Source organism: Oncorhynchus clarkii, chromosome 9, assembly GCF_045791955.1.
Source record: "Oncorhynchus clarkii lewisi isolate Uvic-CL-2024 chromosome 9, UVic_Ocla_1.0, whole genome shotgun sequence".
Taxonomy (NCBI): Eukaryota; Metazoa; Chordata; class Actinopteri; order Salmoniformes; family Salmonidae; genus Oncorhynchus; species Oncorhynchus clarkii.
In genome coordinates, this window is record NC_092155.1 from 68,516,922 (window position 1) to 68,589,010 (window position 72,089).

The window sequence follows — 72,089 nt, forward strand, 5'->3', positions numbered from 1 at the left end:
CGGCCATTCTGATTAATCGGTCGACCTCTTGTCATAACACATGTTTTCTCAACAACAGGTTATGGTCAGTAAAATCAAAGGCTGCACTGAAATCTAACAGTACAGCTCCCACAATCTTCTATTTATTTCAACCAATAATTTGTCATTTGTGTCAGTGTCAGTCACATGTTGAGTGCCCTTCTCTTCTCTCTCGCTTGTTGAAAGTGTTGTTCATTTGTTTACAGAGAAATAGCATTGTATTTGGTCAAACACAATATTTTCCAACAGTTTGCTATTACCTGGCAGCAACTGATAGGTCTGCTATTAGAACCAGCATAGGCTGCTTTACCAATTTTGGGTAGCGGGATGACTTTGGCTTCTCTCCAGGCCTGAGGACAAATTGGCAACATCAAATGGTTTTGTGATGAATAAGCCATTTGATTTGATTAAAGATGGAGTTGAATTTGTCTTTCTGCCCATAAGCACACAAAAGTTTTTTCCCATCATTATATCATTGACCATAATACAGTTTTTTCTTCTTTTTGTTGTGTTTAGTCACATAATTTCTCAATTTGCAGTAAATCAGCCAGTCAGATGTGCAGTCAGACTTATTAGCCACTCCTTTTGCACATTCTGTAAGGGGCGTCGTCGGTGGAATAAGGTGAGGACCAATGTGCAGCGTGGTACGTGTTCATCTTTTTAATAAAGTAAACTGAACACTGAATAACAAAACAACAAAGAAACAACCGAAACAGTTCTGTCTGGTGTAGACACACAAAGACTGAAAACAACCACCCACAAAACACAATCAAAAACAGACTACCTAAATATGGTTCTCAATCACAGACAACAATTGACAGCTGCCTCTGATTGAGAACCATACCAGGCCAAACACAGAAATAGAAAATCATAGAAAAACGAACATAGACAACCCACCCAACTCACGCCCTGACCATACTAAAACAAAAGACAAAACAAAGGAACTAAGAATGTGACACCATCTCTTTCAACCACACAGTTTTAGTTCCTCATCAATCCATGGACCCTTCACAGTTCTAACAGTCAGTTTCTTAACAGGTGTATGTTTATCAATAATTGGAAGAAGCAATTAAATAAATTAATCAAGTGCAGCGTCTGGATGCTCCTTATTAATCACCTCAGACCAACAAATATTTTCAACCACATCCACATAAGACTCACAGCTAAATCTTTTGTATGATCTCTTATACACTATTTTAAGCCCAGCTTTTGTAACTTTGGCTTTCCTGGATATAACCACTGTAATGTGATCACTGCATCCAATGGGTACAGATACAGCTTTAGAACAAAGTTCTTGTAACGGTTCTCTTGTGGTGAAGGAGAGTCGGACCAAACTGCAGCATGTAGATTGCGATCCATGTTTATTCAACAAACGAAACACGAATCTAAATACAAACACTACAAAACAATAAACGTAACGAAAACCGAAACAGCCTATACTAGTGTAAACTAACACAGAATAAGGACATCAAGATACTAAGGACAATCACCCACGAAACACTCAAAGAATATGGCTGCCTAAATATGGTTCCCAATCAGAGACAACGATACACACCTGCCTCTGATTGAGAACCACTCCAGACAGCCATAGACTTTGCTAGATAACCCCACTAAGCCACACACCCAACACCCCACAAAACCCCAAGACAAAACACACCACAATAAACCCATGTCACACCCTGGCCTGACCAAATAAATGAAGAAACACAAAATACTTCGACCAGGGCGTGACAGTTCTACAGTATTAGTAAAAATATGATCAATACATGTGGATGATCTTGTCCCTGTAGTGTTTGTGAACATCCTGGTGGATGAATTAATAACCTAAGAAGCTTCCTCTTGATTGACAGCTTGATGAAAACCAGTCAATATTCAGGTCCCCAAGAAAGTAGACCTCTCTCTTTACATCACATACACTATTAAGCATTTCACACAAATTATTTAGATACTGACTATTAGCACTTGGTGGCCTATAGCAACAGGAGGTGTGAGGGAGGATGAGGAGGTATGAGGGGGAGGAGAGGAGGAGGTGTGAGGGGGAGGTGAGGAGGAGGTGAGAGGGGAGGAGAGGAGGAGGTGATAGGGGAAGAGGAAGAGGCGTGAGCGGGAGGAGGAGGTGTGAGGGGGAGGAGGAGGTTGGTGTGTGGAGGAGAGGAGGAGGTTGGCATGGGGAGAAGAGGAGGAGGTGTGAGGGGGAGAAGGTGTGAGAGGAGGAGAGGAGGTGGGAGAAGAGGAGGAGGGGGAGGAGATGAGGAGGTGTGAAGGATAGGAGAGGAGGAGGTGTGAGGGGGAGGAGGAGATGTGAGGGAGAGGAGAGGAGGAGGTTGGCATGGGGAGGAGAGAAGGAGGTGTGAGGGGGAGGCAAGGAGGTTGGCTTTGGGAGGAGAGGAGGAGGTATGAGGGGGAGGAGAGGAGAGGAGGAGGCTGGCATTGGGAGGAGAGGAGGAGGTGTGAGGGGGAAGAAAGGAGGAGGTGTGAGGGAGAGGAGAGGAGAAGGTTGGCATGGGGAGGAGAGGTAAGGTGTAAAGGGGAGGAAAATTTAAATTAAATAGATGGAGAGTGAGATCTGCCAAAGTAATAGCCTAAACTCCATAGAGTCAGAATTAATTAGTATGTCATGAACTGGGCTTGATACCAATAAACTCTACTTACTCACTATACACAAGCTATTACATCACCAAACAACCCCAACAACACTTTTGGTTCCTGAACAAGAGTCAACCACTAGACAATTCTTCCTGTACATAATCAACCATGTTCACCTCTTCAAGTACAGTACAATGACACGGGAGTATTTCAGTACGGCTAGTGAGGGTGGGTGGGGGGGGGGGGGGGGGAATGGGCTAGCGCTAGATGCCAAAAGAAACGTCAAGAAAGAGCTGGTATGGGGGGGTAGAAAAAGAGCAGATTGGTGGACTTAATACGTATGTGAGTGGATATAAAAGGTGATATTGTGATCTGGAATAAGGGGGTGGGGTCCTTCCCCTCCCAGAGCTCTGTGAGAATTACTAGGGTGTCAGAGTTAAAGAGATTCTAATGGGTTCTAGGTGCTGTTCTGTTTACCCTGGCCTGGCCCCCCTCCTCACGCCCACTGCTTTGGGGAAGTTGCCCAGCTTTGACGCTCCCACAATGGGGCGAGTGGAGCGACAGATGGGGGTCTCTTTGGAGCCAGGGCACAAAAAGAAGGCAAGGCAGGAGGGCCCGGAGAGGGGGGGGCTCAAAGGGAGTTTTCTCTCTTTTCAGATATTATGCAAGGAGTCACGTAGCGTAGGCTAAGCCAAGTGTTCTCTTGGTCTGCTTGTGTCGGCTTTGCGAAGGGAGTGCTGTCTTGTCTAGTCCTTTTTCGGAGCAGAGAGGTCATGGGGGTCATTGAACTGTCCTCCAGGGTCAAGGCCACTGTGTCCTTTGAGCTTTCTTGTTACATACGCGGTTGATTTTCTGGCCAATCAATGTTGGTCGCTGATAAGAATTCCAAAAGGCTGGGTGAGCTTGAAGTCCTTTATCTGCTCCACTTTACTCAGACTTAAAAGGAATAGGTCAAGTTAGTTTGAGAGAACATTCAATGGGTGAGTTTAGTTGTACTCTGAACATAGGTGATTCATTTGTAGTGTTTTGTAAGCATAACCAGAGCTGTATGGGAGCAGTGCATCAGGGAACCCATGGTGATTGATGAAGAAGAGGGGAAGGAGGAGGAAAGGAGAGGAGGAGAAGTGCTGGGAGAGGGTAGAGTAGGACTTTGTGAGGGAAGAGTTATCTATCCAATATGGAGATGTATTGGTAAACCACTTCTCCAATGTTTTGGGCCCTATAACAAAGAATAAACAACAAAAACATATACATGAACAAAAACAAAATCTTACAATCAATTATTAAAGACTACCAGAACCCACTGGATTCTCCAATTACATTGAATGAACTACAGGACAAAATACAAACCCTCCAACCCAAAAAAGGTTTGTGGTGTTGATGGAATCCTTAATGAAGTGATAAAATATACAGACCACAAATGCAAATCGGCTATACATTAAACTCTCAGAACTATCATTCTTAGCTATGGCATCTTCCCCAATGTTTGGAACCAAGGACTGATCACCCCAATCCACAAAAGTGGAGACAAATTTTACCCCAGTAACTACAATGGGATATGCGTCAACAGCAACCTTGGGAAAATCCTCTACGTTGTCATTAACAGCAGACTCATACATTTCCTCAGTGAAAACAATGTACTGAGAAAATTTAGAATTGGCATTTTACCAAATTACAGTACAACAGACGACGTATTCACCCTGCAAACCCTAGTTGACAAACAAACCAAAACAAAGGCAAAGTCTTCTCATGCTTTGTTGATTTCAAAAAAGCTTTGGATTCAATTTGGCATGAGGGTCTGCTCTATAAATTGATGGAAAGGGGGGAAAAACATACAACATTATTAAATCCATGTGCACAAACAAAAAGTGTCCAGTTAAAATTGGCATAAAACACTAATATTTCTTCCCGCAGGGCCGTGGGGTGAGACAGGGATGCAGCTTAAGCCCCATCCTCTTCAACATGTATATCAACGAATTGGTGAGGGCACCAGAACAGTCTGCAGCACCCGTCCTCACCCTACTAGAATCTGAAGTCAAATGTCTACTGTTTGCTGATGATCTGGTGCTACTGTCCCCAACCAAGGAGAGCTTTCAGCAGCACCTAGATCTTCTGCACAGATTCTGTCAGACCTGGGCCCTGATGGTAAATCTCAGCAAGACCAAAATAATGGTGTTCTAAAAAAGGTCCGGTTGCCAGGACCACAAAAACAAATTCCATCTAGACACCATTACCCTAGAGCAGTGGTTCCCAAACGTTTATAGTCCCGTACCCCTTCAAACAATCAACCTCCAGCTGTGTACCCCCTCTAGCACCAGGGTCAGCGTACTCTCAAATGTTGTTTTTTGCCATCATTATAAGCCTGCCACACACATACTATACAATACATTTATTAAACATAAGAATGAGTTTTTGTCACAACCCGGCTCGTGGAAAGTGACAAAGAGCTCTCATAGGACCAGGGCACAAATAATAATATAATAATAATCAATAATTTTGCTCTTTATTTAGCCATCTTACATATAAACCTTATTTGTTAATCAAAAAAGGTGAATAACTCACCACAGGTTAATGGGAAGGGTGTGCTTGAAAGGATGCACATACTGTAACTCTGCAATGTTAAGTTGTCTTGGAGAGAGTCTCAGTCTTAAATAATTTTCCACACACAGTCTGTGCCTGTATTCAGTTTTCATGCTTGTGAGGGTCGAGAATCATATAGGTACGTAGTTGCAAAGGGCATCAGTGTCTTAACAGCGCAATTTGCCAAGGCAGGATACTCTGCACACAGCCCTATCCAGAAATCTGTCAGTGGCTTCTGATTAAATTCAATTTTCACAGAACAGCTTGTTGCAATTTTGATGAGGCTCTCTTGTTCATATATCGGTAAGTGGACTGGAGGCAGGGCATGAAAGGGATAATGAATAGGGTTGTTTGTGTCATCCGTTTCGGGAAGTACCTGCGTAATTGTGCACCCAGCTCACTCAGGTGCTTCGCTATATCACATTTGACATTGTCGGTAAGCTTGAGTTCATTTGGACACAAAAAAATCATACAATGATGGAAAGACCTGTGTGTTGTCCTTGTTAATGCAGACAGAGAAGAGCTCCAAGTTCTTAATCATAGCCTCAATTTTGTCCCGAACACTGAATATAGTCCCGGAGAGTCCCGGTAATCCTGGATTCAGATCATTCAGGCGAGAAAAACATCACCCAGATAGGCCAGTCGTGTGAGAAACTCGTCATCATGCAAGCAGTCAGACAAGTGACTATTATGGTCATCAAAGTAAACTCGTCTCTCAATCTCTCAAAGCTCGTCTCTCAATTTTTAAAAAAACGTGTCAATAATTTGCCCCTTGATAACCAGCGCACTTCTGTATGTTGTAAAAGCGTTACATGGTCACTGTCCATATCATTGTCTAATGCAGAAATACACAAGAGTTCAGGGGCCTTGCTTTAACAAAATGTTTTAAAAAAACTCATTGTAGTGTCCAAAACATCTTTCAAGCTATCAGGCATTCCCTTGGCAGTAAGAGCCTCTCGGTGGATGTTGCAGTGTACCCAAATGTTGTCGGGAGCAACTACTTGCACGCCTGTCATGGCTTTTGCGCCATTAGTACAGATACCAACCAACGTCCATTTGATGTCACAAAGCTGTCCAGTACTTTAAAATATCCTCCCCTGTTTTGCTGGTTTCCAGGGGTTTGCAGAAGAGGACGTCTTCCTTATTTGACCCCCCATCAACGTAACGGACATATACCAGGAGCTGTGCCAGGCTGTTGACTCCTCCAGCTGTAACACACATATACCAGGAGCTGTGTCAGGCCTGCCACGTCTGTTGACTCATCCAGCTGTAACAGACATATACATGGAGCTGTGCCAGGCCCGCCACGTCTGTTGACTCATCCAGCTGTAACGCATAGAATTCACTGGCTTGTATGCAAAACAGTCATTGTTTCAAAACATCTCCTGTCATGTTACTGATGTGTCATGAAACAGTGTTGTTTGATGAAGGAATTGTCTGTATAGTTTTTTGGGCCTTTCCCCCCAGCATTGTCCCAGCCATATCCGCGGCAGCAGGAAGAATGAAGTCCTCCACAATAGTATGGGGGTTGCCTGTCCTAGCCACTCAGTAACTCACCATATAAGACGCTCCTAGCCACTTCTTATTAATGGTATCTGTTGCTTTTATACATGTCTTACTACTCGAAAGTTGTCTTAATTCTCACTCAAATAATTTTGGCAGTGAAACAAGACTACTCAGGCTAGAAAAGCGGACTTTGTGAAAATGAATATTTGTGTCATTCTCAAAACCTTTGGCCACGAGCGTACAACGTAAAACACCAATTAATGCACGGCGATACCCGCTAATGAGCAAAATCCAGAAAAGAGCTGTTAAATTCTACTATCACCTAAAATGAAGCGATTCCCAAACCTTCCAAAACAAAGCCATCACCTACAGAGAGATGAACCTAGAGTCCCCTAAGCAAGCTGGTCCTGGGGCTCTGTTCACAAACACAAACAGACCCCACAAAGCCCCAGTACAGCAACACAATTAGACCCAACCAAGTCATGAAAAAACTAAAAGATTGACACATTGGAAAGAATTTACCAAGCAAACTAGAATGCTATTTGGCCCTAAACAGAGAGTACACCTGACCACTGTTACTGACTATGTACAGACTCAGTGAGCATAGCCTTGCTATTGATAAAGGCCGCTGTAAGCAGACATGGCTCTCAAGAGAAGACAGGTTATGTGCACACTGCCCACAAAATGAGGTGGCAATTGAGCTGCACTTCCCAACCTCCTGCCAAATGTATGACCATATTAGACACACATATTTCCCTTTTGAAAACAAACCCAATTTTGATCAATTATTTGGTGAAATACCACAGTGTGCCATCACAACAGCAAGATTAGAAGACCTGTTGCCACAAGAAAAGGGCAACCAGTGAAGAACAATTAGCATTTTAAATACAACCCATATTTATGTTTATTTATTTTCCCTTTTGTACTTTAACTATTTGCAAATAATATGACATTTGAAATGTATTTATTCCTTTTGAACTTTTGTGAGTGTAATGTTTACTGTTAATCTTTTACTGTTTATTTCACTTTTTATTATCTACTTCACCTGCTTTGACAATGTTGATATATGTTTCCCATGCCAGTAAAGCCCTTAAACTGAAATTTAAATTGGTGGGAGTGATTGAGAGAGTGACGGAGGAGGAGAATAGGAAAGGGAGGGGAGGGCAGAGGGAGGGATGGGGCACAGGAGCAACAGATGGGGCCTATTTTGGGAGTTCAGCTCAGGTTGTAAACGTTCTGATGATAACATCTGTCCGTCTGTCCATCTGCTACATTCACAACACTGTTTACATACAGGAGAACACTAGTTAGTTTAGCAGAGCCTCGTCAATTAGAGCGGAAACCCCAATAGTGGTAAATTTAGAACTACAGAAGAAGCCAATAGTGGTACATTTAGAACTACAGAAGAAGCCAATAGTGGTACATTTAGAACTACAGAAGAAGCCAATAGTGGTACATTTAGAACTACAGAAGAAGCCAATAGTGGTACATTTAGAACTACAGAAGAAGCCAATAGTGGCCATTTTTAACACTGTTAAATAGACTAGAGATCATGTTGTGGAAGGTGCTTTGCTGTTCATATTATTTGAAAATGTCATTCACTGCAATGTCACATTTTGTGAGGATTTATACTTCTACGTTTTATTTCTGAATATAGCTAAATGATAAATAGTTTCCTTGAACCTCTCCTCGGGTATCATTGACTCTGTACCGGTACCCCCTGTATATAACCTCTCCCCGGGTATCATTGACTCTGTACCGGTACCCCCTGTATATAACCTCTCCCAGGGTTACATTGACTCTGTACCGGTACCCCCTGTATATAACCTCTCCCCGGGTATCATTGACTCTGTACCGGTACCCCCTGTATATAACCTCTCCCCGGGTATCATTGACTCTGTACCGGTACCCCCTGTATATAACCTCTCCCCGGGTTACATTGACTCTGTACCGGTACCCCCTGTATATAACCTCTCCCCGGGTATCATTGACTCTGTACCGGTACCCCCTGTATATAACCTCTCCCCGGGTATCATTGACTCTGTACCGGTACCCCCTGTATATAACCTCTCCCCGGGTATCATTGACTCTGTACCGGTACCCCCTGTATATAACCTCTCCCCGGGTATCATTGACTCTGTACCGGTACCCCCTGTATATAACCTCTCCCCGGGTATCATTGACTCTGTACCGGTACCCCCTGTATATAACCTCTCCCCGGGTATCATTGACTCTGTACCGGTACCCCCTGTATATAACCTCTCCCCGGGTATCATTGACTCTGTACCGGTACCCCCTGTATATAACCTCTCCCCGGGTATCATTGACTCTGTACCGGTACCCCCTGTATATAACCTCTCCCCGGGTTACATTGACTCTGTACCGGTACCCCCTGTATATAACCTCTCCCCGGGTATCATTGACTCTGTACCGGTACCCCCTGTATATAGCCTCGCTTATTATTTTACGGCTGCTGTTTAATTATTTGTTACTTTTATTTTCTATTTTAAATTTTTACTTATCTATGTTTTACTTAACATTTATTTGTATGTTTTTTTCTTAAAACTTCTTTAAGCATTGTTGGTTAAGGTCTTGTAAGTAAGCATTTCACTGTAACGTCTACCTGTTGTGACAAATACAATTTGATTTCATTTGCTTTACAGTGAAATTGATGTGAGCTCTCAGAGATAAGCTCACTTCTGTGCAACAGATCACAATGTCATCATCACACTTGAATTAATTACTGGATTTGTTTAATTACTGGAAGGTTTAAGCCCCGATTAAGGTTACATTAGCCATAACTGTAAACTAATGATACATGATCTCTATGATCTATGCATTCATCTAAATGCCTAACTATTCTCTCCTATTTAACAGGGTCCATGAGTGCTGCTTGAGCAATACTGACATCTAGTGGTATGTGCAGGTAACTGCATTGTGTGCAATGGGTCAAATGAAGAAGCAGATAAAGAGCCATTACATATCCTCACAATCGACAGGATTGCAGTCAACTTCATCTGCCATAGAAGCTACTTCCACATGCCATATAAAATAATTTTTTTGTAAATTAACTTATATCAGAATCCAATAAATACTTTTGGTCAAAATACATTAAATACGAGTCATATAGAAAGTTAAATGTTCAATTTATATTACATTATTTGGTGACCTGAACACCTTGCTGAACCCAAAATGATTGATTAGTACCATATTCATGTTTGATAAATGATCTGCTTATCCTATGGAATAATACACAGCCAGTTTCAGGATGAATCATCGACACAGGGGTGAACTTGCACTTCCACTGAGCACAGTGTTTTTGAGAGTATCTCAATCGTGCACAAATCTATGGTCGATTTCACACAATGCCCTTTCCATAGAATACTGTACTGTAGCTGGAGAGAGAGCAAGAGAAAGAGCAAGAGAGACACACACAGAAACAGAGAAAGAGAAACACACAGGGAGACAGAGAGAGAAAGACCTCAGTTTCTTCGCATGGCATCGGTGTCAAATTTTAGAATCCCTACAGGAACGACAGGAAGGAAGCACGAGGGGGGAAAACCTGGCTACGAAATAGAACATATATTGTTCAAGATTACAAAATAGAACATTCTGTTATTAGCTTTCTGGCTGTATCAAGTCTTATTTTAATACGCAAATAGACACACACGCACAAAAAATCCCTTAAAAATATCATTAGTGGCAGGTGTATTGGTGATAAAACACCTGCCACTTATGTGTATAATAATAACGTGTATAATAATACTTGAATACTGAGCTCACTTATACAAACAAGCATACTCACTGACTCCCCCACACATGCGCCTGTCTTTCTAACCCATATTAAAGCATGTGCTTGGAGTCATACAGCTCGGCTTTCTCTCTCTAGCTGCACCCACCTCCTCATTCTACTCTCCCTCTCATCTCCACTCCTACGCCTCAGCTTCAGCCTCACTCACATGTTCTTCTCTTCTATACAACCAGGATCTCTCCGTATTCCTCTCTTTCCATCACTCTCTCTCTCTCTCTCTCTCTCACTCTTGCTCTCTCTCTATAGCTCTCTTTCTCTCTCTATCTCTCTCGACTGACTCCCTATCTCTATTGATCTCTCTCTATCTCTCTCTCTCTCTCTCTCTCTCTCTCTCTCTCTCTCTCTCTCTGTGCATCCACTCTTCTCAGCATCCACATTACTTACCACCAGAGTAAAAAATAGAGAGAGGAAGATAGATGAGCACTGTTCCGGACTCCAGCAATGGCCCCTAAAAGAGAACCGTCCATTAAGAAGTCTCCATCGCCTGTGGCCCAGCAGCCCAGACTGGGGCCTCCTTTCCCCTGCCTGCCCTCAGCTAACCCTGCCCAGCCAAGGTCAGCTCCAGAGCAGAGACCCAGGATGCTGCGACCCTCTGACTCTCCATTTGACCCCAGCACCATGGAGGTGAGTGCCACAGCACCCAGATCTCTCTCTCTCTGTGTGTGTGTGTGTGTGTGTGTGTGTGTGTGTGTGTGTGTGTGTGTGTGTGTGTGTGTGTGTGTGTGTGTGTGTGTGTGCGTGCGTGCGTGCGTGCGTGCGTGTGTGTGTGTGTGCACAGCATTGTCAGGGCTAATGTGGGATGCAGGCTTAAAAATACAATGATGACTAATATGGCTATAATAGGGCGTACTAAAAATAGCCCAATGTTCCATCTTATAATAGACTGAAATGTAGGCAGAGTGATAGTCTATACCTTGAGATGCAAACAATCAATCCATTTTGAAAATGTTTAATTCATTACTATTGTTTTGTCATAGGAAATGGTAAAGCTGCAAAGCATTGCAAATTATGTTTCTCAATATCATGATGTGCTTACAAAACAGATGACACAAATCCTCCAATTCCAATTGTTTAATCAGAGACTAATAGGAACCAAACTACCAGTATCATTGTGGGATAAAGATGAGTTGAAAACTAGAGCAGTGCAATAGAAGCTGTCTGTGACTGTCTGACCTCCTCTGGGAGGGAATGCGCTCAGTTCTCTCCAGGAGAGATATAACTTTGACCCGGCCGCATTTTCATATGTACAGTACCAGTCAAGAATTTGGACACACCTACTAATTCAAGGGTTTTTCTTTATTTGTTACTATTTTTCTACATTGTAGAATATTTGCGAAGACATGAAAACTATGATATAGCACATATCATCATGTAGTATGCAAAAAAGTGTTCAACAAATCTAAATGTATTTTAGATTTGAGATTCTTCTAAGTAGCCTCCCTTTGCCTTGATGACAGCTTTGCACACTCTTGGCATTCTCTCAAATAGTAGCACCTGGAATGCTATTCCAACAGTCTTGAAGGAGTTCCCACATATGCTGAGCACTTATTGGCTGCTTTTCCTTCACTCTGCGGTACAACTCATTCAAAACCATCTCAATTGGGTTGAGGTCAGGTGATTGTGGAGGCCAGGTCATCTGATGCAGCACTCCATCACTCACCTTCTTGGTCAGATTGCCCTTACACACCCTGGAGGTGTTTTTTGGGTCATTGTCCTGATGAAAAACAAATGATAGTCCCACTGAGCGCAAACCAGATGGGATGGTGTATTCGTGCAGAATGCTGTCGTAGCCATGCTGGTTAAGTGTGCCTTGAATTCTAAATAAATCACAGTCAGTGTCACCAGCAAAGCACGGCCACACCATCACACCTCCTCCTCCATGCTTCACGGCGGGAACCATACATGCGGAGATCATCCGTTCACCTACTCTGCGTCTCACAAAGACACGGTGGTTGGAACCAAAAATATCAAATTTGGACTCATCAGACCAAAGGACAGATTTCCACCGGTCTAATGTCCATTGCTCGTGTTTCTTGGCCCAAGCAAGTCTCTTCTTCTTATTGGTGTCCTTTAGTAGTGGTTTCTTTGCAGCAAAATTTGACCATGGTCCTGATTCATGAAGTCTCCTCTGAACAGTTGATGTTGAGGTGTGTCTGCTACTTGAACTCTGTGAAGTATTTATTTGGACTGCAATCTGAGGTGCAGTTAACTCTAATTAACTTATCCTCTGCAGCAGAGGTAACACTGGGTCTTCCTTTCCTATGGCGGTCCTCATGAGAGTCAGTTTAATCACAGTGCTTGATGGTTGTTGCAACTGCACTTGAATAAACTTTCAAAGTTCTTTAATTGTTCCGGATTGACTGACCTTCATGTCTTAAAGTAATGATTGACTGTTGTTTTTCTTTTCTTATTTGAGCTGTTCTTGCCGTAATTTGGACTTGGTCTTTTACCAAATAGTGCTGTCTTCTGTATACTATCCCTACCACATCACAACACAACTGATTAGCTCAAATGCATAAAGAAGGATAGAAATTCCACAAATGAACAAGGCACATCTGTTAATTGAAATGCATTCCAGGTGACTACCTCATGAAGCTGGTTGAGAGAATGCCAAGAGTGTGCAAAGCTGTCAACAAGGCAAAGGGTGGCTACTTTGAAGAATCTCACATAAAATATATATATTTTGATTTGTTCAACACTTTTTGGGGTTACTACATGATTCCATATGTGTTGTTTCATAGTTTGATGTCTTCACTATTATTCTACACTGTAGAACATTTTTTAAATAAAGAAAAACTCTGGAATTAGTAGTTGTGTCCAAACTTTTGACTGGTACTGTACATCCTGAGAAGAAGATTATAAGAAGGCTAGGGCAGGGCACTTGGTAGGGCTATATTCAGTCACCCACATTAGCACTGTCACTCTGTTGTGAAACGTGCATAGCTTCGCTCTCATCAATGCTACTTACTTTGCAATAGAATTAGTCAGTGCTTGACTTGGACTGAAACAGGTGCCAGTGCTCATTTTGGGTGCCGGTGCTGTTTATATTAAGGTGCAGGAGCTCCACTACTTTTGAGACAATATTCAATTATAGGAACAGGAGTTCAAGCAGCAGAAAATGTGAGGTTTAGGTACTCAGCTCCGGTGAGATTCTGCCCAAGTCAATCACTGGAATTAGTGCTCTGCAGCATGTGTCTGTGTTGCTAGAGTTTATAAAAGGGTCAACAAACCCCTAGACTGTATACACCCCAAGGCACTACGTCCTCATTGATTGGGGGAATTAGACAGGTTGTGGCCCACATACCTGGCTGACTAGGTATGAGCTAATCGATGGACCTAAGGAATCCAACACCATTTTTGTCACAGACCAAAATGTAACACGATAGTAGTGTACCTAGGCCTATAACAGTTTCTAACAGTGTTACCATGGACAGGCCACTCCAACGCTGCACTGTCCATAGTTATGCGCACAGCGCAGATGCAGCACAGAGCTATGACGCGAAATTAACACTGCTGGGGCTGTGCTAGTGCTATGGTACTTTCATGACTGGGAACTCGGATAAATAAGAGGTCAAATCAATACGTCAGTGCTCTTCAGGACGGAAAGTGGGAGTGCTAGAAAGAGGAATTCCGAGTTGAATTACCGTTTCAAACTATTTTCAAAGTCGAAGATCGTTTGTTTCCGAGTTCCCAGTTGTCTTGAATGCACTGATGTCGGAAGTCAGAGATCTTCGAGTTCCTGAGTTCCCAATGGTTTTGAACCCGGCATTAGTTGATATTTCACTCCCCTCCGACCTGTCACATTCCTCCACCTCCCGACACACTCGAACATCTACAGATATGGTGGGTTCTTCAATAACCCTGATTAAATAGTTAGCTATCTAGCTAGCTACTCGAAATTGTATTATTATTTCGGAATTGTTTGTCGAACTAGATAACAAGTTGTTAACTTTACTTGCTATCTAGCCAGTTTGATTGAGCAGAACCAGCAAGTTAGCGTTATCGTAGCTAGCCAAGGTTAGCTACTTGCCATTACTGTATAGTAGTAACGCTAGCTCGTTGATATACCAGTAACTGTAATTACCCCTGTCTCCAACTGTCCCACAGATGTTAGTCTTTCTCTTGCTGACTAGTAGCTAGTTCCTAACTAGGTAAGGGTGTGATAGAAAGTTGTCTGTCAAGTTAGCTAACTTTAGTTAGCTGGGCTAACTAGCAACCACTGGTCCTTGCCCACAGGGTTGAGCAACATCATAGCTAACTTAATCTTTCTTTGAACAGTCTGACTTCTCAGAAGATCAAATCATGGGTGAGTTACAAACTAGTTCGCTAGATTAGCTAGCTAACTACTGTAGCTAGTTACTTTCCCAAAACTTTAACTAAACCAACTCTTGCATGCTGCAATCCTCAACTCAGACAGATGCCACTTTAATGTTTCTTCCTTGCTCGTCTGACTCATCTGCTTTATGCCATGTCTGTAATTCCTCTATTGTAGCAAAGTTACCACTATTTCCTTTCTGTCCTCTGTGTTTTCTCAAACTCCATATGCAACTGAATGTTCTTTCCAGATTGAGTTTAACCTGGATCAAATACACGGTGAGTCATTGGTGAAGGACCCTAACATTTGGCCCTTAAATCTGGGACCTTAATCTAACAGTGTTGAAAGGCATGTTGTTGGTCTGATACAGTTGCGGTAGGCACACCATAGATGTTAGCCTACAAGTACAGTGTCACTACTATATTTCAAGACACTCAGTGAGCTTAGGCTGTTGTGTCATGTCTATTTCCTGTTTGTTTTTTCCCCCTGTCAATAGTTGGGAATAAAATAGCTATAAACAGACTTTCTATCCATGTTAGTAAACTCAGGTCTAGTATGTGAGGTAGTAATCGGCACCTCGTGTGTAGGTGCATATCTATAGACAGAGAATCCTCCTTTTGCATACCATATACTAGTTAGTAGTGCGTTTGCATCAAACTGCATGCATTCCCAGTTGTACCATTCCCATGTACCACAAACGTTTCCATGCTATCTAAACTAGCTTGTCCCCTGGAGTGTTACCTTTCCTTTTGTGGCGTTAGAAACAGACTAGTAGATTGGTCTTCTCTCTCCTCCCTGGCTTGTTTAATAATTGTTGGCATAATACAGCTCTCCCTCCCACTCTCCTCCACTACCTTTATATGGTGTTGGGAAATGGAACGAAGAGGCTGGCACATTCCTGAGAACAGGAAAAAGTTCCACAACATACCAGTGTTGTCTGCCTCCTAGGGTCCTGAAGGGATATTCCATAGACCTACCCTGAAGGGATATTCCATAGACCTACCCTGAAGGGATATTCCATAGACCTACCCTGAAGGGATATTCCATAGACCTACCCTGAAGGGATATTCCATAGACCTACCCTGAAGGGTTGTGGTCAATTCCATTTAAATTCAGTCCACCCCCCCCAACCCATCTATGTCCCTGAACTCAATTAACCTTAATAATGGACCCAATTATCCTGGGTAGACACATTTACATTAATGTGAAGTGACATACCTGGTGAACAAAGGTGTGTGTGTGTGTGTGTGGTGTGTGTGTGCTAGCTAACAAGTTATTTTAGCTAAAACTATGTGAAGTGATGCACATTATCAGTTGTTGGACTATAGGACAGATTTTATTTTGTACCATTCAATCTCTCCTACTCTATCAGTTTCCAACATGTTTGCTGTTTTTCCCCCTCAGCCATTTTAACATCTTTTATACACTCACTCATTTCTTTTCCCCTCCAATCCTCACCTCTCTCATTAGAGAAGATGATCCAATGACCCTCCATTGGCCTTCCTCCAATGAGCTTTGAGAGGGAGGTGAGGCATTGAGGAAAAGGGATGGTCATACAGACAGACACTCACCTGTCCCTTTCTCTCCCTCCTCCAGAGTTTAAGGAGGCCTTCCTCCTCTTCGACAGAACCGGTGATGGAAAGATCAGCTACAGTCAGTGTGGTGATGTCATGAGGGCGTTGGGACAGAATCCTGTCAACTCTGAGGTCCTCAAGGTCCTGGGTAACCCCAAGGCTGAAGGTGAGATACAATTAGGCTTGGGAGGTGTACTGTTAACAATTTATTTGAAGTCTTTCAGAACATTGAACTATTTGTAGCTACTTTTTAAGTAAATACCTTCAGTTGGGAGATAAAGCAGATTGCGTTCTCCGTTTCCCCCGTCACATTATTTTACATTATGAAGCTTACCGTAGTTCCCCATAACAGTCACGCGTTTTTTAGTAAATAGCACAACGGGAGACGCAGGTAGCAGGTGAGTCCAATTGTGTATTGACAAGGGTCGCTTTTATATTGAAAGTGAAGTGTTTTTTGGCTTCAACAGAGTGATCAGGGACGTGTAACTATAGTTTTCCTTCACAGAAGATACATTACTGCAACACATTTGGCAGAAAATAGCTTCATTGTCATCGGATGACAAAGTGTAGTTCTATTCGGCTAGCAGCCACATGTAAATGGGCTTACAATGAAAAAGCAAGGTTTTTTTTGTTGCAAAAACTATGCATTGCCATCATATTTCTAATGTTTACCTTAAACTACAACTACATTTCTTATTGTTTTTGCTTAAAGTTCATCTTGCATTTTACTGGAGAAAAGTAGACTGGCTACACAGAAGTAGAATGCCCTTTGGTAAATTCTCATCGAGTGAAGAAGTGCAACTGAAGCACAATGTTTGATACCAAACAGAAATTGCAATAAGCATTTTTATATCTGTTTGCAAAACACAGCAAGATATTTCTTATGCGTCGTCTTTTTTCTGCTTGAAAAAGGAAAAATTCTGAGGTAAACCTAAGGGTCGTGTTAACTAACTTGTTATTAATTCAGCCACTTACTTAGATAAGGTGACGGGGCATCATATTGTGTTAGCTTTCTGCCGTGTTTGAGAAGTCAAAGCCCTTTGGATGAGTTACCTATACAGCTGCCACTGCAGCTTGAGTTTCTTGCATTTTTTCTCCTCTGTTCTATCCTGTCTGCTCCTCCCCCTGTCTTCTCAGAGCAGACAAGCCCGTTGGCCTAGCGACTCCAGACTCCACCCATACACAGCATGTACACATGCTGCTCCAGAGCCAGTACTGTTCTTCCTTTAGACAAGCATGTGTCAAAACGTTGTTCATTTACACAATGTCTCTCATTCACATTCGCTTGTCCAGAATCACCAAACATGACATTCGGTAGCTCCTACCTATATATGTATGACTTTATGAGCTGGATTGCCTAGTGGTTGGGCCAGAACCGAAATGTTGCTGGATCGAATCCCCGAGCTGAGCAGGTAAAAATCTGTTCCCCGGTAGGCCGTCATTGTAAATAAGAATTTGTTCTTGACTGACTTGCCTAGTTAAATAAAGGTAAAATAAAAAAAGATATTTAAAAAATGTAACCGTATAGCTTCCGTCCCTCTCCTCGCACCTACCTGGGCTCGAACCAGGCACCCTCTGCACACATCGACAACTGACACCCACAAAACATCATTACCCAAGGGGAAACGACTACTTCAAGGTCTCGGAGCCAAGTGACGTCACCAATTGAAACGCTATTAGCGCGCACCCCGCAAACTAGCTAGCCATTTCACATCTGTTACACTTGCAGTCAGCAGGCCAATTGCACACTCCCTCAAAATTTGAGACAGCTGTAGTCTTTTATTGTCCCCAGAACAAGGTGTAATGATCATGCTGTTTAATCAGCTTCTTAATCCATTCACCTGACAAGTGTGGCATATCATCTTGGCAAAGGAGAAATGCTCACTAACAGGGATGTAAACCAATTTGAGCACAATAAGCTTTTTGTGCATATGGAACATTTCTGGCATTTTTATTTCAGCTCATGAAACAACTTTTTACATGTTGTGTTTTTATATTTTTGTTAAGTATATTTTATTCTGTGTCCTACTGATTGCACCGATGCATCCCTGAGAATCTCAAATCATATAATTAGCTTTTACAAGAATGAGAAACAGGAAGTGTTTTTAGGTTGTGCTTTCTAAGATGTCTACATGAGTTAGTTTGTACAGCCAACCTTTACTGACCCCTATATGTCTCTACCAGAACTTGTTTGGATTTGGGTTCTTCCAATTTTCACAAGCAAGGGCCTTATCAGGTGCACTGACCACCTTTTTGTCCAGTGACGACTCATGGGTTAAAAGGGTTGTGAGGTGTATACCCGTGTTCATTCATATCATCAATTCATCGATTTTCCTCCATTTACATTTTTTCAGAGATGAACCACAAGATGCTCGACTTTGAGCAGTTCCTTCCTATGCTGCAGGCCATCGCTAAGAATAAGGACCAGGGCTCCTTTGAGGATTTTGTTGAGGGACTGCGTGTCTTCGATAAGGAGGGCAACGGAACTGTAATGGGGGCAGAGTTACGGCACGTCCTCACCACACTAGGTTAGTTACATTCTTTTACTATTTCAGGTCTGAGAGAAAGATCTTTTTACAATGTGTATTTATCCGCAAGATTTAAATCACTGATCAAAATAATCTAATTTGGAAGTTGATTCTAAAAATGATTGCCAAAATATACTGCAAGGTTGACTCCTCTGATGAATCGATTCAGTTTATCACAACACAAATATGTAACATGAACCAGACATTTTCTGGTAAAAGGTTATTTTCAAACTGAACACCACTACACATTGTCTTCTGTAGCTCCGTTGTCAGAGCATGGCTCTTACAATGCCAGGATAGTGGGTTTGATTCCCTGCACCACCCATACGTCAAAAATATAAGCACTCATGACTGCAAGTCCCTTTGGATAAAATCGGCTGCTAAATGTCATTCACTATGTACGTGTACGTATGTGGACACCCCTTCAAATTAGTGGATTTGGCTATTTCAGCCATACCTGTTGCTGACAGGTGTATAACACCGAGCACACAGCCATGCAAACGCCATTGGCAGTGGAATGGCTTTACTGTAGAGCTCAGTTGACATTCAATGTGGCACCTTTCCAACTCAAATTTCTGCCCTGCTTGAACTGCCACGGTCAACTGTAAGTGCTGTTATTTTGAAGCGAAAACGTCTAGGAGCAACAACGGCTCGGCCGCGAAGTGGTAGGCCACACAAGCTCTCAGAACCTGACTGCTGATTGCTGAAGCACATGGTGCGTAAAAATCCTCTGTCCTCGTTTGCAAAACTCACTACCCAGTTCCAAACTGCCTCTAGAAGCAACGTCAGCACAATAACTGTTCGTCGGGAGCTTCATGAAATGGGTTTCCATGGCCAAGCAGCCGCATAGAAGCTTAAGATCACTATGCGCAATGCCAAGCGTCGGCTGGAGTGGTGTAAAGCTCGCCGCCATTGGAATCTGGATCAGTGGAAACTGATTCATCACTCCAGAGAACCAATCTTCACCATCTGGCAGTCCGACAGACAAATTCTTGTTTGGTGGATGCCAGGAAAACGCTACCTGCCCCAATGCATGTTGCCAACTGTGAAGTTTGGTGGAGGAGGAATATAATGGTCTGGGACTGTTTTTCATGGTTTGGGCAAGGCCCCTTACCGCTACAGCATACAATGACATTCTAGACAATTATGTGCTTCCAACTTTGTGGGAACAGTTTAGTTGACTGGCCAGCATGGAGCCCAGACCTCAACCCCATCGAACACCTTTGGGATGAATTAGAACGCTGACTGCGAGCCAGGCCTAATTGCCCAACATCAGTGCCCGACCTGGCTGAATGGAAGCAAGTCTTATCAGCAATGTTCCAACATCTAGTGGAAAGCCTTCCCAGAAGAGTGGAGGCTGCAAAGGGGCGACCAACTCAATTAAAGGACGTGATTTTGGAATGAGATGTTTGTCGAGCAGGTGTCCACATACTTTTGGTCGTGTAGTGTATTTTCCCTGCTTTTTATAACTCTGTCTTTCAGGGGAGAAGATGACGGAGGAAGAGGTAGAGACACTTCTTACTGGACACGAGGACGCTAATGGCTGTATCAACTATGAAGGTGAGAAAAAGAGTAAAAACAGAATGATGGACGGAGATAGGAGACAACAGGATGAGCTATAACTGGACTAGGTTCATGTGATGTAATGATCCCACCACCCTAAACCCTTACACCACCACTACTACTACACCTCTTCAGTAAGTAACACCTAAGTGCAACCCAGGGAGCTCATCTGGTTATGGACCGCTGCCCTTGCATGACAGTGCATGTTTCCTTGCTGTGTGTGGATAGGTAATGTAGAGTACTATAGAAGCTGTCAGGGGGAGCTTGCTGGGCTACAGTGTGTACCAGAATGACGATGCAAACACAGCTGTTTTAGAGCCTGCTTAAATGCACAACTATTGAAATGTCTGCATTAACGGTTGAGTAGTCAAATATTGGTATTGTGTACTGATGAAACGGTCAGCTGAAAACTTGGACTGAGGTGGTGCTAGTACTATAATACAACACAACGTCTTGTTGGGTGATCGGACCACAATGTGAATACAAAGAGTTTGTAACATGCTGTTTGACTTTCTCCACAGCCTTTATTCGTCACATGTCGGGCTGAGAGCCGGTATGGGTCAGGCTGCAGAGGGTATAACAGTGCTCTACCTAGGCTGTCCTGCTTAGTCTTCTAAACTACGCGCTAGAACATAGAACGCACTAGCTCTTAGAAGACAGTAACCCAACATCAACTCTGGGTGTAAATTGTTAGTCACAGATCGTCCTTGCATTACTGTACCACACATTGTCTATTAATCAAAGTAAGAATTTGTCTCCTGATCTAGGGTCCCTTTTGGTAGTATCAAGCTGTTCAAGTTTTTTTGCCAAATATAAAAGCTCTTGCAAAGGGAAATCCTGGTGAGAGCGATGTTGTGTGGTCTGAACTGGAGGTTTTGACTCATGGTGGACTGAGACTCTGAACATGCTGAGGCATGCTCATCTCTCTGCATGTGTATGGGCAGCCCCTCTGTCTACAGAACTAGAGGGTCTCAAGTGTGTCCTTGATTCCTCGCATCCTTGGACCTTGTCTTCCAATGTGTTTTGAGGAGAGTGGAATCAAGGAAATACAATTGAGATTCCCTCTTTTAGAGGGATAGTTTGTACAGTTGAAGTCAGAAGTTTACATACACCTCAGCCAAATACATTTCAACTCTGTTTTTCACAATTCCTGACATTTCATTCTAGTAAAAATGTCCCGTCTTAGGTCAGTTCGGATCCACCACTTTATTTTAAGAATGTGAAATGTCAGGATAATAGTAGAGAGTGATGTTTTTATTTCTTTCATCACATTCCCAGTGGGGTAAGAAGTTTACATGCACTCAATTAGTATTTGGTATCATTGTCTTTAAATTGTTTAACTTGGGTCAAACGTTTCGGGTAGCCTTCCACAAGCTTCCCACAATAAGTTGGGTGAATTTTGGCCCATTCCTCTTGACAGAGCTGGTGCAACCGAGTTAGGTTTGTAGGCCTCCTTGCTCGCACACGCTTTTTCAGTTCTGCCCACACATTTTCTATGAAAAATGAGTTTTATGACTCCAACCTAAGTGTATTTAAACTTCCGACTTCAACTGTACATGCTGAGCAAGAGTGTTTGTTTTTCTGGGTGTTCAGAGCTTGCTAGATAATGCTAATGTAATTTGACCACCTTTGCGGGACCAAAATAGGCCTTGGTTTGCCGTGGAGTTTTTTATGTGAAAGCCCCATTTCATACTTTACACGTTATGTAGTTACATAGTTTTATAATTTTGCTCATTTGGACCATGTTTCCCATAGTAGACCAGTCACTCCTGTTAACCACAGAGTTACAATGAAGCTGTAGCTAAGATCTCCCTGTACTTTAGCTCCCCCAATCTGTCTCCCCCTGATCTGTATCTTGCCTGACGACTCATCCAGAATTGAATTCTCCTGCTCTTTCGATCGCTCCACACATTGTCTGAAACGGTCATCCTGGAAGTTGTCTGTGCTGATGTCAAAATGAGGGCTGTCATCTCTCTCCCTCTCTCTTTCCCTCTCTCGGTCTCATCTCTCTCTCTCCGTCACAGAACTCGTCCGGATGGTCATGAGCGGTTGAAGATTAAGAAGAAACATTCCTTCCTTTTCTTTGTTAGTTTATTTCACCCTGTTTTATTTCTGTTATATATTCAACTAGCTTCCATCCCTCTCCTCCTGCCTGCTCCCTTTATTGTATTATGTCTTCATGTCCTTTACAGTCCCACGTTCAGACCATGATGACCCAAGCTATGTTAATGGCCTGGCTCTTTCTATTAAGAATAAGACCAACTTGCATGTAACTAGACGCTTGTGTGCTGCTGGCGTGACCTGCATTAACATTCCCAGATACAAACAATTCAATCTGGTTCCAGATCTGTTTGTCTTGGGACCAGGCTACTTAATACCTACACTTGGACAATGATTATTGTGATACAATACATGGCTTAGCTGAGTCAGTGGGAAGGGACCGCGTTGTGGTGGTGGGTGACCAATTACCTATTATTGTTGGCCTGGGTCCCAGACCTGTATGTGCTGTCTTGCCAACTCTGTCATTGGCATGACATTGACAGCAATGTAGTTGGCAAGACAGCACAAAGTGATCTGAGACCAGGCTAGCGAAGTCTTGTTTGGCTGGGAATGTCTCCCTTCCTATTGCTATGCAGTTTGTTAGCCAATATGTATATGAAGCCATACAATCATGCTGATGTACAAATGCAATGTTCAGTGGATTTTTGTTTTATTCTCCCTTTATTGTTGCAGCATTCAAATAAAATATTTTTTTGAAAACTGAAAGTAGTTTTTTTTTCTAACAAACTTTAAACTTCTAAGAGAACACGATTTGACTGGGTGACCTTAATCAGCTATGGATATTTGTGGTCAAATCATTTTACTTCCACAAATATCTGTTTTAAAAGAAATTGTCACTGAACTAGTGTTTTGTGTTCAGAAATCTGCATTATATTAGGTGGACACAAGAGGGCAGTGATGTCTAGTTTGGCAAAAAGACTTCATACTTGGCAGACCATGGCAACTCGTACTGTGTTTTAATTAATGATGGGCAGTAACCATACCAAAACAACTCCTTTTATTGACCAATTCTAAGTCTGCGACTGCTTGAATAGTGGCTTAATGACTTCATTGTAGATGAAGGCATGCTCTAACTCAGTGGGACTGGTGTTCTCTTCATGGAACACTTTTCTATAGTTACACAGTTGTCTTATGACCAGTGTTAGAATAATTATATAACATTCTTTAAGAGATTTCATCATGTATTTTAGAACCTCTTCAACCTTTCTTGGCACGGATTCTTATATTCAACTTGTACAGTCCGTAATTGGCAGCCTGTGTGTGATCCTGTATGACAGTGTTCTAGACTGGAACATGTAACTGCCCAGTAGAATCCTGTATGTTATGTTGGGCAGTGTGCCGAGACAGATTCCACTCCACGCTTCCTGACCTTTTCCTAATTCCCCTCACAACCAGTTGCTTCTTACTCTCATTAGGTACCACCAGAGCTATCGGAGTAATGTAAGGTATCATACCCATGTGGTGAATAGGTTGTCCTCTAATTACTGAGTGTGTGTTTACGTGCATGTTTGTGTGTTGGTTGGAAGTGAAGTGTATTGATTATTTGAATCCTGCTGTATGTGTGTGTGTGTGTGTGTGTGTTATCCTCTGCATTCGACAGGGGAATCTCTAATGGCCTCAGTGCAACCTGCCTCATACCCTCCTCCACCAATTAACTTTACACTGGAATCTATCTGTCAGGACTACTGAATAGACCAAGGAGGCTGGGCACACAGTCACACACACGTGATCTTGGATAAGCACACATTCAGATTTTTTGACATTGTGAAGCTACAAATTCAAGATTTCAATTAAATTACAACATTTAGACACTAACAATTAAAGTTTGTAAATTCTCCATACATATAATTAATGTAAATGGTCATTCCCCTTCATTATGAGGCTTAGATATTGGTTTAAAGTGACAAAATGATGCATGGGGCTGACTTGATACAATTCCAGTTCAATAAACTGCTTATAATGGTGTACATTTCAACTCTAACTAATCACGTTTTAGACATTCACTTGTTATTCAAACCGAAATAAAGATCACTTGATCACTTCTGAGATAATGTAGTGGCATGCTGTTTGTTTTGATGAACCATGTTTCTCAAGGATCTCCATCCAACAATGTCAACAAGTGACTAGTAACCACCATTAGGTTACACTTTATGGCTATTTAGTAGTCAGGAAAGATATTGCCACATTTTGAAATGTACATATCTTTTATTTTTTAATTTTTTAGAGCTAGGTGTATGATCTACAACTCAAGATCAATATATTCTTACCTTGTAAGGCAGTGTCTTAACTGGACATATTGGAAATCCATGGAAGAACAGTCGGTTTGAAGCAGTGGCCAACCGGTATGGGTTAGGTTTGAACCCTCAGCCTCTAGGTCCACACTCACAGGCCACATCTGAATCCCAAATGACACCCTGTTCTCTATATAGTGCACTACTTTTGACCAGAGCCAAAACTAGTGCACTATATAGGGCCATTTGGGGCACAAATCATATTCTCAATTTGACACAATTAGCGAAGGCTAAGAGCCAAATGGCTAGTCACTCCAAATGAATTGAACAAGGAAGGTTCTCTCGGTGGCGGGTGTGTGCACACATACTGTATAGACACTGAGTTTACAAAACATTAGGAACACCTGCTCTCATATTTTTTTATTTTATTAGGAAGGTGTTTCTAATGTTTTGTACACTCAATGTATGTTATTTATCCTGTTAAAACAGTAGAAGGCAGAGCATTCGATCCTTTAGCTAGAGAATGTCTTCCCAATGATGTACAAAAAATTAAAGTGAAAAAAAACTTGTCTTAGTTCCAAAAACTAATTCCACAGGCTTTAGCTCAGTGGGCTAACATGATATTGCATCACACAATAACAAGTTTGTCACTCTCAGAATGTTGAATGGGTAGGAATGATGATTGTGGTTGTACTGTAGGTACAGTTCACAATGTAAGTAGAAGAGACTTGTGATATGTACCAGAGTTAAAGTGTTACTGCACCTATAATGTACATGTTCTGATATCCTTTCTTGCACACACTCTGACATGCCAACACACAGGAGGGGTTAAGAAATGCACTTGGTCATGATGGGCTCAAAAACACTCAACTCTCCACACACACATCTATAGAAACACACACACTCAGTCCACGTCCTTTCACTTTGTTGCCCTTTCAGCGTATGTACTGTGTGTTTGTGTGGGTGTTGTATTCCCCTCTGCCCCTTCCATCCTCCCTCAGCCTCATGGTGTGATAGTGTCCTTCCTCAGCCTCATGGTGTGATGGTGTCCTCCCTCAGCCTCATGGTGTGATGGTGTCCTTCCTCAGCATCATGGTGTGATAGTGTCCTTCCTCAGCCTCATGGTGTGATTAGTGTCCTTCCTCAGTCTCATGGTGTGATAGTGTCCTTCCTCAGCCTCATGGTGTGATGGTGTCCTCCCTCAGCCTCATGGTGTGATGGTGTCCTCCTTCAGCCTCATGGTGTGATGGTGTCCTCCCTCAGCCTCATGGTGTGATGGTGTCCTCCTTCAGCCTCATGGTGTGATAGTGTCCTTCAGCCTCATGGTGTGATGGTGTCCTCCCTCAGCCTCATGGTGTGATGGTGTCCTCCCTCAGCCTCATGGTGTGATGGTGTCCTCCCTCAGCCTCATGGTGTGATGGTGTCCTCCTTCAGCCTCATGGTGTGATGGTGTCCTCCCTCAGCCTCATGGTGTGATGGTGTCCTCCTTCAGCCTCATGGTGTGATAGTGTCCTTCAGCCTCATGGTGTGATGGTGTCCTCCCTCAGCCTCATGGTGTGATGGTGTCCTCCCTCAGCCTCATGGTGTGATGGTGTCCTCCCTCAGCCTCATGGTGTGATGGTGTCCTCCTTCAGCCTCATGGTGTGATGGTGTCCTCCCTCAGCCTCATGGTGTGATGGTGTCCTCCTTCAGCCTCATGGTGTGATAGTGTCCTTCAGCCTCATGGTGTGATGGTGTCCTCCCTCAGCCTCATGGTGTGATGGTGTCCTCCTTCAGCCTCATGGTGTGATGGTGTCCTCCCTCAGCCTCATGGTGTGATGGTGTCCTCCTTCAGCCTCATGGTGTGATAGTGTCCTTCAGCCTCATGGTGTGATGGTGTCCTCCCTCAGCCTCATGGTGTGATGGTGTCCTCCCTCAGCCTCATGGTGTGATGGTGTCCTCCCTCAGCCTCATGGTGTGATGGTGTCCTCCCTCAGCCTCATGGTGTGATGGTGTCCTCCCTCAGCCTCATGGTGTGATGGTGTCCTCCTTCAGCCTCATGGTGTGATGGTGTCCTCCCTCAGCCTCATGGTGTGATGGTGTCCTCCTTCAGCCTCATGGTGTGATAGTGTCCTTCAGCCTCATGGTGTGATGGTGTCCTCCCTCAGCCTCATGGTGTGATGGTGTCCTCCCTCAGCCTCATGGTGTGATGGTGTCCTCCCTCAGCCTCATGGTGTGATGGTGTCCTCCCTCAGCCTCATGGTGTGATGGTGTCCTCCCTCAGCCTCATGGTGTGATGGTGTCCTCCCTCAGCCTCATGGTGTGATGGTGTCCTCCTTCAGCCTCATGGTGTGATAGTGTCCTCCTTCAGCCTCATGGTGTGATGGTGTCCTCCCTCAGCCTCATGGTGTGATAGTGTCCTTCAGCCTCATGGCGTGATGGTGTCCTCCCTCAGCCTCATGGTGTGATGGTGTCCTCCCTCAGCCTCATGGTGTGATGGTGTCCTCCCTCAGCCTCATGGTGTGATGGTGTCTTCCCTCAGCCTCATGGTGTGATGGTGTCTTCCCTCAGCCTCATGGTGTGATGGTGTCCTCCCTCAGCCTCATGGTTTGATGGTTAAAGAAGGTCAACCATCTGTGACCAGATGTGATTTACTTTGAATTCTCTCTTCATGTTATTTTGTTATCTGTGTTTTCAGTTTTATTTATGTCCTTCCTTGTTTTTTTATAGCTGAAAATCAAGCAACAATTGATCATAAAAAACAAAACTGTCTCCATGTAGTAGAGTAAGACTGTTCTGGCCTAAATTATGAACAACAGGGATTATAAAGGGGTATTTTATTTTGAAAAAGCAGGGGACTTTTATTTTGAAACAGCAGGGGGCTTTTATTTTGAAACAGTTGGATGATGTTATTGGGACATATCACAGTGACTTAACAGTGTGAACTACTGAACTGTCGACTGGGTCAGAGGGGGGCGAAATGTAGCGGAAATTGAACTCTGGAAATTTGTGTTGGCTCCCAGAGCTAATGCCTTTGCTTTAACTCAGTAGGCTAACCCAGTCTTGATTCACACATTCACAACCTTTGGTCACACTCAGAATGCTCAATGGGTAGGACTGATTCTCTTAGTTAAACTGTATGGACAACAATGTAAGTAGACGTGACATTGAATATGCTGTATATTTTAATGCAACCTTTTGCACACCTATTCTGTACATGTTCTGATGTCCATAATTCCACACACATGAGGGGTCAGTAAATGCACTTGGTCATGATTGGCTCAATAACACAACACACAAATGAAACACTTCTTCATTTGAAAAACCACACTCAGTCAGTCCATGTCCTTTCAGTGTGCTGTCATTTCTGTGTGTGTGTGTGTGTGTGTGTGTGTGTGTGTGTGTGTGTGTGTGTGCGTGCGTGCGTGCGTGTGTGTGTGCGTGTGTGTGAGAAAGAGAGAGCAGTTGTACGGGAGAGTGTTAAGTGTGTGTATGCATGTACGGCATGAATGTATGTACATACAGTACCAATCAAATGTTTGGACACACCTACACATTCAAGTTTTCTTTATTTTTACTATTTTCTACATTGTAGAATAATAGTGAAGACATAACTATGAAATAACACATATGGAATCATGTAGTAACCAAAAAAGTGTAAAACAAATCTAAATTTATTTTAGATTTGAGATTCTTCAAAGTAGCCACCCTTTGCCTTGATGACAGTTTTGCACACTCTTGGCATTCTCTCAACCAGCTTCATTAGGTAGTCACCTGGAATGCATTTCAATTAACAGGTGTCCATCATTACAACAGTCCATCATTACTTTAAGAAATGAAGGTCAGTGAATCAGGCCTTCATGGTCGAATTACTGCAAAGAAACCACTACTAAAGGACACCAATAAGAAGAAGAGACTTGCTTGAGCAAGAAACACGAGCAATGGACATTAGACCAGTAGTCCTTTGGTCTAATGAGTCCAAATTTTTGATTTTTGGTTCCAACCGCCGTGTCTTTGTGAGACGCAGAGTAGGTGAACGGATGATCTCTCAAAGTGTGGTTCCCACCGTGAAGCATGGAGGAGGAAGTGTGATGGTGTGGGGGTGCTTTGCTGGTGACACTGTCAGTGATTTATTTAGTTTTCAAGGCACACTTAACCAGCATGGCTATCACAGCATTCTACAGTGATACGCCATCCCATCTGGTTTGCATTTAGTGGGACTATCATTTGTTTTTCAACAGGACAATGACCCAACACACCTCTAGGCTGTGTAAAGGCTATTTGACCAAGAAGGAGAGTGATGGAGTGCTACGTCAGATGACCTGGCCTCCACAATTACCCTACCTCAGCCGACTTGAGATGGTTTGGAATGAATTGGACTGCAGAGTGAAGGAAAAGCAGCCAACAAGTTCTCAGCATATGTGGGAGCTTCTTCAAGACTTCCAAGAATTCCAAGAGTGTGCAAAGCTGTCATCAAGGCAAAGGGTGGCTACTTTGAAGAATTTAAAATATAAACATATGTTCATTTGTTTATTAACACCTTTTTGGTTACTACATGATTCCGTATGAGTTATATCATAATTTTCATGTCTCACTATTATTCTACAATTTAGAAAATAGTCAAAATAAAGAAAAACCCTTGAATGAGTAGGTGTGTCCAAACTTTTGACTGGCACTGTATGTATGCACGTTTTTTATGTATGTTTGTGTGCACTGTTTGTGTGTGTATGTGTGTGTATATGTGTGTATATGTGTGTATGTGTGTGTGTGTTTGTCTGCATCTGTCTGTGTTGCCTTCAGCTCCTGCAGTCCGCCCACAGCCTCTCTTGTCTTTTTAAAGTTGTGAAGGTCAGTCAGTCCAGTCGGTCAAGTTGGTCAATTCAGTCAGTCAGTCAGGGTAGATGAGGAACCCAGAGAATGTGCTGTATTTGTTGGTGTTTCCTCCATGGACCTTCCCCCCGTCCAGCTGTACACACACCTCGTCCCCCACGTCTAGATGCAGGATCACACTGTTAGACGCATAGTCATAGTTCTGGTCCGCATCCTGGGCGATGGCACTGGCCCTCACCTGTGTCACACACACACACACACACACACACACACACACACACACACACACACACACACACACACACACACACAGACACACTCACACACAGACACACACAGACAGACAGACAGACAGACAGACAGACAGACAGACAGAGCAAATGTCATGTGTTGAAACCATCAAGGTTATAGCTTTACAATAGGCAAACCCCTCCTGCTTTGTAATAGTAACTTAATTAATGCATTTGTGTCTCCGTGTCCACACGAGTAAACCCAATTAAATGTGTTAAGAAACAAGTAAAGATCCACTGCCTGCGGGTCAATACAGACTGAGCTCCCCACCAGCATGCAAATGGAAGGAGGCTCAGACTGGGCCGGACACAGTGGATGCATCCCAAATATCTCCCTATTAGTGCACTATAGGCCCTGGTCAAAAGTGGTGCACTATAAAGGAAATAGGGTGCCATTTGGGACACAGCGAGACACTCAATACCATGCGCATTGAGCTCTGCTATTAGCGCTAGGGCATTTACATCATAAGCAGCAGGTCAACAGCTGCTGGGGGAATATACTGTTGCTGTTTCTAGACCTGACTGCCTGACTTCCTGACTTCCATCCCTGTAGACCAGTGGTCACCAACCGGTCGATCGCGATCGACTGGTTGATCTTCAAGGCATTCCAGATCGATCGCCAAACATTTCATTAGTTTGATACTAGCCTACGTGAGATTTAATAACTTTTAAAATCATGACCTGAGAGAGACTGTTTTGAGTGAGTTTTTATTCAGCACTGTCAAAGCTGTTTTTACTCAACACTATTACAAAATATAAAATGCGCTTCTCCCTACTTCCACTCGTGCTGCAGCTACAATGAGTAGCCAGATGTAGGCTATTAATAGCCCTGCGTTTTTATTATTATTAGCATTTTGTCATGTTCAGTTGAAGTTTACATACACCTCAGCCAAATTAATTTGAACTCAGTTTTTCACAATTTCTGACATTTAATCCTAGTAAAAATTCCCTGTCTTAGGTCAGTTAGGATCACCACTTTATTTTAAGAATGTGAAATGTCAGAATAATTGTAGAGAGAATGATTTATTTCAGCTATTATTTCTTTCATCACATTCCCAGTGGATCAGAAGTTTACATGCACTCAATTAGTATTTGGTAGCATTGCCTTTATATTGTTTAACTTTGGTCAAACGTTTCGGGTTGCATTCCACAAGCTTCCCACAATAAGTTGGGTGAATTTTGGCCCATTCCTCCTGACAGAGCTGGTTTGTAGGCCTCCTTCCTCGAACACACTTTTTCAGTTCTGCCCACAGATTTTCTATAGGGTTGAGGTCAGGGCTTTGTGATGGCCACTCCAATACCTTGACTTTATTGTCCTTAAGCCATTTTCCCACAACTTTGGAAGTATGCTTGGGGTCATTGTCCATTTGGAAGACCCATATGCGACCAAGCTTTAACTTCCTGACTGATGTCTTGAGATGCTGCTTCAATATATCCACATAATTTCCCTACCTCATGATAGGTCATCCAACTTGGAATACCAAGTTGAAAAGTTTGGCATCTTTCTAGAGCTCCGACCTTCTGACCTGAAGATCAATGACGTCACGATTTGACCTAGTTTATTTTCTTCAAGTTCCCAGTTGTCTTGAAAGCATCATGACCATCCGATGCAGGTAACATCAAGTCCAGTAAAATAAGAATGCAAATTATTTCAATTTATGCTCAGCTGTGCCTCACAAGTGCTACACCAATTGACCTATTTTGTTATCAATGCTGTAGTTTTTAAATCTAATATGGTCTGAGAAGAACAATATTGTCAGGCCAATTATATAGTTAATATGCTGTGATCATGTATTAGGCCTACTGCCCAAACCTCCTACAGAACCGTTTTTATTAGGTTCATGTCATTTTATGTCATGTTTCAATTCTGAGCGGTAGATCTCAGCTTGCTTTTTGACTGCGAAAGTGATCTTCACTCAGAAAAGGATGGTGACCACTGCTGTAGACTACCCATTGTCCCCTGTGAACACCTCTTCCTCATCTATTCTACACTAGCCAATCAGCCTTCTGCTTCATTACACAGGTCTGAGAGCCACATCCACAGCTACAGCAGCTCTCTGATGACCAATAACAGGGTGTGTGATCAGCTCTGCGTCCTCTGAGGAACAATAACAGGGTGTGTGATCAGCTCTGCGTCCTCTGAGGACCAATAACAGGGTGTGTGATCAGCTCTGTGTCCTCTGATGACCAATAACAGGGTGTGTGATCAGCTCTGCGTACTCTGCTAAACAATAACAGACAATATGGTTGTGATCGAGGAAGAGGTCAGAGGTTAGATCCCAATCTGTCTGTTTATCCAGTGCAGTCTGTACAAGGACCTGTCAGATAGTCGGGCAGCACTAACCAACCAGGTGACGGAAAGCTACACAATTACAGTCTTAAAAAAGAGGAGTGAGTATGTAAGATTTATACCTCAACTCCATAGACATACTGTCTGTCTGGCGTCAGTGGCCTAACTGACCTTGTATCTATCTGTCAGGCTTCATGTCTAGGCAGCCACGGTGTGAGTGCTGAGCATAGACCACTCAATCTCTGTCAGCCCCCCAGACGACCGAAGCATATCTCCAAGACACGACACGACAGGCACAGAGTATGATCTGCAGCTCAACTAACTCAATCACGCTACTTTACTGTGTCATTGGTAACACTTTACATAAATCTGACAAGTATAATAATGCTTTATAAGCATGTATGAGCCCTTATGTCCTTCTCCCCAACAAGGTGCATTCTGATATATATATATGCTAAGTACATTGCTGACTAATCATTAGAAAGTAAGCCTTGTCTAAGCCAGAATGGCCTATTGAGCCTTACCCACAATCCATCTCGTTAATGCTGAGTGCCAAGCAGAGAGGCACCGGGTCCCACTTTGGTATGACTCAACACGGGATTGAACCCCCAACCTTCCAATCTCAAGGCGGGCCCTCTAACAAAAGAACACTGATTCCTGAACACTGGTCCACATTCTGTGTAAGTCACACTCAACAGTGTCATCGTATTAACAGGCTTGTTGAGAGGGGCTGTTGTGTAAGTTTGAAAGGGTTTTTGTCCACCCTTTCTAACACTGTGTTGCTCTGTGGGCAGTCAGGAGGACATAATAAAGGAAAGATAGTCCATCATACAGTGAGCCAGGGGAATGGAGGACCAGAGAACAACGAAACATGACCGAGATGCAAAACCTCACAAAGCATGACGATAAAAGGATGACAAAACAAGACAAGTTGGTCAACAGAGAAACAGAAAGGAAGAGGAACAGAGAGAGAGAGAGAGAGAGAGAGAGAGAGAGAGAGAGAGTGAACAGTGGACGAGAGGAGAGGAAGATGAAACAGAAAGGAAGAGGAACAGAGAGAGAGAGAGAGAGAGAGATCAGTGGACGAGAGGAGAGGAAGATAGATGTGTTAATGGAGGTTGGTAGACAGTGGGCTGAGGGACGAGGCAATAGGGAGGTGAGTGTTGTGAGGGCCAGACTGAGATAACACCACAAGACAGATATATAGACACCCACACACTGAACATGTCACGATGTCCAGACAAGTGCATAAGGCATTAGAGAGAGAACAAGAGAATGGCTCTAAACATTGCCTAGACGTTGCATTTGTGTACTAATTATCGATGTCTGTTTGAATTAGGTGAAATCGGTATACTAATTAATGAATCCAAAGACTGGGATGTGATTCCTCCAGGGGATATTTGTGTCTGTTTTAGTGGTAGGTTTCCTTATTGCTGTTAGGGGACATGACGTGTGGTTGAAGTTAGAGGTTATGGTGGTGACATGGTGCTATCAGGTTATGATATGGTTATGATGGTGACAGCATTGTTTTCTCTGCTATTGCCATTTAAAGAAATAAAGATTTTCTATTTAACATTCTACCACATTTGCAATTGCCTTATCTATGCTAATGTAGCTATGTTTTATAATAGATCATGGAGCTGTAATATGTCATGCTATACTTGTTAAATGCAACATGTCCCCTAACCCCTCGTTTTTCTGGTCCGAAATCCTTCTCTGCTCAGCAAGCACATAACGATCTGAGAACCATGTATCTTAGATCTGGTGATAGCGTGGATCTGGTGAGACACGCTCTGGTGAGAGCGTGGATCTGGTGAGACACGATCTGGTGAGACTGTGGATCTGGTGAGAGCGTGGATCTGGTGAGAGCGTGGATCTGGTGAGACATGATCTGGTGAGAGCGTGGATCTGGTGAGACATGATCTGGTGAGAGCGTGGATCTGGTGAGAGCGTGGATCTGGTGAGAGCGTGGATCTGGTGAGAGCGTGGATCTGGTGAGACATGATCTGGTGAGAGTGTGGATCTGGTGAGACACGATCTGGTGAGAGCGTGGATCTGGTGAGACACGGTCTGGTGAGAGCGTGGATCTGGTGAGACATGATCTGGTGAGACATGATCTGGTGAGAGTGTGGATCTGGTGAGACACGATCTGGTGAGAGCGTGGATCTGGTGAGACACGGTCTGGTGAGAGCGTGGATCTGGTGAGACATGATCTGGTGAGAGCGTGGATCTGGTGAGACATGATCTGTTGAGACATGATCTGGTGAGAGCATGGATCTGGTGAGAGCGTGGATCTGGTGAGACATGATCTGGTGAGAGCGTGGATCTGGTGAGAGCGTGGATCTGGTGAGACATGATCTGGTGAGAGCGTGGATCTGGTGAGAGCGTGGATCTGGTGAGACATGATCTGGTGAGAGCGTGGATCTGGTGAGAGCGTGGATCTGGTGAGAGCGTGGTTCTGGTGACAGCGTGGATCTGGTGAGAGCGTGGATCTGGTGAGAGCGTGGATCTGGTGAGAGCGTGGATCTGGTGAGACATGATCTGGTGAGAGCGTGGATCTGGTGAGAGCGTGTATCTGGTGAGAGCGTGGATCTGGTGAGAGCGTGGATCTGGTGAGAGCGTGGATCTGGTGAGAGCGTGGATCTGGTGAGACATGATCTGGTGAGAGCGTGGATCTGGTGAGAGCGTGGATCTGGTGAGAGCGTGGATCTGGTGAGAGCGTGGATCTGGTGAGAGCGTGGATCTGGTGAGAGCGTGGTTCTGGTGACAGCGTGGATCTGGTGAGAGCGTGGATCTGGTGACAGCGTGGATCTGGTGAGAGCGTGGATCTGGTGAGAGCGTGGATCTGGTGACAGCGTGGATCTGGTGAGAGCGTGGATCTGGTGAGAGCGTGGATCTGGTGAGAGCGTGGATCTGGTGACAGCGTGGATCTGGTGAGAGCGTGGATCTGGTGAGAGCGTGGATCTGGTGAGAGCGTGGTTCTGGTGACAGCGTGGATCTGGTGAGAGCGTGGATCTGGTGACAGCGTGGATCTGGTGAGAGCGTGGATCTGGTGAGAGCGTGGTTCTGGTGACAGCGTGGATCTGGTGAGAGCGTGGATCTGGTGACAGCGTGGATCTGGTGAGAGCGTGGTTCTGGTGACAGCGTGGATCTGGTGAGAGCGTGGATCTGGTGACAGCGTGGATCTGGTGAGAGCGTGGATCTGGTGAGAGCGTGGTTCTGGTGAGAGCGTGGATCTGGTGACAGCGTGGTTGCCCTATGGTTATGTTGCATACAACCGTCCCACAACTTTCTGGAAATGGTGCAGGATATCCAACTAGCGCTTAAGAAACATCTGTGGAGATTTCAGTACTTCAGCATAACGTTTTCTGCAGGTTTCCTCATGCTTCTATTTAAAGTCATGTTCTTGGAACATTAAGAAAACTTTCCATAAAAACCACGAGAAAACCTTAGTAACATTCAAAGAACATCCTACGAATGTTATTTTTAAAAACATACACACTGACTGTACAAAACATTAGGAACACCTACTCTTTCCATGGCATAGACTCATCAGGTGGATCCAGGTGGAAGCTATGATCCCTTTTTTGATGTCACTTGTTAAATCCACTTCAATCAGTGTAGATGAAGGAGAGGAGAGGTTAAAGGATTTTTAAGCCTTGAGACAATTGAGAGATGGATTGTGTTAGTGTGCCATTCAGAGGGTGAATAGGGTGAATTAAGTGCCTTTGAACGGGGTATGGTAGAAGGTGCCAGGCGCACTGGTTTGTGTGAAGAACTGCAACGCTGCTGGATTTTTCACGCTCAACAGTTCCGTCATTGTATCAAGAATGGTCCACCACCCAAAGGAGATCCAGCCAACATGACACAACTGTGGGAAGCATTCTACTCAACATGGACCAGCATCCCTGTGGAATGCTTTCGATACCTTGTAGAAAGGGAAATAAAAGTCCATGCCGTGACAAATTGAGGCAAAGGTGGGTGCAACTCAATATTAGGAAGGTGTTCCTAATGTTTTGTACATTCTGTTCTCAGTGTCAACAAAACTCTCTCTATCCTCTATCTTGTTAAGTGTGTTCACACCTGATCATAATGAGTGCTTGTTTCTTTGAAATGGGTGTTTAAGTAGACTAAAATGCACAGCTTTATACAAGTGAAAAACAAACTTAGCTAACTCCATTCTTGTAGTGTAGTGGACTAATTCCATGGATAGTGAACAGAAGGTCATATGTTCAAATCTCACTGATGCCATGCAAAATTCTAATTGAAATAAATGTGTTTACATGATTAATGCCTAAGCAATTTAGTGCTTATAGTTCAAAACAGTTAACCCAAAATAAGCTAGCAGTATTATTAAAAGTCTTATTAAAACGTGTTCTCAGAATATTATTTAATTACCTCCAAATACCCTATAATTTCTGTTCTCAAAACCTTAATAAAAACCCCAGGAAAGCTGTGAGGCAACCAGAGTAAAACGTTCCCAGAACCTCCCTGCAACCTAAAAATGAACGTTCCCAGAACAGGCGAAATGTTAACTTCCGTTCAGTTTTACCGATCAAGAAAGGTATAGCTTTGTTCCCAGACCCAATGAGAAACCAAAAAGGTACACTCCGACAACTTCCAAGGAACCAAATGTGCCAGCTGGGTGGTTCCTTGAGTTCTGTCATAAACAGGGAATACCAATGACACAACTGGTATGTAAGGGATGCCCGCTGACGCCCTGTACATTATCTGGAAGTAATGGACGACGTGGTATGGACGATGTGCATATTATATAAAATGTTCAAAGTGGACAAATGGAGATTATACTGCCTTCATTGCCTCAGATTTAATCTTTCCCTGGGTCTTTTTAACCAGTAATTTATACTCTTTTAATAGATCACATGAAAGTGGTTTCACACGGCCACTCTGTAATGACCAGAACCTGTATTAACTCCAGAAAGAAGTGACATGGTGTGCTTCCCAAATAGCACCCTATTCCCTACATAGTGTACTAATTTTGACCACAGCCGTATGGGCCCTGGCTTAAAGTAGTGCACTATAAAGGGAATAGGGTGTTATTTGGGGTCCAGACATGGACATGGTAGAGCTGCTGAAATGTATTATAATTAGCCTTTAGGGTATTGTAGCTAAGGAAGCTCTGACTCTGGCTGTACTCTGTGCTTCTCTCCTTATAATGGATTTCAATATGTGAGCTCAAATCGCTGGGTTTTCTGTAGAAATTGATATAACCTGTGATTTAACCTGTATTTCATACTTCGAGACAACCAACAAAAGAGTTAATGATTATGTAATATAAATCTCTCAAAATAGACGTCTTTTGATCTTTCTTGCCATAGTAATTACATACATACCAAACATTAGGAACACCTTCCGAATATTACGTTTCACCTCAAGCTTTTGCCCTCAGAACAGCCTCAATTCGTCTCTACAAGGTATCGAAAGCGTTTCACAGGGATGCTGGCCCATGTTGACTCCAATGCTTCTCACAGTTGTGTCAAGTTGGCTGGATGTCCTTTGGGTGGTTGACCATTCTTGATACACACAGGAAAATGTTGAGTGTGAAAAACTCAAAAGCGTTGCAGTTCTTGACACAAACCTGTGCACAAAGGCACGTTTCACCCTCTGAATGGCACACATACAAAATCAATGTCTCAGTTGTCTCAAAGTTTAAAAATCCTTCCTTAACCTGTTTCAGCGCCTCTTCAACCTCAGGAGGCTGAAGAAATTTTGCGTGTCACCTAAAACCCTCACAAACTTCTATAGATGCACAATCGAGAGCATCCTGTCAGGCTATATCACCGCCTGGTACCGCAACTGCACTGCCCTCAACCACAAGGCTATCCAGAGGGTAGTGCGGGGGCAAAATACCTGCCCTACAGCACCCGATGTCAAAGGAAGGCCAAAAAAAATCATCAAGGACAACAACCACCCTAGCCACTGCCTGTTCATCCCGCTATCATCTCTCTCTCTCTCTCTCTCTCTCTATCTCTTGCTCTCTCTCGCGCTCTCTCTCTCTCTCTCTCTCCCCCCTCCCACCTGTCTTGCCTTGCCATGTGCGGCAGAAAGAGAGAGAGTTTAAGAGCTACTTTTCTATTGTCTTCCCTCTAAGAGGTCAGTATATCACAACCAATGAATCCTGTCAGTTTTATTACCAGTGAACCAAGGCACCATAGATAAAAAGAGGACTTTGTATACCCTCACATCTCCCTGCCGGTCTCACAGAATAGCCGTGCTTGATCAGTTTATTACCCTAGCCCCACCTCCCGAATGGCTACTGACTTGCTCCCGAGTGGCGCAGCAGTCTAATGCACTGCATCTCAGAGCAAGAGGCATCACTGTAGTTCCAGGCTGCATCACATCTGTTCTGATCATGAGTCCCATATGGCGGTGTACAATTGGCTGGGGTAGGCTCTCATTGTAAATAAGAATTTGCTCTTAACTGACTTGCTTAGTTAAATAAAAGTTCATTTAAAAAAATTCCCTCTGCCCCTTCTTTTTTCAGATTCTCATTTCATCTATCCTTGTCTGTCTCTGTCTCCTCCCTCCCTCCCAGGCCCGTTTACCAGAAGCCCTGTAATGAAAGGGCCAGGGCTAGCCAGAGACAAGAGAGACAGCCCCAGGCTCTATGCTGGCCCCCAGGGGCCTTCTTTCTCCTCACAGCCCCAGGATCAGCTCAGTGTGGCGGCCACACATGGAGGAGCTCATTCCCCCTCCCCTGGCCATCTCCATCTCCCTGTTGATCTCTCTTTTTCTTGTCTCTTTCTCTCTCTCTCTCTCTGTCCCCCTCTCTCTCTATCTCTCTCTCTCTGTCCCTCTCTCTCTCTCTCTGTCCCTCTCTCTCTCTCTGTCCCTCTCTCTCTCTCTCTGTCCCTCTCTCTCTCTGTCCCTCTCTCTCTCTGTCCCTCTCTCTCTCTCTCTCTCTCTCTCTCTCAATTCAAAGAGGATTTATTGGCATGGGAAACGTGTTTACATTGCCAAAGCAAGTGAAATAAACAATGAACAAAAGTGAAGAGACACAAAACAAAATCAACAGAAAACTAGTCAAAAACAAGACATTTCAAGTGTTATATTATGAGCTATGTACAGTATTTTAGTAATGTGCAAATAGTTGTAGTACAAATAAACAGAGAAATATTGGTGGTATTAAATGTTGTTATTGGTGGTATTAAATGTTGTTATTGGTGGTATTAAATGTTGTTATTGGTGGTATTAAATGTTGTTATTGGTGGTATTAAATGTTGTTTGTGCTCCACTGGTTGTCCTTTTCTCATGGCAACGGGCCACAAATCTTGCTGCAGTGTTTGCACACTGTGGTATTTCGCCTAACAGATATGGGAGTTTAGCAATGTTTGATTTGTTTTCAAATTCTTTGTGGGTCTCTGCGATCTGTGGGAAATATGTATCTCTAATGTGGTCAAACATTTGGCAGGAGGTTAGGAAGTGCAGCTCAGTTTCACTTCATTTTGTGGGCAGTGTGCACATAGCCTGTCTTCTCTTGAGAGCCAGGTCTACCTACGGCAAGGCAAAGCAATGCTTACTGAGTCTCTACATAGTCAAGAATTTTCTTAATTTTGGGTCAGTCACAGTGGTCAGGTAATCTGCCACTGTGTCCTCTCTGTTTAGAGCCAAATAGCATTCTAGTTTGCTCTGGTTGTTGTTTGATTCTTTCTAGTGTGTCAAATAATTATATTTTTGCTTTCTCATAATTTGGTTGGGTCTAATTGTGTTGCTGTCCTGGGGCTCTGTGGGGTCTGTTTGTGTTCGTGTTTGTCTTTGTGAACAGAGCCCCAGAACCACCTAGCTGAGGGGACTTTTCTCTAGGTTTGTCTCTCTGTAGGTGAGGGCTTTGTGGTGGAATGTGTGGGCATCGCTTCCTTTTAGGTGGTTGTAGAATTTAACAGCTCTTTTCTGGATGTTGATAACTATCTGGTATAGTCCTAATTCTGCTCTGAATGCATTGTTTGGGATTTTGCAAATTCTTGATTGGTGAGTGGACTCCAGACCTCATAACAATAGAGAGCAAAGGGTTTTATAACTTATTGAAGTATTTTTACACCGATCCTATTTGAGAAGTAAGTTTTATGTTCCTTTTGATGTCTTAGAAGGCCCTACTTGCCTTGTCTCTTAGATCTGGAACGAACTACAAAAATCTCTGAAACTGGAAACACTTATCTCCCTCACTAGCTTTAAGCACCAGCTGTCAGAGCAGCTCACAGATTACTGCACCTGTACATAGCCCACCTATAATTTAGCCCAAACAACTACCTCTTTCCCTACTGTATTTATTTTTTTATTTTCTCCTTTGCACCCCATTATTTCTATCTCTACTTTGCACATTCTTCCACTGCAAATCTACCATTCCAGTGTTTTACTTGCTATATTGTATTTACTTTGCCACCATGGCCTTTTTTTTGTTGCCTTTACCTCCCTTATCTCACCTCATTTGCTCACATCGTATATAGACTTGTTTCTACTGTATTATTGACTATGTGTTTGTTTTACTCCATGTGTAACTCTGTGTTGTTGTATGTGCTTTGCTTTATCTTGGCCAGGTCGCAATTGTAAATGAGAACTTGTTCTCAACTTGCCTACCTGGTTAAATAAAGGTGAAATAAAAATTTAAAAAATCGTTCACAGCCTTGTGGAAGTTACCAGTGGTGTTAATGTTGAGGCCGAGGTAGGTATAGTTCTTTGTGTGCGATAGGGCAACGGTGTCTAGATTGAATTTGTATTTGTTGTACTGGATATTGGAACTTTTTTGGAACACCATTATTTTTGTCTTACTGAGATTCACCGTCAGTCCAAGTCTGACAGTAGGCCTGTAGGCCCTCCTTGGTTGGGGACAGAAGCACCAAACAGTGCTGTGGCCACCCTTTCTTGCTGTGCTCTCAGGTCGTTTGTGCCTGTGTGAAATATTACGTGGCTGGGTGAGCCTAGTTGGCCATCAGATAGTAGGTGAGGGCGCACTGACTATTTGGGCAGCAGAGTTAAGCCGCTGTGTGTTTGCGGGAAAGTTCATTTTCTGGTATTTATTTCCCATTCGAGTCTATAAGGAGTACAATCTGTGGCTTTTGTGTGTCCTCAGTGGGTGTCGAGGGCTTTTCATGGGGTTGCTAGGAGGGAGTAATTTGTCTGTTCTGCTGTGGTCAGGATCTGGTGTGGGCTGTTCTGCTGGCTTCTCTGGGGGAGTGGCCAGCCAGCTCTTTCATGGGCTGTTCTGCTGGCTTCTCTGGGGGAGTGGCCAGCTCTTTCATGGGCTGTTCTGCTGTGGTCAGGATCTGGTGTGGGCTGTTCTGCTGGCTTCTCTGGGGGAGTGGCCAGCCAGCTCTTTCATGGGCTGTTCTGCTGGCTTCTCTGGGGGAGTGGCCAGCTCTTTCATGGGCTGTTCTGCTGGCTTCTCTGGGGGAGTAGCCAGCCAGCTCTTTCATGGGTTGTTCTGCTGGCTTCTCTGGAGGAGTGGCCAGCTCTTTCATGGGCTGTTCTGCTGGCTTCTCTGGGGGAGTGGCCAGCTATTTCATGGGTTGTTCTAATCTCTTTCTATTGCTCCATCTCAGTCCCCACCTTCACATTTATCTCCTTCATAATCCTACCATGCCTCCCTCACATATCTCTGTCTCTCTGTTCACCATTACGAGCAAAAATAGCAGACTTACATGAATAAACCTTCAACATATTGAAGCGATTTTGCTACAGTAAAAGTCCCTGCTCCCAACAATTATACTTTATATAATACATAATGTTAAATACCTTATAAAATAATATAGTAGTGTTGGATACTCCTTCTTTGTGTTTTAGGGGAAATCAAAAGTGGCCAAGTGCCAACGTTTCTAACTGCAGCCTTCCTCCGACTATGCCTGAGGGGAAAAGCACCCTGCCCAAAATAATGAGGGGGATGACATATGCTGTCTGTCAATGGGAAGTCACAGCAACACCAGATGCTAATGTGATATTGGCTTGTCACTACAGGATGTCTAGCAGAATGACAAGCTAACCTTTAGAGATGACAATCAATTATTGTTATTGTTGTTGCTTATACACACACACACACACACATATATATATATATATATATATATATATATATACTGCCAGCCAACTTGACACAACTGTGGGAAGCATTAAAGTCAACATGGACCAGCATCCCCTTGGAACACTTTCGGCACATGGTAGAGTCCATGCCCTGATGAATTGATCCTGTTCTGAGGCCAAAAGGGGGGGGGGGGATTCTTAAGGTGTTCTTATTCTTCATTTTTATAACTGTAAGGGCACCATAGCCATAGCTCCATAGAACCCCCTCCACACACACACACACACACACACACACCTGCTTAATCAATCTACCTTAGAGTGGACACTGGACAGCCACACAGGGATTAACTGAACTTCACCCTGGCTGGCTGGCTGGCTGTAGACTCCGTGACCTGAATCTCATTTAGAAACAACTACCATATGGACACTGAGTCACTGACCAGAGCATGTAAAATAACTCAGACATTGATAGATTTACAAATTCATTAGCAACTGTCTGGAAACAGAAGCCCTGTTTATACCTGGCGCCAAAATGCATCCTTGGTCCTGATCTTTTCCACATTCTGATTGTGCCCACATTTTCAGATTTGCATCTAAACACAATATTAAAATGTTTCTCTTATCTGTTCACTGTGCCCACACTGTGACCAGATTTCCAGGTTCCTCCCTGTATGAAAATTATTTGACACACATTCTTTAAAAATAATATTCATTTTTCAAATTTTAAGTCACATAATGATGTCATAGTTAAATGGTGGCACTTGACAAGGATTTTACAAGGCGGGAAAATGATGATTAAAACGGTTTCACTGTCCAGATCCGTCTACACTTGTAAGATATCCAGACATAATGTGTGCCTGACTATCTCCGGAGTTGGTGAGGAAGATTTGATCAGAATCAGATCAGAATCTGTCTTTTGATCATCAACACTTGTCTACAAATATGGGCCAAATCAGAATGTGGACACAATCAGGACAAGGACATATGTTAGCACCAGGAATAAATGATGAGTAATGAATTGTAATTCTAATGCAGCACCAAGGGAGAAGCATGGTGCTGGTGTGGGTGTTCACACGGAGAAGCATGGTTTGGGTGTTCACATGGAGAAGCATGGTTTGGGTGTTCACATGGAGAAGCATGGTGTGGGTGTTCACACGGAGAAGCACGGTGTGGGTGTTCACACGGAGAAGCATGGTTTTGGTGTTCACACGGAGAAGCATGGTTTGGGTGTTCACACGGAGAAGCATGGTGTGGGTGTTCACATGGAGAAGCATGGTTTGGGTGTTCACATGGAGAAGCATGGTTTGGGTGTTCACACGGAGAAGCATGGTTTTGGTGTTCACATGGAGAAGCATGGTGTGGGTGTTCACATGGAGAAGCATGGTTTGGGTGTTCACATGGAGAAGCAGAGGTGTCATGCCCATAGGGGGCACCAGACCACCAGACCACTCAGATTTGTCTTGTTGTTTAAATTTTGTTTATTACATTTTTGGTGTTGTTGTTGTTTCTCTGTAATGCTACTAGCCACCTAGATATTTTATGAAGTTGGCTATAGCTAATCCAGATCTCCCAACCTCATAACTAGCCACTGTACCAAGTAGCCATTTCAGGCTATCAATTTAGTCAGAGTAGTTAGCTTAGCTATCTTAGCTTGTCACGCCCTGATCTGTTTCACCTGTCCTTGGGATTGTCTCCACCCCCTCCAGATGTCACTGATTTCCCCATTATATTTATGTTTCCTGTCTCTCTGTGCCAGTTCATATTGTATGTTTTTCCAAGTCAACCAACGTTTTTCCCATTCTCCTGCTTTTTGCTATTCTCCTTTTTCTAGTCCTCCCGGTTTTGACCCTTGCCTGTTTCTGGACTTTGTACCCGCCTGCCTGAACATTCTGCCTGCCTTGACCACGAGCCTGTCTGCCACTCTGTACCTCCTGGACTCTGATCTGGTTTTGACCTTTTGCCTGTCCACTACCATTCTCTTGCCTACTCCTTTTGGATTAATAAACATTGTAAGACTCCAATCATCTGCCTCCTGTGTCTGCATTTGGGTCTCACCTTGTGTCATGATATAGCTGGCATGCCTGCTGGCATAGTCGGTAGACATTAGAAAAGCAAGCAATAACTAAATGTTCTGAATATGACTCCCATTCCTTTGAATATTTTACCTACATTTTAAAAGAGATAGAAAGAAGCATACGCGACTGTCCGGCTCGAATCTAATCGAGCATCTGATATTAACAGACACCACACTTCTATACAGACACCACTAGTTTCTGATACCTAAGTAAGCGAAATACAAATCTAAAACAACTGTCTTGGCGAATCGACGAGGCTGCAGTCAACTGGAAAAATAATCTCAGGTGGTATTTTGAGTGGAACGTTTGCTGTCGTAACGTTAGTGAATACGTTATAGTATCGGAGCTACTTGAGTGTGTGGTTTGCCTTTTCTTATTAATGTATTTTGACTGGAACATAGACAATGATATGGTGCTGGAGACAGATTTTGAATATGAGGGCAAAAGGGAAGAGTCCCTTTCAGCCAATTTCAGAATATAAGATCTGTCTTTATAGAAACTGTTAAATTAAACGAGACCACCTGATGTGTGTGAGATTGACCTGGGTCTCTCTGTGAGGTTAAATCATTTACTTGAGTGAAACTCTAATTAATGGACAATCAATGGACAAGAAGGAGAGGAGGTAGAGGGGAGTATGAGTGGAGGAGAAGGGGGGTAGAGGGAAGTGGAGCATTTGGGAGTAGAGGGTGGTAGAGGAATGAGAGGGAGGTAGAGGGGGAAGTGGGGATATGGGGGGAGAGTTATTTCAGGGGATCTAATGTAAGAGTTATGAATGATTTAATGGAATGATGAGATGACTGGAATGACAATATAGGATGACACAAAGCAGAAGCCAGGTAGGTATCTTAAATATCATGTGTTAGCTCTTTCTGAGTTTGCTAAACACAAATACAGGATTTGGACACATTTAAAGATTAATAAGATTTAGATCACCTTATTAATCAATTGTACACAAGGTCCAACTGAAGTTTGACATCCACTTTATCCCAGCGCCTTAAAAAGACACACAGAGGACTGAATGGTAACGTGTCAGTGTGGTGACTGATGAAGTCAGATGAAAACATAGTTGTGTTAAAGTCCTCAAATTAAAGTGATTTATCCTAACCCTCTTCTTTTCCTCTTCCCCCCAATCAGCCTCTCTGTCTTTAATTAGTACCAGGGGAAAGAGAGAATGAGGGACCGATGGATGAGTGGCCTGTCAGTTTCTCTTTCATTATTTATCTACAGTATCTATCTGAGGTGACAAGCTGTGTCCCAAATGGCACCCTATTCCCTTTATAGTGCACTACTTTAGGGCTCATAGAGTTCTGGTCAAAAGTAGTGCACTATGTAGGGAATAAGGTGCCATTTGGGATACACCTGGTGTATAATACCTACTAATTAGACTTTCCTTTGGCGACCACCGACGGCAGCATACTGCCACTCGTCATTTGGCTTTGACTGGTGGAAATGCAAATATTAGTAGCTGTGATTTTAAAGTGTGAAGCATCACTTCTCCCTAATGATGTAAAATATTTTCTTCAATCTATATTTTGCTACCGTGTTGCTGCTGCCCACAGATGCAGAGGAATGTGATGTGAATTAAAAGTGACAAATGTTGTATAGCGAAGGTGAATGTGAGAATCAGAGGCAGTGGTGTAGTGGTGCCTTGAGAAGTGGGTATACTCTAAATGTTTTATATCGAAGGTGAATGTGAGAATCAGAGGCAGTGGTGTAGTGGTGCCTGGAGAAGTGGGTATACTCTAAATGTTGTATAGCGAAGGTGAATGTGAGAATCAGAGGCAGTGGTGTAGTGGTGCCTGGAGAAGTGGGTATACTCTAAATGTTGTATAGCGAAGGTGAAAGTGAGAATCAGAGGCAGTGGTGTAGTGGTGTCTGGAGAAGTGGGTATACTCTAAGTGTTGTATAGCGAAGGTGAAAGTGAGAATCAGAGGCAGTGGTGTAGTGGTGTCTGGAGAAGTGGGTATACTCTAAATGTTTTTTACATTTTTCCAAATGGCCTGAAGGAAAGGCTCCCTGTGTGAAACATTTTGTGAGAAACAGTGACATACACTGTTGAACTAGAATGATAAACCCTGTATTGGTCTTTCACAGTCAAGCCAAGCTGAACTGTGCAAGTGGGCTAACAGCAGGCCTACTAATGAAACAGATAAATTATTCACCCTTTTTTTGTAGAAAAACAACAAAACTGAATTTTCGAAGTCCACAACAATATGGTTAAACCTTTATTTAACTAGGCAAGAGTTAAGAACAAAATCTTATTTACAATGACAGCCAACCAAGGCACAGTGGGTTAACTGCCTTGTTCGGGGGCAGAACGGCAGATTTTTACCTTGTCAGCTTGGGGATTCAATCCAGCAACCTTTCGGTTACTGGCCCAACGCTCTAACCACTAAGCTACCTGCCACCCCAAAGAGTAGTTTCCTGACCGGGAATCGAACACGGGCAGCGGCGTTGAGAGTGCCGTGTCCTAACCACTAGCTTTTGAGGTCTGGGAAAAACCTAAGAAATGTTGTGCAGGCACCTAGCACTCTTGTTTGGTTAGCAGTGTTTATGTAGCACATGAGATTAATGGATTAATGCAAATAATCATGATATAATTCTGCCAGTTAAGCATAGACTACTTGGTAGCTAATTAACATGTAATTAAAGTTTTGGGGAATACATTTCCATCTACCAGAATATGGTTAGGTCTATCATTAGCATTGCTATATTTTTCCTGATTCTTAATTGTTTGAAACATGGTTGCTTTACTTCATATTACGAGGCAAGTCTTACCTTGCTTCAAAGTAGCCTATAGCCAAAATCCCACCATTAAAATGTGAAGGCAAGTTTTTTTAAAGACTTACATGCGTTCTCCTGTTCTATTGTTTTTCTTTCACTGTCGAGCAGCCAGAGGTATTATTGTAGCAACGATAGTCATTAGGTCTCCCCTTTATTTTTTTAAATTTTTTATTTCACCTTTATTTAAACAGGTAGGCCAGTTGAGAACAAGTTCTCATTTACAACTGCGACCTGGCCAAGATAAAGCAACGGGTGGGTGCTGCTATGATGACCAGTGAGCTGAGATAAGGCGGGGCTTTACATAGCAAGCAAAGACTTATAGATGACCTGGAGCCAGTGGGTTTGGTGACGAATATGAAGCGAGGGCCAGCCAACGTGAGCATACAGGTCGCAGTGGTGGGTAGTATTTGGTGCTTTGCTGACAAAACAGATGGCACTGTGATAGACTGCATCCAATTTGCTGAGTAGAGTGTTGGAGGCTATTTTGTAAATGACATCGCCTAAGTCAAGGATCGGTAGGGTAGTCAGTTTTACGAAGGTATGTTTGGCAGCATGAGTGAAGGAGGCTTTGTTGCGAAATAGGAAGCCGATTCTAGATTTCATTTTGGATTGGAGATGTTTGATGTGAGTCTGGAAGGAGAGTTTACAGTCTAACCAGACACCTAGGTATTTGTAGTTGTCCACATATTCTAAGTCAGAACTGTCCAGAGTAGTGATGCTAGTCGGGCGGGTGGGTGCGGGCAGCGATCAGTTGAAGAGCATGCATTTAGTTTTACTTGCATTTAAGAGCAGTTGGAGGCCACGGAAGGAGAGTTGTATGGCATTGAAGCTCATCTGGAGGTTAGTTAACACAGTGTCCAAAGAAGGGCCAGTATACAGAATGGTGTTGTCTGCGTAGAGGTGGATCAGAGAATCACCAGCAGAATCACCAACATCTCTAACGGATATTTCCATCTCTGTACATGAAGCCGCTTGTATGTGCAGTAGAACAGTGTTTTCCCGCAAATTGTATTTTGGAACATTTATGTGCATATTGCTGCACAGAAAATGTGAAGAAACAATAGTTGATTAGCATCATTAGTTAATACGGCGTATACCTCCACTACATAACTTTGATATGCATTGTGGGGAGTATATGCAATGCCCATTGAAAAATAAGCCGGTACATGGCGTATACCTGCGTACAGGGTTGGGGAGTAATTGATTACATGTAATCAGTTAAATGTAATCAGATTATTATTTTTTTACGTTAACTGTAATCAGTTACTTTACCAGCAAAATCTTGTAATCAGATTACAAATTATTTTGAAAAACTAGATGATTACTTACTACTTAAAAATTTAGAAAAAATTTATATTATGACACCTCTCTGCTTTCTCAATTAAAAAAAGTTTAAGTTTGTTCCACCTGAGCGAGTCACAAGACAGAGACCACTATGATAACACACCAAATGTATTTGATGGATCCTTTTTGTCTTCTTCTAATGCCTCTTAAGGGGGAAAGTAATCAGATTACATTATTGAGTTTGGGTACCCAAACATTACGTTACATTTTGGACAGGTAACTAGTAACTGTAACGGATTGCATTTAGAAAGTAACTTACCCAACTCTGGCTGTGTGTACCCTCCACTACACCACTGCTCAGAGGTGATGGTCAATGAAAGTGTTGTTTGAACAAACGCATACACACAGACACACACACACGCACAAACACATACACATATACATACACACACTCTCTCTCCTACCTGTCCGTTCTTCTTCAGGTCAGCCCACATGCTGGTCCCATCTCCGCCCCTCATCAGAACATGGTAGGTGAAGAAGTAGATACCCGGTAGAGGACAGGTGAACTTCCCAGTACTTGGCTCATAGTAGTTCCCTAAATTGGTTACCACATCATCAAACTTCAACACCTCGCTGCCCTCGTGCTGTTTCCTTAGCCCTGCATAAAAGGCGATTTTGGGGCTGTAGGAGGGGAAGTAACCGTTAGGTCCAGGGCCGGGAGGCCCCTGTGGCCCTGGCTTGCCTGATTCCCCAGGGGGTCCTCGGGCGCCTGGAGGACCAGGGATCCCAGGGACCCCGCGGTACCCCGTTTTCTTCCGCCCGGGGTATTCCGGTTGAGGGGACATGGCTGTCAGCTCCTGGCCTGGTTGGGCAGTACTATATGTGTCACAGACCATTCTGCAGCTCCCCAGCATCTCATAATGGGTCCCCTCACCGCCACTTCCTTGGCTAGCTCCTCCCCCTTTCATGGTGTGAACCAATAGGGGGATGGCTATCAGGAGGAGTAGAACCATGGCCACGCCCATGGCGGCTCCGATGGCACGCTTCCGACGGCTGAACCGAGAAGCGGCCAGGGTCAGAAAGTCCTCCTCCCCCTTAGACGGAATAGTGCCGGGTGCCAGGGTGGACTATAGATAGACAGAATAGGAAAGACTGGAAAGAAGGTATGGAGAGGTTTGGTTGCTGTATGTCTGTGGTGCTTTCAGACTAGGTCAACAGGTGTCAGCAGCCAAGAGAGAAGGGTCCGTTGAGACAACATGAGTAGAATGTGGGAGAGAAAAGGAAGATGGCAGACGGAGAGAAGGGAAGAGAGGAACAACAGGAGAGAGGGGGATGATGAAGGGAAAGGGATGGGGAGGGAGCAGGATTGCACTCTTTAAAACCTGCAGTCAGTGTTCAGACAACTCTATGTTGAGGTTTAAAACCTGCAGGTAGTGTTCAGACAACTCTATGTTGTAGTTTAAAATCTGCAGGTAGTGTTCAGACAACTCTATGTTGTAGTTTAAAACCTGCAGTCAGTGTTCAGACAACTCTATGTTGAGGTTTAAAACCTGCAGTCAGTGTTCAGACAACTCTATGTTGTAGTTGACATAGTTAATTTCATTTAGCCTCTTTCACCTTTTGTCCTGCTCTTGTCTTCCAGAGTTCTTCTTGTCTTCGCTTTGATCAAATTCCTCCTATTTTCTGCGCATCAAACATCATCCAAACCCAGGCCAAGAGAACGTACAATAGTGAACTTATGTTATCAGAATTTACCAAGAGATCGCTGATTCGACTTCAACTGCCAATTCAGCTAATTATGTACAGTAGACGGTATAATTTTTTTGTCAGTCTCTTCAACAAACCACTTGTGCTTTTCTAAGGGCTCCCCTTATGAATGACAGAAACTCAGATAACAGAGGTGTCTCTCTGCTGAATACAGCATGACTGAGAGAACAAATAACAGAAGGAAGAGAAGGGAAAAGAAATTCGATATGTTCAGAGTTGCCTTCCTGTCAGAATCATTTTAGTCCTGTGTGTTTCTAGGGTGGTAGCAGTATTACAGGGTGTCCAGAGCTAGATGGAGGGTGCTGGGGCGAGAAACCAATCAAATCTTTATTTTGTGGTCTAAGGTGTATTCCTCTCTTCATGGACTCACAAAGTCTGTGGAAAGATGAAGAATTAAACAAATACATTCATATACTGGATCTCTTGATTGCGCTTTTTTTTATTATCCTGTCCCATGAATATAATTAAAAACTAAACTGTTTTAAGTGAGAAGCAGGGATTGGTCTGAAGCCAAAAAAGAAAGGAAATTCACATGAGCACCACAATGCCTAATCATGCTCTACTTAGTTACAGATCAAATGCTCATTGAGGCTTGAAACTGACAACTCTAATTTAAAACAACTGGTAATTTCTACAAGGAGGACACGGTTAATTTTTTATGTCCTCTTTTCAGATTTGTTAAGAAAAATGCAATTATTGAAAATGTTTATCAGGTCTTACAGGGTCAAAATCCAATAATCTGACAAATGTGGTTTTATATTCATCCCTAGGAATCCCTGAATATTTAATTAAGTGCAATTTTCTATTGGAATTTAATTAATTTCCATTTGTCAAGTAATAGTATTTATTAAATACTTATGTATCTAATTATTATTAGCTTATAGGTAGCCTACAGTATTTGTATTCGTTTTATCATCATTGTTAAAACATTTCTCTCTCCAAAATAAATCTGGGAAATCACAAAAACGAAAAGCATGCATTGCACAGTCATTTTACTCACTCTGTCTTCCTATTATAGTGAAACTAAAGTCAAGTAGATTTCTCCATCAGGCGTCTTAGACTCGAGTATATCCAGGTACGAATCCTCCAACAGACACTACGAGGAACTTCGCGTGCCAAATGAATAGCCGAGAGACGCGCGCACTTTTTAAGCAGGAGATGCCCGGGAAGCGAGGAGACAGAATAAGTAATCACTTTTTCTCACCACCACCTGTACGGTAATATCCCCTTTCAACGGTTTCCACTAGCTTCTATAGTCACAAAGTCAGATTCCACAGCCACAAAGTCAGATTCCACAGCCACAAAGTCAAACTTGGTCTTTATTTAAGGTTAGAGTTAGGCATACGTTTAGCAGTGAAGTTTAGGGTTAGGTTTAAAATCATATTTTAAGAAGATCAATTGTAGAAAAGGGCGGGGTTTATGACTTTGTGGCTATAGAAGATAGTGATGACCTGTTTCGACTGAGGTCAGTCCAGCTAAGGAACTATGAAGTCCAACATGGATTTCAAGAAATTAGGGAAATAACCAACCCGAACTTGCTAGAAATGTAGCCTAACATTTAGTTTGTTTTGCCCTTGTTAGCTTGTTGTAGTCTGTTGAGCAGCCTCGGGTTTGTAAAAACCAAATTACATTAAGGAACTGATTTTTTCCGTCTTCAAAAATCTCCCACACCCTCTGCATGTAGGCTACAACACCTGTTAGATCTCTCCCCCCCCCCCCCCCCCCCCCCCCCCCCCCTTCTCCTTAGGTTTTTGATAGCAGTCATTTTGTTACAAAATATAGGTCTGAGTCTAATTGGGTTCAGGGGGAAAGTAAAAATAATAATATCTTTTCAAAAGTACACAAAAGAGATGGTATGAATGGCAATGGTTATATTTTCACCTATTTTCAATAGTTCTGACTCATCTTTAGAGAAACTGCATTGAGCACACATGGAAAAAAAATACTAAATTAAATTCTAATAATTTAACCAACTTCAGTCAATTAGTTGTTAAATAAAAATCGACAAAATACACTAATGGGTCAAAACAGACAGGGTTAACTTAGACTGTTGACAACATGCAAACTATATTGTGTTGCAAAATGTTTATTGAAAACATAAATATCCCACTGGGCACACACTGGTTGAATCCACATCAGTTCCATGAAATGACGTTGAACCAACGTGGAATAGACGTTGAATTGACATCTGTGCCCAGTAGAACATTTGCACAATGAGCACTTGTTGTCTCTCAAATACATTGTTACAGTTGTTGGTTAGCAAGCTTGCGAATTTGACCCATATTAGCATAGACGTGACATTAGTCAAACACCTCAAAACAAGACATGGTATCAATGACAAGATACAAACGAGTTGAAACGAGTCACCTACGATGCCCCACAAGGCAGCTTCTTGTCATTGTTACTATCTATCTGACCGTTCAGAATCATAACAACGCACATCTTCCGGCCACATCGATGTGCACACATTATTTTCGTGACGTTGCCAGGTAACCCATCTAAAGAGTTGGAAGGAGGGAGAAATAAGGCGAGGGTGACTAAGAACAATTGTTGTAGTACGTATGGGTTAGGAATGGAGAGATGACACAAAATGTTCCCTAAACTATTGTCTGCGTGACACACACACACAGACACGCGTAGATTATCGTCTGTCTGTGTGAGTCGCTTTCCCTCGCTATCGGGCCTCATTAGGAAGAGATACCTGAGCCACCCTGAGAACCGTTATTTTTCTCTTACACACACACACACACACAAAGTTCACTGTTTCTGTGCTCCCTCCTTTTTATAGACATGTATTATTATAGTAATATAATAATAGATAGTAAAATAAATAACTTAAAATAATTGAAATTATAGTAATTTACAGTAAATGCATCTTAATTGCCCAATTAATTTACTGTTGTGGTCAAAACGGTAGGAGCATATTATTATATATTTGTTTTACTTGTATGCATTATCTTTGAGGTTTTAGTATATATAATGGCCATCAATGATTCTAATAAGGTGTTTAAAATGCAGGTTTTAGCTCTGTATCCTCTGAGAGTTGAGTCATCTCTCTCCATGACAGGCTTAATCACACATCTGCATGTTTAAAGTTTAATGGCTGAGGTGGGAGCTGGTGGGAGGCTTTAGGGGAATACATATTGATGATGACTTTGTCATCAATCGCCTCTCCTACCTCTCCCTTTCTCTCTCTTTCTCCCTCGCTCCTTAGATATGACCACTGTCAAGGGAGCGGGGGAGATAGTCCATCAGAGAAAGAGAGAAAAAAACTCAGATGATGCCTAACGAGGGTTGAGCTTTTGCGCATTTAGCCTAGTGAATATATCAAAGTCTATGAAGTATGACAACGTGAGACTAGGTTAATGGGGAACGTGAAGAGAAGGAAAAGGTTTCGTTTGGGGCTGAGCTGGAGTAGGCTACTAGAGCCGCATGGGGTTCTCTTTCAGGACTTTACAAGTGCAGTCCTATCCTGTCCATGTGTTGTCTTAAATGGTGTGTCAGTCTCACTTTGTGGCTTGGTCAGTCTGTCAGTATCATTAAAACTATTAGAACACTAGAACATAACAGAACACTCATCAGAGCTCTAGAAGCAGCCTCACCGTCGACCGGACGACAGATCATCAGGGCCCGCAGTCAGAGGAAATATAGTCCGAATTTGATTTTTAGTGGCTGTTAAAATATTACTGAGCTAATTAATATTAAAATATGTGCATGTCTCTGAGCTATCTGTCTCTCTCTCACTCCCTCCTACCACCTATCTCCCTCTCTTTTGATTATTTTTCTCTCTCTTTCTCTCCCTCCCTCCTCCTCTCTCTCTCTCTCACTCTATTCTTTCTTGTCCTTGTTAGCTGATGTTTGTTATTCCTATTGGGCAAAGGGTTATTTTTATTTGTGTTATTGAGCAGCGTCCGTCCATGCTCCCATTGCCTCTTCAGATATCAGAGGTGTGAGCAGAACATTCAATTTACTGTAGCTAGGGCCGGGAGACTTATTTTGAATTGTTTGTTTAAGGTGCCTCATATATCGCGGTGCAACAAGGATAAATCTCTCTCTGTCTCTCTCTCTTTCTCTTGCCGTTAATTCAGACTCAGTCGTTTTTCTCCTCTCTGTGTAAAGAGAAAGAACAGGTACTTATTTATGGTCATGTAACTCATGGAATATTTATTGCATTTGTCTGTGCGTGCTTTGTTGTATACGTTATCGCATTGTGTTCAGCCATTGTCAGAATTCAAGGCTCATTTAAGATTTAATTGAAGGTGATTTCAGAACCTCAAAGAATCAGGACCTGCGTGTTCTTCCATTAGACAAATAAACATAGACTTTGATGATACAGTATGAAGTAGATTTTAGTGAGAACATTGATATATAAAGACGTAAGATAGGATATCACTGTGAGCTCCAGCCAGAGGGATGTACGGATAGTGTTGGAGAGATGCTGAAGGATGGAGGGATAACATTGGTAGGATGGTTGTTGAATCCCCTGGAGGCAGGTTCACAGTCTGATGATGTCTGATGGCCACCATTGCTACTCCCAGTGGTCCCACTCCTCAGCTACCCACAGCTAGACTCACACTACAACAGATCCTACAATCAAATCCCTATCCACTGTCAGGGGGGATATATATCCGTGTATAAATCAATGTAAATCAATGTAGAGGTCCTTAGGATTTCGAAGATACCCAGCCTTCAACAGGGTTGTTTAGGGGCAGGCCAGAACGACGCACACACACACCACACATACTGTACACCAAACGACAGACAGGCGAGAGTTATTACTCAATATAACGATTGTGGGAGCGGGGATGAGAGATAAACAGTGAACGAGGGGCATCTATTTGACAAATGGTTAGTGACAAAAGAAAGAAAGAGAGAACAAATTCGTAAGACAGGAAAAGGGAATTGAGGGCGTTTATTTTTAAATGCAGCCCATCTCCATTTGTGTGAAGGTATACACTTGAGTGCACAGTGTGTGTGTGTATACAACATGGTGGTGCTGTGCAGTTCCATTAGGCTCTGATTAGGAGGCCTGATCCAGAGTGACAGTGTACAGATTGAGTTGCACAGCAACTCTCATTCTCCCTATTAATAATAAAAGATACACATTGCTCTCTCTCTCTCCGTTTCGGTCTCTCTCTCTTCTTTCTTCCCTCTCTCCCTCCTGGTTTGTCCAGATATCTCTTGCTTCCCCCCCTCTTCCTCCATTCCGAGCTCGGAGACATGGTCAGGCATACTGAGAGAAGTTCTACTCTCTCTCTGCAATTCTCTCTTTAAGTCCACTTCATTTTCTGATTAAACAAAACACAACCTTTCATTTCCTATTCCAATTGCTTAAGCAATAGTAGCTGACACTCTCCCTGAATGTGACATTTGTTGTTGGTGGTCATATCGAGGCACATTTTGTTTCTTAAAAAGGTTGGAAAGAACCTTGAGTTAACACTTTACTTACTAAAGCCAGCAGGTAAAATCATTTTTAAGATGCTCACGACAAGTCTTACAATTCATTATAATAGCATCATACGGAATTATACCTGCCGGCCAGGCTTTAAGTTGGCTGGTATGTTCAGTATATTGTGCCTTAGTTGAAATCATAGATTTGCTTTACACCCACGTTGTCTTTACAAAGAAGTATAATCAATACTTATATTTCTGAACGCTTTGTATTTTGCGTAATTGTTGAGCAAATATTCCCATCAGTTGATCAGATTTCTGCTCATGTTTGATGTACAGTTGAAGTCGGAAGTTTACATACACCTCAGCCAAATATATTTCAACTCAGTTTTCAACCATTCCTGACATTTAATCCAAGTAAAAATTCCCTGTCTTAGGTCAGTTAGGATCACCACTTTATTTTAAGAATGTGAAATGTCAGAATAATAGTAGAGAGAATTATTTATTTCAGCTTTTATTTCTTTCATCACATTCCCAGTGGATCAGAAGTTTACATGCACTCAATTAGTATTTGGTAGCATTGCCTTTAAATTGTTTAACTTGGGCCAAACGTTTCGGGTAGCCTTCCACAAGCTTCCCACAATAAGTTGGGTGAATTTTGGCCCATTCCTCCTGACAGAGCTGGTGTAATTGAATTTGGTTTGTAGGCCTCCTTGCTTGCACACGCTTTTTCAGTTCTGCCCACATTTTCTATAGGGTTGAGGTCAGGGTTTTGTGATGGCCACTCCAATACCTTGGCTTTGTTGTTCTTAAGCCATTTTGCCACAACTTTGGAAGTATGCTTATCGTCATTGTCCATTTGGAAGACCCATTTGCGACCAAGCTTTAACTTCCTGCCTGACTGATGTCTTGAGATGTTGCTTCAATATATCCACAGAATTTTCCTACCTCATGAAGCCATCTATTTTGTGAAGTGCACCTGTCCCTCTGCAGCAAAGCACCCCCACAACATGATGCTGCCACCCCCGTGCTTCACGGTTGGGATGGTGTTCTTCTGCTTGCAAGCCTCCCCCTTTTTCCTCCAAGCATAACGATGGTCATAATGGCCAAACAGTTATATTTTTGTTTCATCAGACTAGAGGACATTTCTCCAAAAACATACGATCTTTGTCCTCATGTGCAGTCTGGCTTTTTTATTAAAAAAACTCCAACAGAAATAACTTAAAATGTATAACTTCAAATTAAACCAAATTTTGCACGGATTACTACTGGTTTACATTTAATTTTCGGACAACTTAGAAGCAAATACTTTATGAATGTATTGTTACAAATCAACTTCAAGGTTGTTTGCCAACTAGCATGCTAACGTTAGCCCTACTAGTCTGCTAACGTTAGCTCTAATGCTAATGTTACACTCTATCAACACCTAGCTTACAGCTACATTAAAGTAAGCCAAAGTTTTAGACATACACAACACCATCTAACTAGTTATCAAAGAAAGTTAGCTATATGCAATTATCTTTGCCAAAAAGCTAGCCAGTCAACTAACGTTATCTATTTGAGCCAACTAGCTATTAGCCTAGCCAACCTAGCCAACCACCATAGTTATGGTCTGCAAGCTAGAGCCCAACTACTGGAGACCAGCTAGAACACAACTAACACAACACAACTAAAACATAACCGCAGATAGAGTAGAGAGAGCAGATTTACTGATTGATGTCTGAGGCCCTTGCGAGGCAGAGAGAGTCAGGGAAATCGGAAATAGATAGATCCCAGATGTCCATCAGCTAGCTCGCTAGCACTAAGCCAAGGTGGAAAAAGTTACAAAACAATAGCCTACTTCACAGAAAACATGCTAAAAAGTTGACAAAACAAAAAGGACAACAGACGAGGTACTAGGCAAGCAGGTGTGATTTTCTCTTTAGTTTTGAGCCCACGGCAAAAAGGCACCAGAGCCTGCTGTGCTAATGGGTTCCCACTAAATAACATAACCACAAAGTCTGTGAAAAGCATGCTGCATGGATGCATGTGCCCCATATTCTCCTTGTTTACATCACACTTGAGCTAACATACGAACTCGGTAGCACAGACTAGATCCTCCATATGATGTTGATAAATAGTGCATTATGGGTACTTTAGAAGATAGCCAGAAATAAGTAAATAAATATGTAATAACCCGAAAACATAACTACTTTTGTACTTATAGGTAACCTGATCTTGACTAAAACTAAGTTACTAATCCTTTGATTTCCTTTAAGGCAAACTAACAGGCTCACTTTTGAACTCCCCATCTACTCAAATCCGATAAAACAATATAGAGGTAAGATAGATATCAATTTTGAGACATGACATGTTGTATTTAATATTTTAGTATACGCTTTTCATATTAATGCGGAATTCCTGTTCTTTTTCTAAGATTTCTCAGAAAAACAAGCATATCTCTGTAAAATGTCAACAGAGCACTGAGAATACCACAAGCTTTTTAATGTCAAAGCCTTTTACATTTATTTCAGGTCGATTCATGTTAATTGTGATTTTTGTGACCAACGGAAACAATTTCGCAGAAGACCACCACAACATCTAAACTTCTCAAATGTCTCTGCGAGAAGCACCCCTTCAAATTAGTGGATTTGGCTAATTCAGCCACAGCCACGCAATCTCCATAGACAAACATTGGCAGAAGAATGGCCTTACTGAAGAGCTCAGTGACTTTCAACGTGGCACCATCATAAGATGCCAGCTTACCAAAAAGTCTGTTTGTCAAATTTCTGCCCCGCTAGAGCTTCCTCGGTCAACTGTAAGGGCTTTTATTGTGAAGTGGAAACGTCTAGGAGTAACAACGGCTCACAGAATGGGACAGTCGAGTGGTGAAGTGCATAGAGCATAAAAATCATCTGTCCTCGGTTGCAACACTCACTACCAAGTTCCAAACGGACTCTATAAACAACGTCAGCACAATAACTGTTAGTCGAGAGTTTCATGAAATGGGTTTCCATGGCTGAGCAGCCGCACACAGGCCTAAGATCACCATGCGCAATGCCAAACATTGGCTGGAGTGGTGTAAAGCTTGCCACCATTGGACTCTGGAGCAAAACTCGTTCTCTGGAGTGATGAATCACACCTCACCATCTGGCAGTCCGACAGACTAATCTGGGTTTGGCAGATGCCAGGTGAAAGCTACCTTCCCGAATGCATTGAGCCAACTGTAAAGTTTGTTGGAGGAGGAATAATGGTTTGGGGCTGTTTTTAAAGAAATCTTAACTTTACAGCATACAATGACATTGCAGAAGATTCTATGCTTCCAACATTGTTTCAATAGTTTGGGGAAGGACCTTTCCTGTGCACAAAGCGAGTTCCATACAGAAATGGTTTGTCGAGATCGGTGTGGAAGAACTTGACTGGCCTGCACAGAGACTTGACCTCAACGCCGACTGCGAGCCCGACCTCACTAATGCTCTTGTGGTTTAATGGAAAGCAATGTTCCAACATCTAGTGGAAAGCCTTCCCAGAAGAGTGGAGGCTGTTATAGCAGCAATGTTCCAACATCTAGTGGAATGCCTTCCCAGAAGAGTGGAGGCTGTTATAGCAGCAAAGGGGGACAAAATACATATTAATGCTGATGATTTTGGAATGAGATGTTCGACAAACAGGTGTCCACATACTTTTGAGAAAGACCCCACTGAACGATTCAGAACATGAAAAATCATATTTATCTTGGTAAAATGTATTTATTAACATCAGGAAGTGAAATTGTCCACCCCGCTCTGGGCAAAGTGGGTTGACACCCTATAGTGAGGGTTTGGTCTCAGAAGGAAAAGGAAGGAGATGTGTGTTTTGATTGTTACATTGCTGAAAGTTAATGTGTATTGTGTGTTGTTTTTCCTCACTATCTCTATCATTTACAGTAAACAACCTATTCTGTTATGCCACCATCTCTATTAACTCTGCCTTAAGCTAGAACCTCAGGTGGATATTTGAAACTGTTCCTCCCTATTGTATTTATCAAGCCGGGGCATAAAGTGTGAATGCTATTTTAATTGGATTCCACAAGCCATGAGTTCCAACTGTGGGTTCCTAATGTGAATGCGGGTGAACTCGGATTCAGAGAAAGGTCTTCATATGTCGAAGATAAGCCCAACATATAGAAGATAAGGCTATCATGTCGAAGATAAGGCCATCATGTAGAAGATAAGGTCATCATATAGACGATAAGACCATCATGTTGAAGACCATCATGTCGAAGATAAGACCATCATGTTGACGAAAAGGCCATCAAGAAAAGGCCATCATGTCAAAGAAAAGGACACTATGTTGCAGATAATACCATCATGTCGAAGATAAGACCATCATGTCAAAGAATTGGCCATCATGTTGAAGATAAGGCCATAATGTCAAAGAAAAGGCCATAATTTATGAGATAAGACCATCAAGTCGAAGATATGGCCATCATGTCAAAGAAAAGGCCATCATGTAGGAGATAAGGCCATCATGTAGGAGATAAGGCCATCATGTAGGAGATAAGGCCATCATGTAGGAGATAAGGCCATCATGTAGGAGATAAGGCCATCATGTAGGATATAAGGCCATCATGTAGGAGATAAGGCCATCATGTAGGAGATAAGGCCAAAGTTGTTATGCACGTGAGTGAGGACCCAAAAGCGGTTTAACAAAAACAGAGTCATTTAATGTCAAAACACAGGGAAGACATAGATCCTCTTCAGATGTATATAATGGCAAAATAGACAACCCGCAGAGAGGGCGATAAAATAATCATAAAGTCCTTCTGATATTTACAGAAGAGTCCCCCTTCTAGCAGCAGAGGAGAAAAGCTGGGTTAGAGTCCCCTTCTTAGCAGCAGAGGAGAATAGCTGGGTTAGCGGCGACAGACTGCTGGTCTCTCTGGGTAGGCGCGGGTCGTAGAGGACAGAGGTACCTGATCACACGTAGCATCAGATGAACAGGCAGATTCCGACAGGACGGGACATGGGTGAAGCAAACGAGACGATAGTTTGGTTCTGGCATGAGAAACTCAAACGAGAATCTGACAAAAACAGAAGCAGGAACAGAGAGAGAAATAGAGACCTAATCAGAGGGAAAAAAGGAACAGGTGGGAAAAGGGTGAACAAGGTAGTTTAGAGAAGATGAGGAACAGCTGGGAGAAGGAGAGGAAGAGAAGGTAACCTAATACGACCAGCAGAGGGAGACGAAGTGAAGAGAAAGAACAGGAACAAGACATAATATGACAATACATGACAGTACCCCCCCACTCACCGAGCGCCTCCTGGCGCACTCGAGGAGGAAACCTGGCGGCAACGGAGGAAATCATCGATCAGCGAACGGTCCAGCACGTCCCGAGAGGGAACCCAACTCCTTTCCTCAGGACCGTACCCCTCCCAATCCACTAGGTACTGATGACCACGGCCCCGAGGACGCATGTCCAAAATCTTACGGACCCTGTAGATAGGTGCGCCCTCGACAAGGATGGGGGGGGGGGGGGAGACGAGCGGGGGCGCAAAGAACGGGCTTAACACAGGAGACATGGAAGACCGGGTGGACGCGACGAAGATATCGCGGAAGAAGAAGTTGCACTGCGACAGGATTAATGATCTGAGAAATACGGAACGGACCAATGAACCGCGGGGTCAACTTGCGAGAAGCTGTCTTAAGGGGAAGGTTCTGAGTGGAGAGCCAAACTCTCTGACCGCGACAATATCTAGGACTCTTAGTTCTTAGGGCTCTCACAGTCTGCGCCCTATAACGGCAAAGTGCAGACCTGACCCTCTTCCAGGTGCGCTCGCAACGTTGGACAAAAGCCTGAGTGGAGGGGACGCTGGACTCAGCGAACTGAGACGAGAACAGCGGAGGCTGGTACCCGAGGCTACTCTGAAAAGGAGATAGCCCGGTCGCAGACGAAGGAAGCGAGTTGTGGGCGTATTCTGCCCAGGGGAGCTGTTCTGACCAAGACGCAGGGTTACGAAAAGAAAGACTGCGTAAGATGCGACCAATAGTCTGATTGGCCCGTTCTGCTTGACCGTTAGACTGGGGGTGAAAGCCGGAAGAGAGACTGACGGAAGCCCCAATCAAACGGCAAAACTCCCTCCAAAATTGAGACGTGAATCGCGGACCCCTGTCCGAAACGACGTCTGACGGAAGGCCATGAATTCTGAAAACATTCTCGATGATGATTTGTGCCGTCTCTTTAGCAGAAGGGAGCTTAGCGAGGGGAATAAAATGAGCCGCCTTAGAGAACCTATCGACAACCGTAAGAATAACAGTCTTCCCCGCTGACGAAGGCAGTCCGGTGATAAAATCTAAGGCGATGTGAGACCACGGTCGAGAGGGAATGGGAAGCGGTCTGAGACGGTCGGCAGGAGGGGAGTTACCGGACTTAGTCTGCGCGCAGACCGAACAAGCAGCCACGAAACGACGCGTGTCATGCTCCCGAGTGGGCCACCAAAAACGCTGGCGAATGGAAGCAAGCGTACCTCGAACGCTGGGGTGGCCGGCTAACTTGGCAGAGTGAGCCCACTGAAGAACGGCCAGACGAGTAGGAACGGGAACGAAAAGAAGGTTCCTAGGACAAGCGCGCGGCGACGGAGTGTGAGTGAGTGCTTGCTTTACCTGCCTCTCAATTCCCCAGACAGTCAACCCGACAACACGCCCCTCAGGGAGAATCCCCTCGGGGTCAGTGGAGGCTACTGAAGAACTGAAGAGACGAGATAAAGCATCAGGCTTGGTGTTCTTAGAGCCCGGACGATAAGAAATTACGAACTCGAAACGAGCGAAAAACAGCGCCCAACGAGCCTGACACGCATTAAGTCGTTTGGCAGAACGGATGTACTCAAGGTTCCTATGGTCAGTCTCAACGACAAAAGGAACGGTCGCCCCCTCCAACCACTGTCGCCATTCGCCTAGGGCTAAGCGGATGGCGAGCAGTTCGCGGTTTCCCACATCATAGTTACGTTCCGACGGCGACAGGCGATGAGAAAAATACGCGCAAGGGTGGACCTTGTCGTCAGAAAGGGAGCGCTGAGAAAGAATGGCTCCCACGCCCACCTCTGACGCGTCAACCTCGACAACGAACTGTCTAGAGACGTCAGGTGTAACAAGGATAGGAGCGGATGTAAAACGATTATTGAGGAGATCAAAAGCTCCCTGGGCGGAAACGGACCACTTAAAGCACATCTTGACAGAAGTAAGGGCTGTGAGAGGAGCTGCCACCTGACCAAAATTACGGATGAAACGACGATAGAAATTAGCGAAGCCGAGAAAGCGCTGCAGCTCGACGCGTGACTTAGGAACGGGCCAATCAATGACAGCTTGGACCTTAGCGGGATCCATCTTAATGCCTTCAGCGGAAATAACAGAACCGAGAAATGTGACGGAGGAGGCATGAAAAGTGCACTTCTCAGCCTTCACAAAAAGACAATTCTCTAAAAGGCGCTGGAGGACACGTCAAACGTGCTGAACATGAATCTGGAGTGATGGTGAAAAAATCAGGATATCGTCAAGGTAAACGAAAACAAAGATGTTCAGCATGTCTCTCAGGACGTCATTGACTAATGCCTGAAAGACAGCTGGAGCGTTAGCGAGGCCGAAAGGAAGAACCCGGTATTCAAAGTGCCCTAACGGAGTGTTAAACGCCGTTTTCCACTCGTCCCCCTCCCTGATGCGCACGAGATGGTAAGCGTTACGAAGGTCCAACTTAGTGAAAAACCTGGCTCCCTGCAGGATCTCGAAGGCTGAAGACATAAGAGAGAGCGGATAACGATTCTTCACTGTTATGTCATTCAGCCCTTGATAATCTATGCAGGGGCGCAGGGACCCGTCCTTCTTCTTAACAAAAAAAAACCCCGGGGACTATGGTACCGGCGTCAAGAGCTACAGCGTCAAGAGCTACAGAGTCAAGAGCTACAGACAAATAATCTTCGAGAGCCTTACGTTCGGGAGCCGACAGAGAGTATAGTCTACCCCGGGGGAGAGTGGTTCCCGGAAGGAGATCAATACTACAATCATACGACCGATGCGGCGGAAGAGAGGTGGCCCTGGACCGACTGAACACCATGCGCAGATCGTGATATTCCTCCGGCACCCCCGTCAAATCACCAGGCTCCTCCTGTGAAGAAGAGAGAGGAAACAGGAGGGATAGCAGACATTAAACATTTCACATGACAAGAGACGTTCCAGGAGAGGATAGAATTACTAGACCAATTAATAGAAGGATTATGACAAACTAGCCAGGGATGGCCCAAAACAACAGGTGTAAAAGGTGAACGAAAAATTAAAAAAGAAAGGGTTTCGCTATGATTACCAGAGACAGTGAGGGTTAAAGGTAGCGTCTCACGCTGAATCCTGGGGAGAGAACTACCATCCAAAGCGAATAAGGCCGTGGGCTCCCTTAACTGTCTGAGAGGAATGTCATGTTCCCGAGCCCAGGTCTCGTCCATAAAACAGCCCTCCGCCCCAGAGTCTATCAAGGCACTGCAGGAAGCTGACGAACCGGTCCAGCGTAGATGGACCGACAAGGTAGTGCAGGATCTTGAAGGAGAGACCAGAGTAGTAGCGCTCACCAGTAGCCCTCCGCTTACTGATGAGCTCTGGCTTTTACTGGACATGAAGTGACAAAATGACCAGCGGAACCGCAATAGAGACAGAGGCGGTTGGTGATTCTCCGTTCCCTCTCCTTAGTCGAGATGCGGATACCCCCCAGCTGCATAGGCTCAGCACCCGAGCCGGCGGAGGAAGATGGTAGTGATGCGGAGAGGGGGGCAACGGAGAACGCGAGCTCCTTTCCACGAGCTCATTGACGAAGATCAACCCGTCGCTCTATGCGAATAGCGAGTTCAATCAAGGAATCCACGCTGGAAGGAACCTCCCGGGAGAGAATCTCATCCTTTACCTCCGCGCAGAGACCCTCCAGAAAACGAGCGAGCAAAGCCGGCTCGTTCCAGTCACTGGAGGCAGCAAGAGTGCGAAACTCAATAGAGTAATCTGTCATGGATCGATTACCTTGACATAGGGAAGACAGGACCCTGGAAGCTTAATCCCCAAAAACAGAACGATCAAAAACCCGTATCATCTCCTCCTTAAAGTCCTGATACTGGTTAGTACACTCAGCCCTCGCCTCCCAGATTGCCGTGCCCCACTCACGAGCCCGTCCAGTAAGGAGAGATATGACATAGGCGATACGAGCTGTGCTCCTGGAGTAAGTGTTGGGCTGGAGAGAAAACAGACAAGCAGCAGACAATTCCTGCTCGTGTCTGCCTAGCATCGCTCCCTGGATCTCGACGGCTGAGTGGAGAGGATCCGAAGTCGCTGGGTCCATTCTTGGTCAGATTCTTCTGTTATGCACGTGAGTGAGGACCCAAAAGCGGTTTAACAAAAACAGAGTCATTTAATGTCAAAACACAGGGAAGACATAGATCCTCTTCAGATGTATATAATGGCAAAATAGACAACCCGCAGAGAGGGCGATAAAATAATCATAAAGTCCTTCTGATATTTACAGAAGAGTCCCCCTTCTAGCAGCAGAGGAGAAAAGCTGGGTTAGAGTCCCCTTCTTAGCAGCAGAGGAGAATAGCTGGGTTAGCGGCGACAGACTGCTGGTCTCTCTGGGTAGGCGCGGGTCGTAGAGGACAGAGGTACCTGATCACACGTAGCATCAGATGAACAGGCAGATTCCGACAGGACGGGACAAGGGTGAAGCAAACGAGACGATAGTTTGGTTCTGGCATGAGAAACTCAAACGAGAATCTGACAAAGACAGAAGCAGGAACAGAGAGAGAAATAGAGACCTAATCAGAGGGAAAAAAGGAACAGGTGGGAAAAGGGTGAACGAGGTAGTTTAGAGAAGATGAGGAACAGCTGGGAGAAGGAGAGGAAGAGAAGGTAACCTAATACGACCAGCAGAGGGAGACGAAGTGAAGAGAAAGAACAGGAACAAGACATAATATGACAATACATGACAATCGTGTAGGAGACAAGTCCATCATGTAGGAGACAAGTCCATCATGTCAAAGATAAGGCCATCGTGTAGGAGACAAGGCCATCATGTAGGAGATAAGTCCATCATGTCAAAGAAAAGGCCATCGTGTAGGAGACAAGGCCATCGTGTAGGAGACAAGGCCATCATGTCAAAGATAAGGCCATCGTGTAGGAGACAAGGCCATCATGTAGGAGATAAGTCCATCATGTCAAAGAAAAGGCCATCGTGTAGGAGACAAGGCCATCGTGTAGGAGACAAGGCCATCATGTCAAAGATAAGGCCATCGTGTAGGAGACAAGGCCATCATGTAGGAGATAAGTCCATCATGTCAAAGAAAAGGCCATCATGTAGGAGATCAGGCCATCATGTAGAACAGTGGTTCCCAAACTTTGTATAGTGCTGTACCCCACCAGGGTCAGCTCACACTCAAATGTTGTTTTTTGCTGTCGTTGTAAGCCTGCCACACACACACACTATACAATACATTAATTCAACATAAGAATGAGTGTCAGTTTTTGTCACATCCAGGCTCGTGGGAAGTGACAAAGAGCTCTTATAGAACCAGGGCACAAATAATGATATAATAATCAGTCATTTTGCTCTTTATTTAGCCATCTTAAATTTAAAACTTTATTTGTTCATCTAAAATTGTGAATAACTCACCATAGGTTAATGAGAAGGGTGTGCTTGAAAGGATGTACATACTGTAACTCTGCAATGTCGGGTTGTATCGGAGAGAGTCTCAGTCTTAAATAATTTTCCACGCACAGTCTGTGCCTGTATTTAGTTTTCATGCTAGTGAGGGCCGAGAATTCACTCTCACATTGGTATGTGGTTGCAAAGGGCATCAGTGTCTTATCAGCGCAATTTGCCAAGGCATGATTCTCTGAGCGCAGCCCTATCCAGAAATCTGGCAGTGGCTTCTGATTAAATACCATTTTCACAGAACCGCTTGTTGCAATTTCGATGAGGCTCTCTTGTTCAGATATCGGTAAGTGGACTGGAGGCAGGGCATGAAAGGGATAATGAATAGGGTTGTTTGTGTCATCCGTTTCGGGAAAGTACCTGCGTAATTGTGCACCCAACTCAAGGCCATCTTTCAACTGAGCGTCACCTGAGTGGGTTGATTCACTGATGTGGTCATCCTGTCTGGGTTGCCCCCCCCCCCTTGGGTTGTGCCGTGGCGGAGGTCTTTGTGGGCTATACTCAGCCTTGTCTCAGGATGGTAAGTTGGTGGTTGAAGATATCCCTCTAGTGGTGTGGGGGCTGTGCTTTGGCAAAGTGGGTGGGGTTATATCCTTCCTGTTTGGCCCTGTCCGGGGGTGTCCTCGGATGGGGCCACAGTGTCTCCTGACCCCTCCTGTCTCAGCCTCCAGTATTTATGCTGCAGTAGTTTATGTGTCGGGGGGCTAGGGTCAGTTTGTTATATCTGGAGTACTTCTCCTGTCCTATTCGGTGTCCTGTGTGAATCTAAGTGTGCGTTCTCTAATTCTCTCTTTCTTTCTCTCTCTCTGAAGACCTGAGCCCTAGGACCATGCCCCAGGACTACCTGACATGATGACTCCTTGCTGTCCCCAGTCCACCTGACCGTGCTGCTGCTCCAGTTTCAACTGTTCTGCCTTATTATTATTCGACCATACTGGTCATTTATGAACATTTGAACATCTTGTCCATGTTCTGTTATAATCTCCACCGGCACAGCCAGAAGAGGACTGGCCACCCCACATAGCCTGGTTCCTCTCTAGGTTTCTTCCTAGGTTTTGGCCTTTCTAGGAAGTTTTTCCTAGCCACCGTGCTTCTACACCTGCATTGCTTGCTGTTTGGGGTTTTAGGCTGGGTTTCTGTACAGCACTTTGAGATATCAGCTGATGTACGAAGGGCTATATAAATAAATTTGATTTGATTTGAACTCACTCAGGTGCTTCGCTATATCATATTTGACATTGTCCATAAGCTTGAGTTAATTTTCACACAAAAATCATACAATGATGGAAAGACCTGTGTGTTGTCCTTGTTAATGCAGACATAGAAGAGCTCCAACGTCTTAATCATAGCCTCAATTTTGTCCCGCACATTGAATATAGTTGCAGAGAGTCCCTGTAATCCTAGATTCAGATCATTCAGGCGAGAAAAAACATCACCCAGATTGGCCAGTCGTGTGAGAAACTCGTCATCATGCAAGCAGTCAGACAAGTGAAAATGATGGTCAGTAATGAAAACTTTGCTCCTCTCTCAATTTTGCCCCAGCACACCTTGCTTTAACAAAGTTAACCATTTTCACTGTAGTGTCCAAAACGTCTTTCAAGCTGTCATGCATTCCCTTGGCAGCAAGAGCCTCTCGGTGGATGCTGCAGTGTACCCAAGTGGCGTAGGGAGCAACTGCTTGCACACGTGTTACCACTCTGCTATGTCTCTCTGTCATTGCTTTTGCACCATCAGTAGAGATACCAACACATCTTGACCACCAAAGCCCATTTCATGTCACAAAGCAGTCCAGAACATTGAACATATAATTTGAAAATGTGAAAAAAATCTGTTTTGGCGTACCACCGACGGCATTGCGCGTACCCCAGTTTGGGAATACCTGATGTAAAAGATAAGGTCATCATGTAAAAGATAAGGCCATCATGTAAAATATAAGGCCTTTGTGTATAATATAAGGCCATCATATAGAAGATAAGGTCATCATATAGAAGATAAAGTCATCATATAGAAGATAAGGTCATCATGTAGAAGATAAAGTCATCATATAGAAGATAAGGTCATCATGTAGGAGATAAGGCCATCATGTAGGAGATAAGGCCATCATGTAGGAGATAAGGCCATCATGTTGGAGATAAGTCCATCATGTAGGAGATAAGTCCATCATGTAGGAGATAAGGCCATCATGTAGGAGATAAGGTCATCATGTAAAAGATAAAGCCATCATGTAAAAGACAAGGCCATCATGTAAAATATAATGCCTTTGTGTATAAGATAAGGTCATCATATAGAAGATAAGGTCATCATATAGAAGATAAGGTCACCATGTAGAAGATAAAGTCATCATATAGAAGATAAGGTCATCATGTAGGAGATAAGGCCCTCATGTAGGGGATAAGGTCATCATGTAGGAGACAAGGTCATCATGTAAAAGACAAGGCCATCATGTAAAAGATAAGGCCATCATGTAAAATATAAGGCCTTTGTGTATAAGATAAGGTCATCATGTAAAAGATAAAGTCATCATATAGAAGATAAGGTCATCATGTAGAAGATAAAGACATCATGTAGAAGATAAGGTCATCATGTAGGAGATAAGGCCATCATGTAGGAGGTAAGGCCATAATGTAGGAGATAAGGCCATCATGTAGGAGATAAGGCCATAATGTAGGAGATAAGGCCATCATGTAGGAGATAAGGCCATAATGTAGGAGATAAGGCCATCATGTAGGAGATAAGGCCATTATGTAGGAGATAAGGCCATCATGTAGGAGATAAGGCCATCATGTTGGAGATAAGTCCATCATGTAGGAGATAAGTCCATCATGTAGGAGATAAGGCCATCATGTAGGAGATAAGGCCATCATGTAGGAGATAAGGCCATAATGTAGGAGATAAGGTCATCATGTAGGAGATAAGGCCATCATGTAGGAGATAAGGCCATAATGTAGGAGATAAGGCCATCATGTAGGAGATAAGGCCATCATGTAGGAGATAAGGCCATAATGTAGGAGATAAGGCCATCATGTAGGAGATAAGGCAGAGATGAAACCCAGCAATAGAGCCATTTTAACTCTTCCCACATAATGTGTTGCCCTTTATGTGTTGTATATGATGTTTAGAGAGAGGAAGGGGGAGCAGACAAGGGGAACTGTATAGTGTGATCAGAAAATCCTCCTAGCATGTTGGATGGAAACAAACAGAGACAGACAGAAATCCACCTGCACCTCACACCGCCACAAGCAAGCCTGAGGGAGGGAGGGAGGGAGGGAGGGAGGGAGGGAGGGAGGGAGTGAGGGAGGGAGGGAGGGAGGGAGGGAGGGAGGGAGGGAGGGAGGGAGGGAGGGAGGGGAAAAACAGTCAAAAGCAATACAGAGAAATGAAGGGAGACATGGATTGAGAGGTGGTGTAAATAGCTAGAGGGAAGGATGGGACTTTGTTGTTGGAATAAAAGGATGGGATGTAAGCTTTGGTCTCCAGTGACAGCTGCCAGTAGGTATAACACACACACACATTTATAGCTGCCAATAGGTTTAACAGGGTTTGGCAAGAGCACCGATAAACTGACAACCATTCAAATCCACAGCACAGTCCCAAATGACAAAAGACTGATTTATGAATCTGGAAATAAAATTCTATGTCTGGGGGTTTGAGTAGAACTCTGTAATCAACAACAGATACACACTATGGCCATCTTGCACATCTCAAATGAACACGCCCGTGTCACAATAATGTGTGTTACCACTTTTGTATCTCTCCTTTCTCCAAAGCCTTGTTGGTAACATGCTAAGCCATCAAAGGTCATTTAGACACCAGTTAAGGTGTTTGTTTGGTAAAAGCCTGACAGATCAAAGAGCGTGTTGTCAGTTTTAATCCTACACAGGGGAACCTCACAGCCCTCTCCTCTGGGGAGTAGCACACACACACACACACACACACACACACACACACACACACACACACACACACACACACACACACACACACACACACACACACACACACACACACACACACACACACACACACACACACACACACACACACACACACACACACACACACACACACACACACACACACACCTGGGGAGGTGAGGGTGCTTCCTGACATGCTCCTCACTGGGGAGGTTCTGTGTTGTTGCTGCGAGGGTCCTGGAGCCCCCTGAAGCTGCAGCATCTGATCCATCTGGTCCAGCTGCGGCTCCAAGCTGCAGACGTAGAGGTTTGCAGGCAGGCAGGTCTCCACCGGGCCCTCCTCCAAATGTCACAGTGACTCACCCTCCTCTGTCGTCTTCCACACATGACACCACGCTATGGAACCTGGCAGCTCTGAAAGCGCTCCACACCACCTTGCCCTGAGTCACCCGAACACACTCACTGAGTGATACGTGACAGAACCCTGTGGCTATTAAGGATGGTATATAAGGATTTCCTATTCTCACAGAACCTCATATTTCGTATGAAATGTAACAAGCCTGTTCTGATTAGGAAGTACAGATTTTAGGCACAGAAAGAGGCAAGCCTCTCACATAAATAAATACACATAGATATATTCACACAAGTTTGTGTGACACACACAGTCTTTCTCTTTTTCCGAGAGAAGCAAAAGGACTTGCTGTGAATCAACTGTAAACAGACAGGGTGATCTGAGATCAGAGTCTGAAATCAATGGAGCCCCCTTTCACACCTAATCCCCACAACACTTATGAAGCGATCTGGGGGAGGCTGAGAACTGAAGAGAGGCCTGGGAGAGAGGGAGGGTACTGCAATCTGTAATATCCTCCCCTCTTTACCAACCGATGTGTTACATTTATCATAGAGTTATCCAGAAACCCCAACCGATGTTACATTTATCATAGAGTTATCCAGAAACCCCAACCGATGTGTGACATTCATCATAGAGTTATCCAGAAACCCCAACCGATGTGTGACATTCATCATAGAGTTATCCAGAAACCCCAACCGATGTGTGACATTCATCATAGAGTTATCCAGAAACCCCACCCGATGTGTGACATTTATCATAGAGTTATCCAAAAACCCCAACCGATGTTACATTTATCATAGAGTTATCCAGAAACCCCAACCGATGTGTGACATTCATCATTGAGTTATCCAGAAACTCCAACCGATGTTACATTTATCATAGAGTTAACTAGAAACCCCAACCGATGTGTTACATTTATCATAGAGTTAACAAGAAACTCATACTTTGAATTTCCTTGTATAACAAACCTCTTTTTACCTCTTGTGTTATTCTCTCTCTCTGTCTCTCTCTCTCTCTGTCTTTCTGTCTCTCTCTGTCTCTCTTTCTTTCTTTCTTTCTTTCTTTCTTTCTTTCTTTCTTTCTTTCTGTCTCTCTCTTTCTGTCTCTCGCTCGTTCTCTCTTCCTGTCTCTCTCTTTCTGTCTCTCTCTCTCTCTCATTTGTAATTCTGTACAGCCTTTGCATTTCTTATTAGGAAGCATAGTTTATTAGAAATGAATCCCCGCTCACTCCTTTTTCCCCCCCTCACTCCTCTGCACCTAAGTATTTTATACTGTTTCAAACCCTCCATTATGTCTCTCTCATATCTGTCTCTGTCTCACTCCCTTGACGTCATCAAGGTATTTTCTAACTGCTGGAAGAGAGAGAACTACAGAGTGTGTAGGAGAGAATGGTAGAGACAGACTGGAAGAGTGAGAACTACAGAGTGTGTAGGAGAGAGAGGTAGAGACAGACTGGAAGAGAGAGAACTACAGAGTGTGTAGGAGAGAGAGGTAGAGACAGACTGGAAGAGAGAGAACTACAGAGTGTGTAGGAGAGAGAGGTAGAGACAGACTGGAAGAGAGAGAACTACAGAGTGTGTAGGAGAGAGAGGTAGAGACAGACAAAGATAGATAGATAGATAGATAGATAGATAGATA

General features: G+C 43.6%; 2 protein-coding genes across 4 annotated transcripts; one reads left to right on the top strand and one right to left on the bottom strand.

Moving 5' to 3' along the window:
• The first annotated feature begins 10,942 nt into the window (after window positions 1–10,942).
• On the top strand, window positions 10,943–23,247 carry LOC139416858 (myosin light polypeptide 6-like). 3 transcript variants are annotated; one of them, XM_071165994.1, is made up of 6 exons: window positions 10,943–11,125; window positions 14,780–14,807; window positions 16,413–16,556; window positions 18,745–18,918; window positions 20,401–20,478; window positions 22,506–23,247. In XM_071165994.1, exons 1-6 carry the CDS (start codon window positions 10,943–10,945, stop codon window positions 22,532–22,534), a joined length of 636 nt encoding a protein of 211 aa, XP_071022095.1. In that variant the 3' UTR covers window positions 22,535–23,247. The 3 variants fall into 3 exon arrangements, with proteins under 3 accessions (XP_071022095.1, XP_071022096.1, XP_071022098.1); XM_071165995.1 differs by lacking the exon at window positions 14,780–14,807 and adding an exon at window positions 15,067–15,094; XM_071165997.1 differs by lacking the exon at window positions 10,943–11,125 and adding an exon at window positions 14,271–14,344.
• Window positions 23,248–29,396: 6,149 nt separating this feature from the next.
• Window positions 29,397–49,374, bottom strand: LOC139416857 (complement C1q-like protein 4). The gene is made up of 2 exons (XM_071165993.1): window positions 48,802–49,374; window positions 29,397–29,820 (listed from the first exon to the last, which is right to left on the bottom strand). Exons 1-2 carry the CDS (start codon window positions 49,360–49,362, stop codon window positions 29,641–29,643), a joined length of 741 nt encoding a protein of 246 aa, XP_071022094.1. The 5' UTR covers window positions 49,363–49,374; the 3' UTR covers window positions 29,397–29,640.
• Window positions 49,375–72,089: the final 22,715 nt, after the last annotated feature.

Excerpts from the sequence above, each read along its gene's own strand:
- LOC139416857 (XM_071165993.1), bottom strand. The coding sequence starts at position 49,362 with ATGGGCGTGGCCATGGTTCTACTCCTCCTGATAGCCATCCCCCTATTG. Across the intron at positions 29,821-48,801 it reads ACCTGAAGAAGAACGGACAG|GTGAGGGCCAGTGCCATCGC; the intron begins GTAGGAGAGAGA and ends TGTGTGACACAG.
- LOC139416858 (XM_071165994.1), top strand. The coding sequence starts at position 10,943 with ATGGCCCCTAAAAGAGAACCGTCCATTAAGAAGTCTCCATCGCCTGTG. Across the intron at positions 11,126-14,779 it reads TTGACCCCAGCACCATGGAG|TCTGACTTCTCAGAAGATCA; the intron begins GTGAGTGCCACA and ends TTCTTTGAACAG. Across the intron at positions 14,808-16,412 it reads CTCAGAAGATCAAATCATGG|AGTTTAAGGAGGCCTTCCTC; the intron begins GTGAGTTACAAA and ends TCCCTCCTCCAG.